The sequence below is a fragment of the Platalea leucorodia genome, assembly GCF_965183815.1.
Source record: "Platalea leucorodia genome assembly, chromosome: Z".
Taxonomy (NCBI): Eukaryota; Metazoa; Chordata; class Aves; order Pelecaniformes; family Threskiornithidae; genus Platalea; species Platalea leucorodia.
Genome location: NC_138858.1, coordinates 40004317 through 40076405, shown reverse-complemented (window position 1 = coordinate 40076405; position 72089 = coordinate 40004317).

Here is a 72089-nt window from a genome sequence, read left to right as displayed (position 1 = left end):
GCCTGGGGGAAGCTAGGTGCCTTACAGTGATCTCCAAACCAACCTCAAAAACAGTGAGCCACAGAAACAGCCTGGGCAGAGCAGGCAGCCTCCTGAGGGGGATGAAGAGGCAAGAAGGTGATTGTCATACACCTTGCCATGGGCATCAGGCTTCTGACTCCTGGCTTCAAGAGTTATGTCCAGGCACTCACTGTCCACAGGGCAGGAAGTTACTCTGAAGATAGGTTCAAGTCTCTTTTCTCTCAAGAAGCAAACAACCCCTATTTTCTTTTACAGTATCACTAGCTAGGGGTCTTCCTTTTCTTCAAAACCTTAGGTAGTCTATATAAAATATGGAAGACTGATTTTTTTTTTTTCTTCTGATAAAGATGTCTTAAACTATTTAACATGACCTCACTGAAGAGTTATACCTGGGATACTTTTGCGAGGATCAGGGAAAAGGCGAGGGAAGGAATGTATCCTTGTAACTTCCTTTTAATTTGTTCCAGCACACAGAAACTAAATAAAGAGATACTAGGTAAGAGACTAACACTAAAAGAAAATATGTCATCCAGAGGGTTAAAGAAGATCCCAATTCAAAGATTAGTTTATTTTCTTTTATCCAGTAATTTCTTTATGTAGCATACTTAATTCCATCTAAAACCAATTCTGCCTACATTTTTTTCACATATGGTCCTTGGTCATTTAATCTGAATTTTATAGAGGTAGCATGTTATTAATATTAAATAATTTAATAAAAGCTAATTCCTATTCATAATGTTTATGCAAATGTCTAATAAAAAACTAGTAAATCTTATTTTTATTTTATATTTTAGAGAGTGTACAAATTATTTCAATGTTATTTTACAGAATGGTAGTGCTGATACACATGAACATGTTATGTTTACAGTGTAATGGGAAATCACATATCCAAAGCAAAGGTAAAATTTTAAAGTATGCAAAGGAAACATCAGGTGAAAATAGCATTTCTAATGAAAACTAGTGAGTGTTCCCTGGAGGTGTCATGGGTGCATACGACTTTTCCTGTTTTCCTTATTTCAGATATTTCAAAATACACTGTAATACTACATCTTTTAAATTACTTTTGTAACTGATAAAAGATGACTTTAAAATCTTTCTTCAGCCATATTCTGTTCTTCTTCCAAAAAATTTGGTTTTGAATAAACTGGACTTCACCATGGCTTAATGTAGTCTTCCTGATGGACCCCAGACTCCACAGATACACTTTGTGGTGGATTTCAGCTGCTTGTATTCTTGATTGTCCAGACTGGGTACTAGCCCATAATGAGGAATATCCTTCTTCTAGCTCATCTGCCAAGGTTTTTTCCCCAGGAAAATCAAGCCTCTCAAGAGAGTTAGGCTTTATGAAACTCAGGTTTCATCCTGACACGATGGCAAGATTGACCGGGAGAACAAACTTGAACCAAGTATCTGAAAAGCACTTGAAAGTTCAAACAGAGCCTGTGGGAGTCCATAAATGGCCATGTACTATTTATTGAGGACAGTAAACACTGAAGGGAGGCATAAAATGGGGTGATTGTATCTGGGTAGCAAAAACAATTTAAATTTCCTGGGAGACACTTCAAATATTCTAATTTAGCAACTGCCTGCTCCTTCAGAATGATGTGGATACTTAGATGGAGAAAATAGCCTCATGTAAGCTATTAACTGATTACCTTATTACATATAGACATAAAAATAGCTGTAATAATTCATTCTTGGTGACCAGATGTAGGTGGAAGTGACCCACAACAGACTTTTTATGTCTTTCTGTGTTATGCCTCAGGTCACACATTTCATAAAACTCCAATACTAAGCCCAGAGTTCCTGGTCAGAAATGTCAGTTGCTTCAACAAGTACATGTCTTTACCTTTCATCACCATGACTAACAGGGTATGTTTTCATTAGCCCAGCTTATGGCAAGAAGGTTCACAAAGATATTAAAAGATTCTCCAATTCTGTGTAATGAACTTTGTACCTAGGCAAGAGGGTTTAATATTGTGTGACATGTTTTGAAGCAAGGTAACAACATACACAAATCATCGTTTTGACTGTTGGATTCCCTTGAAGATGATCAGAAACAGTGTGGCCAGCAGGACTAAGGAAGTGATCGTCTCCATGTACTGGGCACTGGTGAGGCTGCACCTCAAATATTCTCTTCAGTTTTGGGTCTCTCCCTACAAGAAAAACATTGAGGTGCTGGAGCGTGTCCAAAGAAGGGCAACGAAGCTGCTGAAGTGTGTACAGCACAAGTCTTATGAGGAAGAGCTGAGGAAATTGGGGTTGTTTAGCCTGGAGAAAAAGAGGCTGAGGGAAGACCTTATTGCTCACTACAACTACCTGAAAAGAGGTTGCAGTGAGGTGGGGGTCAGTCTCTGTTGCCAAGTAGCAAGCGATAGGACAACAGGAAATGACCTCAAGTTGCGCCAGGGGAGGTTTAGATTGGATATTAGGAAAAATCCTTTCTTCTCCAACAGGGTAGTCAGGCATTGGAACAGGCTGCCCAGAGAAGTGGTTGAGTCCCCAGCCCTGGAGGTGTTTAAAAGACATGTAGATGTGGTGCTTAGGGACATGGTTTCGTGGTGGACTTGTCCGTGTTAGGTTACTAGTAGTGTTAGGTTAACAGTAGGACTTGATGTTAGGTTGACAGTAGGATGTTAGGTGTTAGGTTAACAGTAGGACTTGATGATCTTAAAGGTCTTTTCCAACCTAAATGGTACTATGATTCTATGATACGTGTAGCTGTGGTTGTCTAGCCAGTCAAAGGCTGTTCGGTATTGGAGGTAAGAAATCAGAGCTCTACAGGGCAGTATCAAAAATAAATTGACTGTAGCAGCATAGCTCCTCTAGAATACATACTTCATCAACACTGGTAATGTTTAAAGACTGAATTAATCTAGAAAAAATAATTTTATATGCCTATAGCCCTCACAATTCGAAGTTTTCTAGTCTGAAACAATACCTCCATCTTGGTGTGACTGCCATCTCAAATAAAATGGGATAAGAGGGAATGGGGTTCTGTTTTTAATGCTGCAACTTGATTAAAATGTTCAAGAAGGGGATTTCAGAAAACAAATCTCTTCACTGTGAACCACACATGGCCTCAAAATGGTAGCTAATGACTAGAGGAGTCAGTCAAGAGCTCCTATATGTGTGTTACTTTGTCTTGCTAGAGACCATACAGTGCTACCAACGGGGCCACCTTGCATGAGGTGTGGAAAATATCAAAGTACCCTCACTGTAAATGAAATCAGTGACAAGATTTCTCAACCTGGATGAAAGAGGGAACCCAGAAGAGGATGCCTATGAACCATTCCCACAGTGCTTTTCATATCTCAGAGCACAGTTAGACTATAGGTCCAAAAACTCTATGGCTCTTGCTCATGGTGACTGCTTCCGGATTGTTCCCACTGATTTTCTCTCTGCAGCTAGATGCAAGAGTGTTGCTGCCTGTTGCCACTTTTTCACACAGTGCCCCTGTGGCCTAGATCCCTGTAGTCATTCTCATTTTCACTCTATTTTGCACTGAGCATGTTAGGCTGGTTACATACCCTTTCCAGAATGGGACATATTATACACACATCCATCTTGCAATAGAAATTTTGACAGTGTTGATTTAGCCATGGTTACATAGTAAGTAGGATATGGCACTTGAAGGAGAAGGGTCTTGTACAGTGAAAATCTATGTAATTAATGCCCTTAATATTAATTTCATGGAGAAGTGAGACCACTCTTGGAGTAATGGGTCCAGTCCTGGGCTTCCCAGTACAAGAAAGATATGTAGCTACTAGAGAGTGCCTAGCAAAGGACCACTGTGATGTTTAAGGGATAGGAACATCTCTCATGTGAGGAAAGACTGAAGGAACTGGTGCTGTTCAGCCTGGAGTACAGAAAGGTCATGAATGTGTACAAATATCTGAAGGGAAGCTGTAAAGAAATCAGAACCAGGCTCTTTTCAGTGGTTCCCAGTGACAGGACAAAAAGTAAAGGGGAAAAACTGAATCACAGGAGGTTCCACCTGAACATCAGAAAACACTTTTTCACTGTGGAGTAACTGAGCACTGGCACAGGTTACCTGGAGAGGTTGTGGAATCTCCATCCCTGGAGATATTCAAAAGCTGTCTGGACGTTGTCCTTCACAACTTACTCCAGATGACTCTCCTTGAGCAGGAGGGGGTGGGACAAGATGACCTCCAAAGGTCCCCTTCCAGCCTCAACCATTCTGTAGTTCTGTGATTCTAAGAAAAGAACCATATTTTAACTGCACAAAATTCCTCAAAAAAGATTTGGGAAATAATCCAATTGAAAAGGAAGTACAGATGTGTGTGTTTGAATTAACTATTGAAAGCCTGAAAAGTGAATCAAACGTTGAATAGCATATTGACTGTCAACAGAGTTAGAAAGGCAAACATTGACATGAGCAGACTGAATATATCTTGAGGCTGTCCCTCTCTATGTGCTCACATCTGAGCCTGTGCACTAACTCTCTGTGACTGCTTTGTGGCAGAGCAAAAGAGTAATTGACATTCTAGTTAACATAGGCTGAAAAATGACCTCGATTATTCACTTTGTCCCTGGCTTAGCAGAGTATGCGGGTTAAAGAAGGTCAGTTGATTCAAAATCTGCCAATACTGCATCTTAACAAACACCAACAAAATGACTTCAATACCTTGATCATTGTGTTGTTTATTAGTGAATTCATTGAATCAAGTGAATTCATAGTCCAGTGTTAAAAGAATTAGATTCAGTTTTCAAACATACACACATTCTCTGTATATTTTCATTTTAAACCCTATTTAACATTATGTATTTTCAAACATCTGTTCTGGACAATGTCCTGGCAAAGAAGACACAGTTTTGATGGCAAGATGCCTAATTTTTGTGGTGCTGTGATATGACAGACTGGCATTTCTCTGTCAGTGTCATTTATATCTAGAAAAGGAGTGGGTTTTGAGTCAAACATGGAATTGAAAGACAGCATCTGTAGAGTAGGCCTGGTTTTATTTTTGTTGTGCTTGAATTCAAATTACTATATGTTTCCCAGACTTTAGTATCCAAAGAACATTTACACTGACCACATGTAAACACTTAAAGAAAGAGGCAGAAATACACTATTTGTTTTGTAGGTGGCTAGTGAGACTTCAGATAACTGGGAAACCCAGTCAAAAGTGAGAAGTTGAATGCTTTTTCTAAAACAGCCACTATGCAAATAGTCAACAGTATTGATCTTTAAATTATCACAATTAGGAAATCTGTGCACATTCCAGTGTATCAGCTTAAATTTGTTCAATTTACTATAGATTTCCTTCCAGCACTGAAAGGGAGAAATCTCATTGTTTTTAACAGAGGATGTCATTCTGACACAAAATTTTGCAACAAGGAACAGGATTTCTGGAAGAATCTTCTGCTGTGGAACTGTGTTGAAAATTTTAAACAAATTAAAAAAACGCAAGAAAAAAACATTAGAACCCATTCTTATCCACGTATTACTTTTTTCTATGACATTTAAAATTTCAAGAAATACCATATTTTGTGAAGTGAATTGCACATGGCACGTGCCATTTAACTTGGTATTGAATGTGTAAACCTGATTGGCTTCAGAAAAAAAAAAAAAAGTGGAGTTAATCAGAGCTTATTAAACATGAACCTTGTAGAAAAAAATAAATTGGCTTATACATTACTGGGAAGCCTGAGAAACAAAAAAGAGACTGTAGAAAACATCCAAAGCTTGAACTTTCAAACTACAGGAGAAAAGTAGCATGGTAAGGAACTGGTTTGAAAAGAAATGATGCATGAGTATTAGGAGTATTTATAAAGTTGAAAAACTAAAAAGTCTACAAATATCCACAGTAGTTAAAAGAAGAAAAGCTTCTTAAAGTGGTTTGACAGCACTGAATGACTAGAGAAAAGGCTTGGAATCAGTCTCCAAATCCCGGCTGTGGGTTAAGTCAGGCACACTGGGAAGACCCAGAGGTAAGAAGTGTAGATGGAAAAGAATTGACTGGAGGAATAGAAGGGGTGGAGGTTTTGTGCATTTGCTGCCTAAAGTGGATGATTAACATAATTAATCTATACTTTGCACTGGCCCAGAGGGGGAATGATTCCTTGATGCACCTGGTGAATAGAGTGATTGAGTAAACTAAAGGAGGGAATTGCTAATGCAGCTACATTACAGCTTTTGTGAGTAGCAAGCAGGTGCTTTCAACTCATCATAGCTGCCTATGTCTTGGGGAGAAGACAGGAATGTGATTTGACTGCTTATGGCCTGACCCATGTCCTGCAGAGCTCGTAGATGGGAATGCAATGACTGCATGAAGTGGAGAGAGACTGGCTGCCTGATGGCAAAGCTGGTGGAAATCAGTAGCTGATCAGTGTCTTTCTGCAGAAGTATGTTGTATTGCTACCGGGCATGGAGGAATTTGTCAGTTCAGCCTTTCCCTGTTTCTTCTCTTTTTTTTTTTCCCATCTTCTTCCATTTTAAAAGCAAACTCCCTAAAGAACTGCATGCGGCATTGGCCACTAACGCGCAAGGATTAATTTTAAATACCAATGTCTTGGCAAAAAAAACCATGCAAGTGCGTAGTACTGGAACCTCCTGAAGAAGTTGTATCTAAAGGCCATTTCTTTGCATTTTTGTAGAAGTCCTTCTTCATACAGGTTAAGAACTTAAAAATTCCGACTGCTGTGCAACTTCAGGAAAACCTCTATTTTAAAGGTATTTAAAAATAAGCATTGGATTACAAAAAGTACACAATTCAAGATATTGTATTATTGTACAGAATACAGAGTGTGGGTTTTTTTGGTTCCTTTTTTTTTGAGATGTTTTGTTGTTGTGAACATCAAAGAACCTTTTTGGATTTCCTTTGTAGAACTTTTAGATTTCGAAATAAAAATAAGAAAGGGAAAAAAAATAAAATCCCAAGTGGTTTTTTGATTCCAAACTATTACTTTATTTCCTCAAACTTGAAGTTTATGTACATGTGGAAGGAAAAGCTGGGGAAGATCAGCAGTGCCAAGAAAATAGTGAATAAAAACAAAGACATCTCCTTCAAAAGCTTTATTCAAAGGCAGTGGTTGAAATATGTGTTTAATTTACAAAGAATAAAGATAATTCCTGAAGTGATGTACAATTGTAGATTGTAATTGATTTGATTGACTGATTTTGATAACTTGCAGAATTACTTTGGTAATTTTTTGGTGGTGTTCGTATGCTACTGGAGTGTGTATGGATTTAGAGGACCAGCCCATAAAAATAAGGGAAGTTTAAGGCAAGGTGAATAGTGAGACTCAGCAAGGCTACCAATCTGGGCATGATATATTCAGTTTTATGTATGCAATTTCATTCACTTATGCATTTATTTTCCTCAATATCCTCTTGCTCTTCTGGTGGTAAGATAGAAAATGTATTTAATGTGGGTTAGTATGAAGAGAGATTTCAGAATTATAACTTTGATCTGGCACTAGTATAGAGTAGAATGAGAAATAACAATTCAAAAAAATGAAGATAATGGATAGTGTACTGAAGAATTAAAAAGAAATAGCAGCAGATAATCAGAAGTGAGAGGTAGGACTGAATGATGTTAAGAAAGCCAGTGTCTCAGTATCCAATATCTTACTAAATGCGTTGCTGAACACTTGGTTTATCTTGAAAAACCTATTGCTTGTGTCATTAACAAGTTAATGCCAGGTGGTGTCCATGGCTTTACATTTTACCATAATTATCAGAGCATCACTGCTAAAAACATTTCTTGCAAAATTGTAACTAGTCAACTTACCTGAGTTTGCTTTATTGTACAGATAGAAAAATAGCAAATGACTATTGTCATTGCCTTACAGTGTGTTTCAAAGGAACACATATTATGATAAGGTTTGACAAACTAATCAGAGAAATGGGTAGTTAAATTATCAGTGATAAAGTTCAAGATAAATAGCAGAGCATAAGCTCAACCTGTTCTTCATGATGTGATTCTGTTGAACGTCTGGTTTGGATGATCTTTGCAACAAAGCTACCAGATGGTCGCTAATGATACTCTGACGCTATTGTGTCTGGCTTTGCTGCAATAATAAACCTACTGACATGAACATTCTCAAAGTCCTCACCTTCTTCCCTCAGCTCACTCCCTTTTCAAATGCACCTAAATTGTCTTGTGCAATTAAGCTTCATTAAGAAGTTGCATTTTAGAGTTTTTCCCTTAAACATTCATAAGTCTGATTTTCAGAATCACAGAGTATTCAAGCATAAATCAAGTCAGTAGGTGTCGGAGATATACGTCTCCATTAATTTAAGTCTCAGTTTTGTGTAGATAATGATAGAAAAGGTCACTTTCCCCTCTAGCTTAAGAAAGAATTAAATGTAATTTGAGGAAATTCTACTAGAAAGGAAAAACACTTCTGTTAAGTCTAGCAACAACCACTTAAATATATTCTTTCCACTAGCTACACTGGTCATGGCCCAAATGGAAAGATATGTGATTTCTTTAACTACAAGGCAGGCTTTCTCTTATTTTATTGGGAGCTTGGTTTATTTTTTGTATTCTCAATACTTAAAGGGTTATGGAAAAATGTGTTTGTGAGTTTGAGTTAGATGTATACCTTTCACATCTAGCAAAGATGTTTCGATTCTAACTTGTCAAGGAATTTGATGGAGGAGGTAAAAAAAGCATACATGAAGAGCGCTCATCTGACCTAAAGAAAGATAAAGCTTATCTGTTTCATTTCCAGCCAGTGACTGATCTTGAGTTTGGGAGGTGACACAGATGTGTACTAATAGGGCATTTTATTTCATAGGTATAACTCACTATGTCTTGACAGATCTTTCTTTTCAATCGTAGTGTCTGTATCCCACAGAAAATATTCTGGTACCTTCTGATGGAAAAACAGTATGCTATTTATATGTTCATACTATTTTACCTTTTATTCCTTTGTTTTAAAGGGTTATATTTCTCAATCAAGTGAAAGATTGATAAGAATGAAGAGATTGCATTGTGGTATGTGTAGTTACCAAACACATAGTAATTTCTGCTCCTCTTTTATATTACAGAAAAAATTATGTACATGTTAATTATATAGTTAAAAGTCAGAGCAGAGCTTACAACCTATGAATACTGTTGGTGTACTCCCACAGTATTGTGACATAATTGATCAAAATAATGCTTAGGGTCCTCTCATTGAGGATTGATTTTGTATTCATTAGAGTATCACTGATCATAATGATTTCATTTGGTATTCAGAAATGTCATATGTTTCTCCATAGGTGTTCATGGACACTTAAAATAAATTACTTCTTTCCTCTCTTGAACTCTTTGATGATATGTTAATGCAAAATGCTTTTACACTAACACAGTCTCTCCCAGCCCACCTGGCACTACAGGGGCAGATCTTCTTCTATAACATCTGAATTAGTAAAATAAAGATTTTCCCCTCCTGATAAAATGGAAGGTTGTACTATTTAAAAAGCATATGCAAAGGTACACAATATAAGAACAATTTCATTTTTCTATTTAAATAACAAAGATGTGAAAGAACTTGGGATTTTAAGAGGGACGTAGAAAATGCTAACTTTTCAGTACTGCTGTTAAGAATGTTATGTCAGAGGGGACCTATAGTTAAGACATATCAGAAGAAGAGCATTTTGGACTAAAAAAAAAAAAATAGAATCAGAATTTGGGATCTTAGACTATCTTTGAATTAAGCAAAAATCTGTTGTTATTTTTCTTAGTCTGTCTCCATTTGCACAGGCTAAAGGACTTCTAACTGACATGAAGTGAACTTCAGTATTTATGCATACTTTCCTGTCTGCCCTTCTCCTGGGTATGTATAGATCTAAGGTTGAATAAGCAGAGCTTGAATATTGTTCATAGGGTCTCTTAGGAACACTGATTTCTGTGTCAGAGTGCTACATATTCCCGTCAGTATTGCCTTGTTGTTGCTGAAACTAAACTTTCAGGGCTGGATAGATGACAGAAGATTGCCTTTTTTTGTCCTGTTGATTCTGGTTTGAGAAAGTAAGCTGAAACTCCTAGTTGCTTCTGGTATTTCCTGGATAAGGATGGAACAGAATCTGTTAGGCTCAGTATTTTCATCCTGCTATGTTTAGTGAAGTTACCTGGAGTTGTTGTCTATGTAAAAGGAAATGTGGAAGTATTTTCTGTACTCTCAAAAAGATTGAGGATTGTGTGTCTCTAATGAGTCTGTTGTAGTCATGCTTCCCAGTGTCTAAAAGTAGTAGGACAAAGAAAGTCCTCCTTAAGGTAGATTTAGTATTCAACACAGTTAAAATTCTCCAGACAATAAGTTCTTCGGTATATAAAAGCCAAATTCACTTTCACTCTCATAGTTTAGCTTCTTAAAAATAAAGCAATGTCTTGACTGTCAATGATGCAAACTGAAATGCAAATCTCAGGAGGCAAATGCTTACAAACCAAAAGGGAACTGCACTGTAAAGCTACAACATCTTGCTTGATCTTTCAAATATCTTTGCCCTTATTTCAAGTGCCTCATGTGGCTTGAACACAGATTCAGGCTACATCTTTCTGTTTCTTAAAACATTGACCCTTTTAAAATAGATACTATCGTAACAGGTTATTTAGTTGGACTTAGTACCATTTCCTTTCCTCTAGCACTACAAATGAAAAGAAAATGGTAGCATATAGGAAATGTGCTTTCCCTTCAGTGAAGAATTTTGCAATTTCTTGCATGTTCTTGCAGAAATCATTCTTTGTTTGCAAGGTATAATTAGAATGCACTTTCAAATCTAGTTGTTATACATTGCTGACTTAACAGGTCCCACAGGAAAGTCCTTTGTGAATCTCAAAAATCTCATCAGATCTTCTTTTTTTTCTCCATGGCTTCCTGAATAAACTTTCTGTCTTTTGTTTGTTTGTTTGTTTGTTTTGTTTTTGTCTTTTTCTTTCCTTTCCCAAAAGCAAATGCCTTAAGTTAAACTCTTAAGTCCATGTTCAAATGACTAGAGTGGCTTCATTATTAAAAGTGCTCAATGATGAGCACCAGCATTAATATAAATCTATTTAGCATATTTTATTCTTAATCTTAAGAAGTTTCATATTCTTTCTAAACAATCTATCTGTCTATGAAGGGAACATCCCTGGTATTAAATTTTGACTTCAGCCTGAGTGCTGACTCTTTGCTTCTTAGAACAGTGGTGATCTCAGGAACTTCAAAGCTAAACCAGATAATAGACAATGATTTTATCTTTTTAAAGTTTTTCTCCTGTTAATGATTTAGCCTGTTAATTCTAGCTAATCTAGCCAGCTCAGTGACAGGATAACACTAGCTCCAGACGCATCTCAAATTATTTGCCTGTTACTCTCAGAAGCCCCACAGAAGTGCCTGAGAATGGTCACATAGGAATTAGGGCTTTTCCCACCACAAAGGTGGTGGGATCAATAGATCAGCTGAAGTGCACCTACCCCAGTGCATGCAGCATGGGCAACAAACAGGAGGAGCTGGAAGATGTTGTGCAGCAGGAAAACTATGACATAGTTGCCATGATGGAAACATGGTGGGATGGCTTGCACAACTAGAGTGAAGCAATGGATGGCTATAAACTCTTCAGAAGGGATAGGCAAGGAAGGAGATGCAGTGGGGTGGCCTTGTACATTAGGGACAGTTTTAATTGTCTACAGTTTAATGATGGTGATAATAAGGTTGAGTGTTTATGAGTAAGAATCAGGGGGAAGGGCAACAAGGCAGATATCCTGGTGGGAGTCGGTTATAGACCACCCAACCAGGATGAAGAGGCAGAGGAAGTATTCTATAAGCAGCTGGGAGAAGTCTCATGATCACTAGCCCTTGTTCTCGTGGGAGACTTCAACTTACCAGATGCCTGCTGGAAATACAATACAGCAGAGAGGAAACAGTTTAGGAGGTTCCTGGAGTGTGTGGAAGATAACTTCCTCACAGAGCTGGTGAGGGAGCCAACTAGGAAAGGCACCCCGCTGGATGTCTTGTTTGTGAACAGAGAAGGCCTGGTGGGTGATGTGACGGTTGGAGGCTGTCTTGGGCATAGTGATCATGAAATGATAGAGTTTTCAATTCTTGAAGAAGTAAGGAAGGGGGCTCAGCAGAACTGCTACCTTGAACTTTTGGAGGGCAGACTTTGACCTGTTAGGGAGCCTGGTTGGGAGAGTCCCTTGGGAGGCAGTCATGAAAGGCAAAGGAGTCCAGGAAGGCTAGACATTCTTCAAGAAGGAAATCGTACAGGTGTAGAAGCAGGCCATCCCCATGTGCCAAGAGATGAGCCAGTGTGGGAGAAGACTGGCCTGGCTGGACAGAGAGCTTTGGCTGGAACTCAGGAAAAAAAGGAGAGCTTATGGCCTTTGCAAGAAGGGACAGGCAATTCAGGAGGACTACAGGGATATAGTGAGATCATGCAGGGAGAGGATTAGAAGGGCCAAAGCCCAACTAGAACTTAATCTGCCTACTGCTGTAAAAGACAATTAAAAATGTGTCTATAAATAAATTAGCAACAAAAGGAGAGCTAAGGAGAATCTCCATCCTTTATTGGATATGGGGGGAAAGTGTCCCATCATGACAAAGGGTGAGGTACTTAATGCCTTCTTTGCATCAATCTTTAATAGTAAGACCAGTTGTTCTCAGGGTACCCAGCCCCCTGAGCTGGAAGACAGGGATGGGTAACAATGAAACCTCCATAATCCAATGGGAAATGGTTAGTGACCTGCTACACCACGTAGACACACACAAGTCTATGGAGCCAGATAGGATCTACCCAAAGGTACTGAGGGAGCTCGCGGAAGTGCTCACCAAGCTGCTTTCCATCATTTACCAGCAGTCCTGTTCAACCGGGGAGGTCCCAGTTGACTGGAAGTTAGAAAATGTGATACCCATCTACAAGCAAAATTGGAAGGAGAATCTGGGGAGATACAGGCCTGTCAGTCTCACCTCAGTGCCAGGGGAGGTTATGGAGCCAACCATCTTGAGTGCCATCATGCAGCACATACAGGACAACCAGGTGATTAGGCCCAGTCAACATGGGTTTATGAAAGACAGGTCCTGCTTGACTAACCTGATCTTCTATGACAACATGACTGGGTTAGTAGATGAGGGAAAGGCTGTGGATGTTGTCTGCGTGGACTTTAATAAAGCCTTTGACACCATTTCCCACTGTATTCTCCTGGAGAAACTGGCCTCTCATGGCTTGGTTGAGCATACTTTTCACTGGGTAAAAAACTAGTTGGATGGCCGGGCTCAAAAGAGTTGTGGTAAATGGAGTTAAATACAGTTGGAGGCCAGTAACAAGTGGTGTTCCCTAGGGGTCAGTACTGGGGCCAGTTCTGTTTAATATCTTTATCAATGATCTGGATGAGGGGAACGAGTGCACCCTCAGTAAGTTTGCAGACGACACCAGGTTGGGCAGGAGTGTTGATCTGCTTGAGGGTAGGAAGGCTGTACAGAGGGATCTGGACAAGCTGGATCAATGGTCCAAGGCCAGTTGTATGAGATTCAACAAGGCTAAATGCCATGTCCTGCACTTGGGTCACAACAACCCATGAAATATTACAGGCTTGGGGAAGAGTGGCTGGAGAGCGGCCCAATGGAAAAGGACCTGCAGGTGTTGGTCGATATCTGGCTAAATATGAGCCAGCAGTGTGCTCAGGTATTCAAGAAGGCCAATAGCATCCTGGGTTATATAAGAAACAGTGTGGCCAGCAGGACTAAGGAAGTGATCGTCTCCATGTACTGGGCACTGGTGAGGCTGCACCTCAAATATTCTCTTCAGTTTTGGGTCTCTCCCTACAAGAAAAACATTGAGGTGCTGGAGCGTGTCCAAAGAAGGGCAACGAAGCTGCTGAAGTGTGTACAGCACAAGTCTTATGAGGAAGAGCTGAGGAAATTGGGGTTGTTTAGCCTGGAGAAAAAGAGGCTGAGGGAAGACCTTATTGCTCACTACAACTACCTGAAAAGAGGTTGCAGTGAGGTGGGGGTCAGTCTCTGTTGCCAAGTAGCAAGCGATAGGACAACAGGAAATGACCTCAAGTTGCGCCAGGGGAGGTTTAGATTGGATATTAGGAAAAATCCTTTCTTCTCCAACAGGGTAGTCAGGCATTGGAACAGGCTGCCCAGAGAAGTGGTTGAGTCCCCAGCCCTGGAGGTGTTTAAAAGACATGTAGATGTGGTGCTTAGGGACATGGTTTCGTGGTGGACTTGTCCGTGTTAGGTTAACAGTTGGACTTGATGATCTTAAAGGTCTTTTCCAACCTAAATGATTCCGTGACACTAACTAAGGGACTTAGGCAAGAAAACTTCATTAAAAAGCTAGAATTTTGTTGAACTGATTACATCACCTAGGACAATAGCTGCATAGACTTATTCTAGGCTACTAGGAAACAGACCCATGCAATGAATCTGTTTTGTCCATTTAGTTACTGTTGAATGCAACTATGGAGGGTTACCTGCGGACCCGATGATACACTCTATTTTGAGTGCAACCTTAAGGGGAATCAGGTTAGGTTTAAGGCTTACAAATTGAGCTAATACTGACATCAAGCACTGCCAACTCTATCTGCTCCTATAAAAAATCTGAAATCATCTACTTAAGCTATCTAAAGATGGGTTCTGACTCTGGAGGGTTAAAGCAATTTATATAGTACTGTTTTCTCACTTTTCGTTACACTCTTGAACACCCCCCCCCCCCCCATATCTTGGTGTTTCAATCTGTCTGAGTCTGTGCAATGTTTAAATTGCCTTTGACCTTTGAGCAACTTATCAAAGCAAATGAATTCCAAAGGGAACATCAAACATGACTGTGAGATTTGTTATTTCTCTGAGAAACTCTAAACCCAGAGCCTTAAAGTTCATGTACCCTCACAGAGCTTACAGCTGTGGTGGCTTGGAGAATATGATGGCAAAAGGCCTATGGAAGTAAGGGGTTTTGTGTGGTCTGAGAAGAATGAAGTTAAATTCAAATACTTCTAATTGTTCCCTAGAAACAGACAGCCATAAAAAAGTTAGGTTGGAAGGGACCTCTGGAGGTCATTTTGTGTAACCTCCCACTCAGATCAAGACCAGCTGAGATCTGACTGTTCAGGGCCCTACCTCAATAACAATAAAATAACCAGAAAGAACGTCATGAACTCATAGGGCCTCATGGAGTGTATTTCTCTGCCTCAGCTGTCCTAAAATCAAGTTCTGATTTTTTTGAATGATAAAAAACTGTACAATGTTATGGGTCCTTCCACTAGCACTCGTATAGATTGATAATACACCTGAAATAGACAAAAGATTACAGAAATTAACCGACACAAATTCAAAGATACCGAAGAGTGCTAGAAAGTGTTCAGAGGCAGTGCATTATAACAAATAATTACACATGGGATGTTTGTCTTTATAGTTAAGATTAACTTCTTTCCTCCCTTTGCACAGACTGTGTAGTATATTTCTGTTTGGATAGTAGAGTTAGAAAGAGGCTGTTTGTACAATTCCTTGTCTTAATGACTGAAAATTTGCCCTCCATTAATATTTTATTTTTCAGAAAGCTTTGGGTTTTATGTATGTTTAAGAAAAGCATTTTTCCTAACTCTTGTGCAGTAACACTTCGTGTAAAATGGACAATTCCTCTTTTCAGAAATTAAAGCAAACAAAAAGCCTTTAAGGTATTTCTGTAATCCTGATCCCTAATACTGACTATTTGAATTAGAATGATAACTAGAACCTCTAAAAAATTGAAAATATTTTAAATAGCAACCTATGATAATGTGTTTATTAGTATTTTTCTTATCGTTAAACTTATCACTGTCTTTTTTACAATAGCTTTCTTACTTCAGCACTGCTTTTATATACAAACTTGATACAACATGTTAAATGCAAAGGTTTAAATAAGTTTTTCTCAGAGTTTCTTGGAGTGTCATTAACTTTACCTTTTTTTCCGTATTTGGTCTTGTCCAAAAACACAAATTTTGAGTCACATTTAACCTGAAGGTGTCTTTATTGCTGGTAAATCTGAAGATTCTTAAAAGCAATTCTGATGAAGAGTCACCATATCTGTTTACTGGGGTCTGCTGTTGCATGGCACCTTGAAAACAGAACTCAGTATAATCTGGGATATCATGTTAAAACTAGAAGAGAGTTCTCCTTTGCCTGCTGCTTTTTGCATAGATAATAAGTTGGCAATAACAAATTAGCAACTTGAGTAAAAAAGTTTAGGCACAATAATAATAAATGGACAGTAGAATAAGACACTGGTTAATGAACCCTAAAAGAAACAGAACTGCAGCAGTTTTGCCTCTGGCATCCTGGTGAATATTGCCTAAAACCATAGCTGTGGCAGACAAAAATTCCCTATGGGATCATTGTTGGGATCATCACTGTTGATCATTGTTGGGATCCTCATTCTGATCCATCAGTCAGAAATTGCACATAAATAACTTCTTTGTATATTAGAGGAGGAGAGGGAGAAATAGGGAGAGTCCTATGTTAATGACTTTTGCCACTGAGTACAGACAGAGCTGAAAGAGAACCTCAAGTTAGCAGCCTGATTTGAAGAATGTAGAGAGTCTGAGGCTGCACTTGGATCTGAATTACTGGCTGTGATATTTTGTCTTCTCTTATATTTCAGCCAGCTCATCCTAATGATACAGAGTCATTTGTTTTTCCCACTCTGCTGTCATCTCCACCAAGTTTCCTTTGGGATAACCAGAAAGCTAAAATCAAAGTGTTGCATTTACACAAAAAGGATTCCTTAGTCCTCCTACTTGATGCTTACATAACCCACATCAGCAATAGCTACTGGGTGACTACAATGCGACCACAAGGCCTACTGGACAACAAAGTGATATTTCATTTAACTCTGCTCATTATTTCTTCCCGTTATGACTACAGGAATAACAGAGAGCTGTGCATGACTCCATACTGGGGTAAACACAACTACTCTGATACTTACAGCCAATAACCTTACTCCCCTTTTTCTCTGTAACACCATGGGACTTCATTCTGCAAAAACCCATGGAGGTCCTGGTATTGATGGTTGTTTAGCACCTTCTAAAATTTTTTGCACTCTTACAGAAACCATACCTTGATGAGAGGTGAACACATAGGCACAATATAAGTAGGTGCAAAGGGATTTAACTTTTCCTTAATTGAAGTCCTGCCAGGTGACCACTGACACTCAATGCTATACTTCCCTGGTGGGAAGAAACTAAGCATCTAATTGAGAGTGATAATTGCTAAATATTGATGTCAAAGATGGCACTTCAGCCTGTGTGAGGAGAGTCAGTCTAAATTTGTATTTCACTTAGAATACAACTGGTTTTAGCTTATGTCTTTCTGAATAGCAGTACGCATGTTGATCCACTGAGAATTACTACAGAGGTTTTACGTTGTGGTTGCAGTTCATATTCTTCTGTGTCCGTGGAGTTCCCACTTAGTATGATATTCAAAAAGAGTCGCATATGTAAATACAGACATCCACCCACAGTGCTGCCACCTGTCCACACCACTTCTGAAACACTCACTGAAAGAATATTAATGGTAATATATCAGTGGCGACAAAACCTGCTACGCTCCAGGATAAATGACGCTTGTGCTATCAGAGCATATATTAATATAATTCAGTAGTTTGCATGATTAATAAGAGGTGTAAGCATATTTGAGCAATAGCTGGCATTACTTGTACTAGAGTTCATAGATTCTAATAATTATTATCCCATAAGCACACCAATACATGCTCTGTGGTCCAAGCAAGAGCCAGCATCAGCTGAAAGTCTGTTTACCCCAAAGATGCAGTCAGGCACTTATTTAATCTGTTTCTAGCTTGTGTGGTTACATCATTGTCAGAAATGTCTTTATATGACCTTTTAATTTTTTTTTTTATTTCAAAATCTTTAAGATAATGAAAATAATCTGCTGTAGCAAAACATTAGTTTAGGGTTAAAAGTCTGGTCAATCACCTAGAGACAAAGAGGCCTTTAGGCAAACATCCAACAGCATGTAGCTTATGACCTCTGGAAAAATCCAAATGCTTCCCTAATAATGAGATCAATTACTAGCTCTGTGGATCTGAGATATTACCTTCTCTTAGTATCCCGTGCTAGTTTGCTGGCGTTCCCTGTAATAGGTGATCAAACCTGTATCCTTCCACACCTGCCTTTTTAACCTTGTAACTAACTAAACCCTTATAGACACAAGGGGAAAGGAAAGCAAGAAGCCCAAAGCTGCTACAAGGTCAGGGATCAAGTAAGCAGAAGCAGCTTGTTAACAGCATTCTCAAAGGGAAGCAAGTCACTAAGAAATTATTTGTGCACCAGTGAACTAAAGACACATGGTTTGTATACATCTGTTTGTCAAAGACCCTAGAAACTGCCTCAGTAACGTTGATGCTGTAGGAGGCTGTAAAAGAACAGACAGTTTAACAAAGGTTAGGAGCAGTTTTGGCATATTCATTCCTTTGATGCAGCTTTTCTGTCTGAAAATAATGAGTTGTTGCAGTGACCTCAAAGTGCCAGAAAGCAGTAAACTGGGTGAATAAATGTCAGTGTCATACCTTCAACCATGAATCAGAACCGGAGTTTGTTTTGTTTAATCACAGGATCATGGTTGGATCGACATGTACAGCAGGAGTAGTCATAGTCCAGTTCATTCTAGGAATGGATCTAGGAACAGATCAAGCTACAATACGAAAAGCTTTTCCTGTGCTTTCTAAGTTGTAGGGGCTGTTTTCAGACAGACAGAGAGGCTCTGGTTTTTTGTAGTTCCACAGACCTTGTGAGCACATACTTGATGCTATGTGCCTGTATAAATGCTGAATTTCAGGCAGGAATAGTGTATATATATTCTCTGTTCTTAGCAAATAGCAATCTTTAACACTGACTGGAACTAAGGGTACATAGAATTCAACTAATTTTTTTCTCCATCTTCTGTGGGCCTGCTTCCTAATATGGTGTTACATGGTTTTGTCTCATGCACAGTCGTGCTTTCAACATGTATTTTCTATCTGAAATATGGCTGAGGGATTAGCTGCACTATTAACACTCTACTGCAGCTGTGGTATTTTAAATCACTGCAGGGCTGGTCAAACAGATGAAGATATGCATGTGTTTACACACATACACATATGCAATGGGAAATGCTCTTTTTGATGGGTAAGAAAACAGAGAGACAGGCATAGTGTCCCTGTCCATGCTATCATTTACTAATTGGCTCATTACTGTACTAATACAAAATGATTGCCACGATCATTAAAAAAAATGTTCCCAGTTTGTGTTTCTTTTTACTGTCTGGGTTGTCTCCTTTTCTTGCGTCATAGGTAACTATTCCCACCAACTTGTCTGTGATTTTTTAGGATATGACTTATTAAAAATATTTATATTGTCCTTCCTTATAAACAAATATTACCAAGCTTATGTTAATTGGTTGATATTAGGGCAATACTGAGTGATTTTCCAGCAATGTTTCAGTGTTGCTCAGTAATAAATTTTAGTAAGGGTTTATGACAATCTACAACCTCAAAAATAGGATATTAAAAAGAGGGAAATTATTTGTGTGGCAAATCATGCAAATTCCCTCTTGCTTTCATTCTAAAATCCAAAGCTGACTATGCACTTTTCCCAAAGTAATTACTCACTCAGAGACTTTCATCCCCTAAACAGGGATTGATTGGCAAAACCAGGCCCTTTTCTAGCATCAGTGAGCACTTTGCTATTTTCCTTTAAACCTGCATGCTGTTTTTTTCTCGGAATTTCTTTCAAAACAGCTTCTTAACACGTATCCAGCTCTTTTTAGGGGGTAAAAGGCAAATTCTTTTGGGGCATGTATGTATGTGAATGTAAATGCAATCTGAGCATCTGTGTGCCAGATTCAGCTGTTTAACAGATGAGAGTTTTCTAGATCTCTTGCTGTGCTAGACACACTGACCCCTGGGAACAGGAAACTTTTCCCACAGGACATGTGCATATGGAGCCTTCCTCAACGGGTTTCCTTAAACATGTTTTACACTCTGAAAAAAACCAACATGTTGCCTCTTCTCCAGCTGGGATGGAACAAGGTTTACCTGGAGCTGGGTGTTCAGGAGAGGGAAGCTAAAGTGGTGGGTATAATCCAAATCCAGATGATTGCCTTCAGAATAGTTGATGATTTGAGACATAGGAATGTGGAAACATTTGGTTTTGGAGAAAATATTTCCACCTTATCATTCTCCTTTTACCACTGATACCACTGGAGGATCATATGATAGTGGTCTATTCTACAGACAGGAATAAATAAGATTGTCAGACATTTGCCTGAAGAGCATTTCCTAGACATGTTGGGTCCAACAAGTCCATCTGTTCACACACTTCAAATAACTGTCCAAGCTGCTTGGAAGGATACAGACCAAAAATCTTGTGGTTCAAAGATGGTATTAGTGATCCTGATTGTCCCTAGGCAAAAAGGTAAGAAATGGGTGGTCAGCATTTCTGCCTTCAGAAGAATGCTGTGTTTTTCTGTATGTGGACTCTGGCTTTGGTTCAGCTCATTTCCACTGACAGAGATCCAAGAAACAAAGCAACAATAAGTGAAGCAGACTGATAAGAATGTTTCAAGCTATAGATAGAACAAGAAATGGTTTTCCCATCCTGAAAAATATGCAGGCTTTGGAGGGAAAAAAGGAAAACCAAGACCAAAAAAAGTATGCTTGCATTTAACACTAGAGGTAAGATAAGACTATCGTAAGGATTTTTTGGTTGTTTTTTTGTTTTGTTTTGTTTTGTTTTTAATAGAGAAAAAGATATAGCAATGCATCAGAATGCACAGGGTTTATTAGCATTGCATAACTGTGCTCAGGGAGTTGCTCTGCTCATGTTGGTATGTTTTCTTCACTGAACTTCACTGTGCCATATAGGCTTACTGGTAGGGTTGCTCCATGTTTACTTTAAAGTATGCATTTGCATAAAAGGTGAATAATTTGGTAACAGAAGATGACTTGCCCATGGTGTGGAAGACAGAGTCTTACTCTAATCGGGTAGAGTAGATAACTGACCTGATGTTCCCACAGATCCCAACGCAGCTCTTAAGCTAGGGAAAAGGAGAGCTGGCTGCTCTTTTTGATTAAAATTTCCACTGCTTACTTGATAAACTTATGACTGCCACTATCCTGTCATTGCAAAATATGGCGCTAGTGCACCAAATTCTTCTGATGAAGTTACATTGCAAAAAATTTTCTAACTTCATGCAAGATAAATTGCATTGCTGAAAGCTCAAGACAATTCTTCAGTGACACTGAATGCTTGCTCAAAGTAATGCATCATCTGTGAATGTAGTATTGGTAAACTAAATCCAATAAGAGATTTAGATGATTTTTGGGGAAGTGTAAAGATTCCTCATGTGTTCCTATTCCTCATGCATTTATTTCTTCTTTTGTCTGGTTTTCCAGTGGTAGAATATTCCATATTTTTGGCAGTCCATTTATCTTTGAGATGACTGTATTTTTTAAAGTACTTGCAACAATTTTTAAGAAATAGAAGTTTATATTTGCAGTTCTACAGACTGCTGCTACAGCACACCTAGGTAGAAGTTAATGGGAGTCAGGCGAGACTGAATGAAAGCTGAAAAATTTCATGAAGTCTCACTGCAGTGAAGTCAGTTTGAATTACAGAAATAAAATTAAAGGTCAGAAATTAAACTTTGCCCTTCAGCTTTTTAGTTCCACAGTATTGGCTCTTGCAAGCCAATTAACAGCACTGAGGGATCCCAGAGGAGTGATGGAAGCTCCAGCACTCTGGCACATTTAAAACCAGGCTGCACAATATACCAGAAAATGTGTTTGTAAGAAGCAGAATCCATGGGCAGGAGGCGAGTTGGTTAAGCTAATGGAGCTTTTGTCTTCCTCTCTCTCTCACTTTCATCTTTAAATTCTGTGAATTCAAGGTAAATGTCAACTGCATTGTGAAGGGTTTCATCCTCAAAAATGGCATTTGCCCTGACTACTAATCCATAGTGTGTTGTAACAGAGTGTAACCACTAAGTAAGCGAATCCACTTTTCTCTTACAGTCCTTCTAGGACAAAGACAGAACCCACTCATTTAAAAGTAATGGGAGGCCTTTGACATATTTCTGGATCCTTTATACATGAGACCACAATCAGGAGTTTCATCAAGACAGTGATGACATTTATTTCTCACTAAAAGCAAAAGGAGGCAAAAGTGGCTAGGAGATAGGAATAATTCCTCTCCTCGCTTTCATAAACATTTCAGGACGCCAGCTGTCTGAAGACCATTCCACCCTGAAAAATGTTAGGGTAAGGTACCCAGTCCTCTTGTTATTTAAAAAAAAAAAAAAAAAAAAAGGGTCTTCAGGGAAAAAAGTAATTAGAAAAAAAAGCTGGGATATTTTAGGGGCTGACTTGACAGTGTTGAGCAAATAAATACAAATAATTATATCTTTTCAGCAACAGGCTGAGTCCAAAGTTTCACAGTGATACAGAGTGTGTCATTCATATTAAATTTAAGCACAACAGTTATTTATCTAAATGTAAGCTTGTTAAACTCTCTTTATAAACCCCCTCAGCTGACTATGCAATTAATGCAAATACCTATCTTAATGTAGGATGAACTGTCAAATAGAGGTGCAAAGTACTATAAAGGAGGACAAGGCAGAGAAGGCAACAATTACATCTGTAAATTAAAGTCAGAGGAATCTTAACCATAATAAAATCTTTTTTTTAAGAAACAGCACTGACTAGCTAAAACTTAACAGCAAGCATAATACTTAAGTAGCATTTAGCATTAAATAAAGACCCTAGAGAAAATTTCTAAGATCAGTGAATTCTAGAATGAAAGTAGGTGAAGAGCAGATAGAGGAAGAAAAAAAAAGCATTTTGGTCAGCTCAGGAATATTTTTATTTGTGTTTTCTCTACTGTCGTAGAATGAACATTAGCAGGTGATTGCCCGTACCTATAAAACTATACAAAAGAGATAAATAGCAACTTATGTGTTACAAGGTTCATTATTTAATGCATAGAAGACAATAAAACTTCAAGAGGAGAATGCAAGCGCTGCTCTGACTCAGTCATGCTGGAGATTATATTCTTTTCCTGGAGAACAAACCTCTCTTTGCACTTACCTACAACTGCCTCTAGTGACAAGTACGTAACCAAAAAGTCTTTCCTGCTCTACTGCAGCTTTCACGTTTTCCAGTAAAATAAATAGGTTGGTGTCATGGTTTAACCCCAGCTAGCAACTAAGCACCATGCAGCCTCTCACTCACTCCCCCACCGGTGGGATGGGGGAGAGAATCGGAAGGGCAAAAGGGGAAAACTCATGGGCTGAGATAAGAACAGTTTAATAACTAAAGTAAAATAAAAATAGAACAGTAGTAACAGTAATAATAACAACAATAATAGAAACAAGTAATAATAGTACAATAGTAATTCAAAGCAAGCCATACACTGAATATTGCTCACCACCCGCAACCCAATGCCCAGCCCGTCCCCCAAGCCGCGATCGTTGCCACTCCCCCGGCCAACTCCCCCCGCTCATATACTGCGCATGATGTCACGTGGTATGGCATAGCCCTTTGGCCAGTCTGGGTCAGCTGTCCTGGCTGTGCCCCCTCCCATCTTCTTGTGCACCCGGCAGAGCATGGGCAGCTGAAAAGTCCTTGACCAGTGTGAGCGCCACTTAGCAACTACTTAGCACTACTTAGCAAGAACCAAAACATCAGTGTATCATCGACATTGTTCTCATCCTAAACCCAAAACACAGCCCCATACCGGCTACCAAGAAGAAAATTAACTCTATCCCAGCTGAAACCAGGACAGCTGGCTATCTCTGCTAATGTATATTTGGAGATCTAGGAACTTTATCTTATTTATCACAGAATAATTAGATTGGAAAAGACCTTCTGATATCATCTAGTCCAACGTCCTCCTTTTCAAGTGCCAACAATATTATTGACAGAGAAAAAGTTACAGATAAAATAATAATTGCTGCATATATAACTTGGCAAAAAGTTGGATATTATATTTTACTGAAAAGTCTACTCAAACTGGTAAGATCTATTTGATCTTGCTTGAAATTTGTTGAAATAAAAACCCCATTTTATTCAACAGGGTTTTGGTTTTACCTAGATAATTTCAAGACCTCTTTATTTAAATACTAAAAGATATCTACCAATTTTTTTATATAATGGAACTATAATATATTATAATATACCAATTCCGAATGGAGATGATTTTTATATGCTTAGTTTTTACTTTCTTCAATCGGGAGAATTCTGAGTGTGATTTAATCTCAGATATCAACAAAATTCCTTAGCTTTGACTCTCTACGCTCTCCCTTTTCCCTTGAAATATGACCTTGGAAAGATTCTAGCTTCCTCCCAAACTACATTTTTGAAGTTCAGTTGCAGTTTGCCAAATGCAAGTCTTTCATCTAAAGCATTGAAATGCAGCAAATGTTTAAGTCAAACTTTCTCGTTTGGGATTTTCCTTCTGTATTACTTCCATTGAACCTGAAGTGCTTTTATCTCTGTCTATGGACTAGTTTTAATCTCATTGACTAAATTATTTTTTTATTATTATTTTATAATATGAAGCAGATTAAGTGTGTTCACCAACTAAAAATAACTAAAATATCCTCCTTGAAGATTATTTTGAAATTAGAATAATGAGCTGCCTCTTAAGCAAAGTGAGTTTTGAATCTCACTGAACTTAAGGTTTCAAACCTTCTGCTAGGTACAAATCTCTGGAAGCCTGTGAGACACTGGTACGACGCTAGTATGATGTAACACAAAGTATCACAAGTAGTAGCTCAGTGACCAAATTCTGAGAAGCTGCGGTATTATAAGAGGAAAGGTTTAATAAAGAGAGATCACAAAAGAGAGAAGGAATAGATGCGCAATGGTTCTTTAAAAGAGTTACACTTAGATAAATAGTCATCCAGAAAGACTGACTTCTAGGAAAGGGAGAGATACTGAGAACTAGCTTTATAGTTATTATGACTCTCATGAGCTACACAGCACTTTGGAGTGTGGCTTCAGCCATACTGACATTGTATATGTCTTAATATATAGAATCATAGAATTATAGAACCATTAAGGTTGGAAAGGACCTCTGAGATCATCAAGTCCAACCTGTTAACCTAACTGCCTGGTCCATCTCTAAACCATGTCCCTAAGCACCACATCCACACGTTTTTTGAATACTTCTAGGGACTGTGTATCGCTTCCCTGGGCAGTCTGTTCCATTGCCTAACCACTCTCTCCGTGAAGAAATTTTTCCTAATATCTGATCTAAATCTCCCCCAGCACAACTTGAGCCCATTTCCTCTTGCCTTATCACTTGTTACTTGGGAGAAGAGACTGACCCCTACCTCACTACAACCTCCTTTCAGGTAGTTGTAGTGAGCAATAAGGTCTTCCCTCAGCCTCTTCTTCTCCAAACTAAACAATCCCAGCTCCCTCAGCCACTCCTTGTAAGACTTGTCCTCCAGACCCTTCACCAGCTCCATTGTCCTTCTTTGGACACGCTCCAGCTATATTAATATCTAATACCAAAGAGGCTTAAATTTGTCTCGAGGATTAGTGAGGGAAAAAGGTATGTGAAAAGTGGTTTACATTCTTTAAGGCAAAGGAGGGAAAGAAAGCATGCAGAAAAAAGTAAAGAAGAAAGGTAGTCTAGAGTGACAGTCATGGAGTCAGAAATAATGGGCAAGGATGCTAAAAAAATACACAAAATTACATACTTGATGGTTATGCTTTATTCCTACTTTTTTCCTTAATTTCTCTAGATGAAAAGGTACAATGACTTCTTTGTAAGAAGGTATCCCACACTCTCGATAATTTTTAACATTGGCTTGTATTTTTTAGAAGTTGCCAAGCCTGGTAGCCCAATAGGGGCAAGGATGCCATAGCTCCATGACCCCAGGTCCAGCCAATAATAAGGCTGAGGCACGGGTGTGCACTACAGGTATACATATATATGTGGCTGGCCACAAATACTAGACAGACATGCAGAGCACTCAGACGAGCACAAAGAGCAACAACAGCATTATCCTGTTCCTCTCTCTGGATGAGCAGGATAGTGGTCCACTGGTGAAAATGTGTATATACATATGTGCAATGCCGACCCCATCAGCAGTGGGGCTTAAACACCAGTATCCTCTGTTGCTGGCACCTGAGCACACCAGCCCCTGAGGCCACTCAGGTACAGACCATGTCACTTACATGCATCTGCAAATGCACACACATGCATGCATGTGCACACACACACACACACATACACGCACACATACATTTATACACCCACACCCCACCCCATCAAGCTGGCTGGGACACCCCTGGTCCCCCAGTAGGCAATTCTCCATGGTCTCGCTGTTAGAGACCCACTCAAACCCTTGCTCCTAGGCTACTTCGCCAGCTTGATCTTAGCTAGCGATCACACTTGCATACCCCCACTCAATCTGTTTCCTGGTACCATGGGCACAGGGGCCCTCCAACCCATCGTCTGACCATAGTTGCTGCATTCAGACCCCATACATACACATGCACTCAGAGCAGAGAACTCTCACCTGGGAAAAAGTTAGAAATGGAATGAAATAAGAAGACAGGACAGGCTGTGCTGAGCAGATGTAGAGCAAGCCAGACAAGTTTACTGATGTCTTCATACATCTGATCTGAATTCTCTCATTGCCAGAAGGCACACAAGGCGCGAACATTGTTCTTCCACTTCGATCGGTTCTCAGCCTGTTCTTAATCCTTTCTGATCGAGTGCTCTGGGTCTTGATGTCTTTCCTCCTGTCTATCAGCTTCCAGGTGTCTTCATTTTTTTTGAAAGTTGATGCTCGCCGTTTCTGCAACTTTTTATTTTTTCCGGGAGGAGGTAGTTGGCCTCCTGCGCAACTCCCATGACTTGGAGGGCCAGTGTTTTTTCTGTCAGGGTGGCCTTCCCTTAGGCTGCGTTGGTTCGCGGCACCTTCTTCAATTTTATCCAGTGCACCCTCCAGAGAGGGATCCCCTATCCACCACCCAGAGGACGCGCCTTCTAGCCGTGCAGCCCCAGCCGAAGGTGTCTTCATACATGACCAGCCTCTTTTATCCAGTTGTGTCTCTATTTTGGCATGCTGGTTCTTCCCAGGAGACCACCCTTTCCCTACAGCTGGTTCCCCAAAACATCCTGTAATAAGTCTTGTACAGTCCCAAGAGGCTCTTCCGCTGCATCCAATCATGTGTCCTCTACCTTCAGGCAGTGAATCCCCTCAGTCCCAAAGGTGACCTGTGGAGTTGTTCCTGCTGACTTACTATGATGTCCAGAATCTGATGGCTCCTGTGATAGGCCTGGGAGGAGCAAGTGTAGGCTATTATTCAGGGTCCTCCACCTGTCATTGCCTCGCTGTGTTACTTTGCAGATAACGGGAGTCCAGGTTTTTATCATGTAACTGAACAATTTGCACATCCTGTTGTGTGATATTGTCATCAGAATTAAAAGAAAAAAAAAAAAATCACCCCACTATGTGGGTCATCCTACCTTCTAGTGCAAACCTTCTACCTTCTACTTCAAACATAGGCAACATGTCTCAAACAAATAAACAAATGACTCTCATACAAATAAAACCTTCCAAGATATTTTAACTTCTCAGCTTTTGTTGAGATCACATTAATAATCATGATGTAAAAGAGTGCTTAAATGTTTACTCTGAAGGTATTGTTGACTATCATAAGACTTTGACAATTGTGGTATAAATATTTGGACTCTGAGTGCTGCTTGCAAATTTATGAGAAGGAAATTGTAGAAATGATTACCTTTTACAGAAAAGGATATTTGGACTTTGCTGCTCAGAAAATACGCAATAAAGCCCTGTGATATATTAATTTGTTGGATTACAATGTTGGTCAGCAAGATGTGCATAAACAGAAAATATTTTGAGCAGAAACTTGTGAGGCTGGACTCTATTTCAGTACAATATTTTGGAGTAGGTCTAGTTGTACAGGGCCACTTTTAGCTGTGAACTAATGGGACAATAATGATGTTGTCAACATGAAGATGATGTAAATGACCTACCGTTTGTTCAATGAAACCCAAGTAACCTCACATAACTTCATATAGTTAGATAACTTGGGTTCTAAATGAGTATGTTTGAGGAATAGGTTTTTCCCTCAAGTAGTGCTTTAGGAAAATCTTGGTCATACAGTCTAGCAGCCCAGGAAACTCCAGCTCTTGATTGCAGCTTGAAGGGGATCTGTGGTAGCTTTAATGTGCTTGGTTGGAAATTAATGTGGCAATGATGTTATCAAGGACAGAAAAGTTGTTTATTGATTTAGCTGACCTGGTTGATTTGATTTGCAGCAGTTGAATTTAGAATATTGTTTGAAATATTTCTAAATCTTGGTTTACTCTACTGATTTTACCAAGCTGTCTATAAATGAGACTTAGATTTCAGTATGGTTAAAATAATAAAAGTGCAGGAAGATTCAGATCTCTTGTTTGCAAAAATTCTTTAAACTCCTGAATGGCAATTAATGACGTTGAAAAAAGATGGTCATACTAGTGCCATTTGGCTTTAATAGGTGTTGCACTCTTAAATAATAAGCTTTAATAAAATCACATTTTGCAGATGTCAAAGCTTCTCTAAAGGGAAGGTAGACATAGTTAATTTATTTTATGACGTTGGCTACTTCTAGTCTGAACATTTTAAAAGGATTAATTAAAAAAAAAAAAAATCCCTGTAGGGATCTGTTTGTTTCGAATCCTTTTAATAATAAACTTGTATTATTTATGTTGATTAATATTCAGAATGCACTCCTCAGAGTTGATTTTCAGCTGAGTTGTAATTGCAGTCAGCTGAAGAATGTAATAAAATTATTATAAGTTAGCTGTGATCATGACAGGACTGTTTTATAAGCTTTAAAAAGTTCTTCATAACATAAGAGATAGAATTGAAGTCGAATATGGAGCTTTTATAATATGAAGACCTGAATTTTACAGGCTTATCTGTATAACTATTATATTTTATCTACATAAGTTTCTTAATGAGAAGTCAACTCCAAACAAAATACCAAGAAAAGGATGAATCACTGTCTAATAGTCACAGATAAAATTGCTATTTAATTAGAATGCTAAAAAAAAATCATATGCTTTGGTTTTTATTTTATTTTTTTACCACCATGTCAGAGGTTATGAAAAGGTCATTAACATTTTTTCATAAAGTTTAAACCAGTTTTGTTCTTTAGTTCTGAGAATCTTGAAACAAATAGTCTTTTGTACTTGCATCCTAGCATTTGATACGCTCATTTATTAAGGACTGTTGATTATAAAGTGTCATGGTTTAAGTCCAGCTGGCAACTAAGCATTACACAGCCACTCACTCACTCCCGCACAGTGGGGTGGGGGAGAGAATCAGAAGAGTAAAACTGAGAAAACTTGTGGGTTGAGATAAAGACAGGTAATAGGTAAAGGTTTAGATAGGTTTAATAGGTAAAACAAAAGCCACGTACACAAGCAAAGCAAAACAAGGAATTCATTCATAACTTCCCATTGGCAGGTCAGTGTTCAGCCATCTCCAGGAAAACAGGGCTCCACCACGTGTAACTGTTACTCGGGAAGACAAATGGCATCACTCCCAACATCCTCCCCTTCCTTCTTCTTCCCCCAGTTTTATATGCTGAACATGATGTCATACAGTATGGAATAGCCCTTTGGTCAGCTGGGGTCAGCTGTCCCAGCCATGTCCCCTCCCAGCTTCTTGTGCACCCCCAGCCTACTCGCTGGTGGGGTAGTGTAAGAAGCAGAAAAGGCCTTGACTCTGTGTAAGCACTGCTCAGCAGTAACTAAAACACCTCTGTATTATCAACACTGTTTCCAGCACAAATCTAAAATATAGCCCCATACTAGCCACTATGAAAAAAATTAACTCTATCCCAGCCAAAACCAGCACATAAGGGAAGAAAGAAGAAAACCAACCCTGACATTTGTATCATAGGTCAACAAAAGTTAATCAGCCAGTCAGTTTACAAAAACTGTATTGATTTCTACCATGTTGTCTAGCATGAGGCCTCCAAATTGGAGAAATTAAGGCAATCTAAGGGCACAGATTCTACACAGAAAGATCTTAAATAAAACAAACTTTGGAGCAAAAGGCTGCATTACACATATCAATATCGATATAATCTATGTCTATACCTATATGAAGTAAATGAGTACTTTTTTTTCAATGCAGTTCATCCATCCAAGTTTTAATGTAAAGATTTAGCATATTTCACACTTTATGGAAAATGTCTTTGATATATTTATATCTTGCAGCTAAGCTTTTACATTTTAAATATTCGTGTTTAAAATTTTATTTTAGCAAAACTGTTTTTTAGGTAATATTTTAAGATAATTTGAATTCTAAATTTATGTTATTTTTACCCCATTTTATGAAAGTGTAATAGGTTAGTCCATGTCATATGCAACATAACTCTGTTCTCTTGGTCAGTCAAATGAGTATGCAAGAATGAGGACTGACATATCCATAGTAACTGATAAAATATTTACAAGTGGGACCAATCTCACGAGGATGAGTGTGAGGGAGGTCTCTGATTAAATGTGAAGGGATTTTAGTTTTTAAATAGCTACAGTTTTACTTATGTCTCACAGAAACTGCTAGGGCTTCCCCCCATCACCTTTTTTTCCTCCCTCTGATAGGTGTAAATTGCAGCATCTGCATTAGTCAGCTCTGCATCCTCCTGTATCAGGCTCACTACCTTAGAGCTTCCCGAGGCAATTACTTGTCTATATGTCACAACTGATACTCCCAAGCAGTTTGACATTTCATCTATTGAAATTACTATAGTATGTGTGTCTCTGAGCAAGATAAAAGCCTTTCATCTTACTAATGCAACAGTATCATGTCATTTTGGCAAATCAGATATGTCCTATTGTGAAAAGAGCTAAGTTTTCCACAGCATACCTTATGATTCCATGAAGGAAGCCATGTATAAAGGGATGTGAGTGAATTATAGTAAAAGGAGCTACATAAGCTACATCCATCCCCTATTTTAGAAATCTATTCTCAGATCCTTTCAGTCATAATTTTTGTGTACAAAAGGCACAGTCTGAGACAAATATGGCTCAAAGTCTGAGAGTGATCCATCTCCTTCTGTATGACAACTATCATTCTATTTAATACAAAAAAATAGGGAAGGGGACATTTATTTTAATGGCATTTCAGTAATAGAAGCTGACTGATAAGAGGAAGGAAATAACCGAGGGTGCCGTTCCAGTGTTATGGGGCTATTGTTCCTAGGTCTGTGTGAGCTGTTTCATCCTCTTTACATTTTGACACAAACAAATTTCACAAAATAATTTAAGGGGGGGCCTAAGTGTCTGCGCACTTGTTATATTTGACAATACAGAATGTTTGTCACAATAATAAACATACTCCTCCTCCAACGAAAACTCCTTAAGAATCACAGCTGAGCTGAAACTTCAAGCCAACATGATGATACTCTCTAAAAATACACAGAGTGTGAAGTCAGTAAGAAAAAAGTAGCTTTACATATTGCTTTTTGCATGATATAGAATTACAGCAACCAAGTTAAAAAATAGTCAAGAGGGAAATACTAGAGTTCATAAAGGGTATGTCAGAAGTCTTAAACATTCTATAAATTGTGATGCTGCTTATAGGCTAGGAATGAGGATATGTCATTGACTTAAATGGATTACTTGATTTTTCTTTCAATGCATGAAAGATTGCAGGTCTCCCAAGTCATGCCTAAAGGCTCATAAAAAATGTCTGACAGACAGGGGTAGGTTCAAATTTTAAAACCTATACTCTTTCTTGTTTATATTTCAGATGTATAGGGACCTCAAAATACCCTGGATATTTCTTGCTTTGCCTCTTCTTTGGAAAAATAGAGGGAAATTGTTACAACACTTGACATTTCAGTATCTGATCCAGAGTATGTCTAGATGTCTCATACGGGGCAAAGACAGTTGTTGTCCATGTTGTAAAGAGGTGGAGTGGAGAAAGTGTTACCACTAAATATTACTTCCTAAGAAACTTTATGTTTATAACACTTGGAACTCTTTTTTTCTGGATTTGCCAGAAGCATGCCTTGTGTTATTCCTGTGTTGATCAAACAGATTTTTCTAATTTCAACATCATTGCATTAATTGGTTAGCATTAAACATCTAGCTATAAATTAAAATAACTTGGGATTGAGCCAGTTGGGTTTTTTTGTTGATTTGTTTTTGTTTGGTGTATGTGTGTTTGGTTTTGGTTTTCTTTCTTTAATGTCAGAAGAACAGCTGTTCACAGTTTTAGCTGTGCAACATCCATCCTTTCCCCAGCGGTGACATGAATTCCTAATGGCGAAATAAAGTTACCTTGGGGATTTGGAGTGTTCTTTTGGAAGAACATAGGCAACTATAAATGGACAAGATTCAAACATATATTAAGACCTCCAGATTGTTCAGTTACAAACACAGACACTTGTTCAACTGTGGACAAAACCAGTACTTCCAACCTTCTGATACCTAGTATATTCTCATTTTATAATTGACTGCCATCATAGCTTTATGATATAAGTAGATTTTCAGAAGGAAACTACAAGAGGAAGACCATATGATATAATCAGCCAGAAGTTTGTTCAGATTGTTGAGGACAGTTGTGAAAATGGCAATGAAAGGGGTGCAACTGGCACAAAAAAAATTATTGAGAATATAGGAGGAGATGAAGGCAGAAGCAATGCTTTGAAAATGAGAAGACACTTGTTCTACAGAGGAGACAGGTCAGAAGAACTAGAAATGGAAAAAGCATGATATAAAGGGAGGAGGATTTTGGCAACATAGTCTAGGACTGGTTACACAATCAAGTGAAAATGTGACAAGGAAACAGAATAGGGAGCATGACATGCTGGTGAACTGAGGGGAGAGGAGAAAAATGAGATATAGTAGAAGGCAAATAAAGACAAGAGAAAATGTAACAATTTTTATTTATTTTTCTCTCCAGAGTGACAGGACCAGAGCTGTACATGTGCTAACTCATCTTAGTTGTATTTTTGTATCTCGTAGTACGAAAATGATCATTTCAGATAACAGTAAGCCACCTGCTACCTACCAAAAAATGTTTTTTATCCTTTCATCATCAAGTAAGTAAAACCTGGGAGAAGGGACACAGAGACTTGTAGAAAGAAAACATGTCTTGGAGAAGAAAGATGTTCAACTAAGTTTAACTCAACATATTCCTGTTTTAGTGGCATCCAAGGGGAGAATTAGGGAAAATAATTTAAAAGACCAGCTAGCTCCTTACATATTTCCAGCTCTTCTGTCTGCACAGACTTGAACTTGAAATCCACAGAAACAAATTGAGGTTTTGCATCGTCCTCGTTGGCATGCAAACTGTATGTAACAGCAGATTTGTTACAGAGGATAAGGCACACGAACCAGTGTAACACATGAGCAGGATTCATCTTGATTGAGCAAAATAAACTTACATCAGCAGCGCAGTGAACACAGAGAGTAGTATTTTTTCACTTGAGTAATGGACTCTCACCTAAGAAATATCATGTGAGAGTAATGGCTAAATAATTTGTGTCTACAAAGGTCACGAAATAAGTCTGACAGTTGATTCCAGTAGTCATCTGTGTAAGCAGATGTCTCTACTATTTACAGTACACCTAAAGAACTTTCCTTAACTTTGGACAGTAGCTATGTTATGGAGTTTATTAAGGCTGCTGAGAGACCCATATTGTGGTAACAGCTACTGCAAATCTGGACACCTGTGCTGGAGCAGGCACTGCACTGCACTCTGTGTTATTTTTGACTTTGTAGGATCATGAAGAGAGGGAAGGAAAAGACATATTTTAAAGGTACCCAGGGACCCAGCTTCTATCTAAATCAGTTCTTCAAGAAGGTGACCTTCTCTGCAAATGAATAATAACTAGAACCTTTTGATATTCCTGGATAACATATCAAGGTAGTGTTAAAATCAGTGAGAAAGTGAGAAAGACCTTAATTTACATGACAGTGTTAGTAGCTCATATTTTATGGTATGATGTAGCAGTGTTGTAAAAGCACATTTCTAAGGATTTCTGCTGGCATGACTTCCCCCTTTCTGTGCCAGTAAAAACTATAGCATATTTGCAAGCAGGAAAGATCCAGTGACCATGTTTGCTTCTGACTTCAGAGAACTGGATTCCTCATGCTGATTCCCATTCTCTTGGGTTCTTTCAAGTGGATGGAGACAACAACACCTCTTTAGGGATTTAAAGGAAGGTTAAAATAAAATTTTGGGATAAATATTTTCCAATAGCTCTTTCTGACCAGAAAGGGAAGGTGCAAGTTCCCAGTTTGGGATCAGGCATGAGAAGTAGAGGAACCTGGACTAGGAACTGTCACTTAGTAGAGGGAATGATAGATAAAATGTTGTATCAGATAACAAAATGAAGCTGGAGCTATTGCTATTTTTCCTTTTTAATGACTGTAATGAGCATGCACTACAGTGAAGCAGCAGTAGGAGAAGAGCAGGAAGTTGCAGGAGGGGGAATTAGAAGTAACTTAGTCTTAGGCTGGCAATGAATTTCGCACTGTAAGTTTCATCTTCAGATCATTTACATGACCTGGGTGACTATTTGCAGATGAATCTTTGTGCTACTGTCTAAGTTAAACAAGATTATGTTTGCTCTAGGTATGTGATGCTGATTTGTCCCCTTAGTTTCTGTAGCCTTTTAAAACATGACTGCACTAGGGGATTTAGTATGGGTTTTGACACCCACTATCTTTTTAATCCTTTCTTTTTGTTGGTAATCACAGAAACTCAGGCAATGAAATCTGAAAATCATTCTTTCTGGCATTTGACTCTAGCAGATTCCTTGGGCCCTTTTTTTTTTGTCAGCTTCATGTTTGCCTCTAGCTGTGACAAACTGGGATGCTGCTTCTGTTTTTCTGCTGGTTTCCCTTTCCTTTGATTCCGCCAAAGTCTTTCAGCATATTGATGGATTTTAGATTTTTCAAGGATGATTATATCCAGAATTAACCCCTTGATTACTGGAGAAATAGCTTTCTTTTTTTGTGAATCTATTCCTTTAAAGGTGCATTGGTAGTAATATTTTTACTTCGTTCATGTATGTCATTGGGAAGTAGGAGACAGATAGTGAATTTTAGTCTTTATCCCATGCAAAACTTGCATTTAGAAAGCATAACAAAACAACCAACCAAACAGAAAACAGCTCACAAATTTTGGACCCAGATTAGGATTCAAGACTTCTGTAACTGTAGGACTTTTAAAATTCTGGCATTAGTTTTAAATCATCCTTGGATCTAAAGATGACAAATCAGTTTAACTGAACTTTTTGAAATGCATCTTCTTCCTGAATGTAGTGTAAAGCTAAGTGAAATCTCATTTTAAGATCTATTAAGGAATCTTTCAAGTCTAAGTCGGCAAAAGGGGGCATACAAGGAAATTCATATAATCTAATCCTGCTCATGTATTATACTTTTGCACTTTACATTTCAGAGTCATACAAGGCTTTCACAAAGCTCCTTTTAGGCTTGTATTTATGAGAGTAATATGTTTACAGGATGCAGACGCGTATGAAAAGATCGTTTCTTACAATGCGCTCCAGTAACACATCAGTGTCAGTCATACACTGGTAATAAAAGTCAAATAAACATCAGTAAGTGAGAAAATAGAGTGCTTGTAGGCTTCATATTCCAGGACCACTTATATCTACATTGGCTGACACACTCAATACATTTAAGTGGTATATTGCAGTCTATCAACTTGCCTAGCTCTACGGCTTATCACTTTGAGCTCATCACATTCATTCTTCAATTTTAGTATTGCTTGCAATAGTTCTTTCAATTAATTCTAGGGATATTTTTGCACGTGTATTTGCACTAACTTTTCAGAATTACCAATAAAGATTCACATGACATTACAATCAATATCTATTAGTCTTAATTTGTCAAGATTTCACATTAGCTCATGACAACTATTTTATTTACAAGTTAGCAATTCGTGCATAATAAATGAACAATGAACCCTTCTATGACTGCAATTTGTCTGTCATTTATTCTGTAATAAGATAATTATTTGATATAATTAATGAAAAATGTAAATATTGTGTATTTATTAGCTTACTACACGACAAATGAAAAATAGCTTGCTTTGGGATTTTACAATGCACTTATATCATTTAAATACATTTGTATTGGTACCCAAAAGTGTAATCATAGTATTTAAGAAATGAAATATAATGAATCATCCAGCTAATTCAAGCACAGATAAATGGAAATTACTGATAGTTTAGGGTACACTTTCAAAGCTGGGAGGAGGTTAACATCCAGGTTCCAAGTGATTTTAATGGGAGTTGCATAGCGCAATCCCTGTGCACCACTTTGAAAAAGTTCCTCTCAGTCTAATGGGTTGCCATTAAAACTATCAAGAAAAAATTGTGGGACGTGGAAGCTCCTCCATCTTTTTGACATATTTCTCTATGGAAAGAGCAAGAACTGGAAGGGAAAAAAAAACAACGACAACAAAAAAAAACTTTGAATTCTAAGGTTTCTTCTCTTCTAAAATAAAAGACCCATGCTTGCTTACTTTTTACTGTATACCATGTTAATTTTTTGATGCCTGTCTCATTATTTGGGGTTGTACTAATTGCAATCAGTTTGTGGGTTTTCTGATGAGATTTTCTTAAAGTGGATGAGTCCTAACTGTATTCAAAATGTGCAGTGGATTGTTGGAAGCGTCTTTACTGAACGAGAATACCAGTTATATTAAATTAAAATTTTTCAGTGGGTATTTCCAACAGAAGCCAAAGTTACTGACAGAAAACTGCCTAGATACCTTGCAGCTTTGGGCTTTGGGTTCCTGGCAGTTCAGCATTGCTCTTAGAAAGCCTTAAATCACTGACTCCTTCCTCAGTAGCTTTTAGCTCCTGGTGTTTTGAGACTCAGTTGCTCCATGAAAACCTGTCTGGTCCCAAAACCAGTGTTCAAAACCACTGTAAATCTAAGTTCTGAGGCTCCCCAAACTTCCTACCTGCCTGCAAATTATGACATTATTTTGAAAGAGAGAACTCACATGCACAGAATTATTCACAAGTAATTTTCAGATTAAATTAATTATTTTTTATTCCAGAATTTCAAACAAAATGCAGTGTCAGATCCCAGTGTGCTCTGCTTAGGCTTTTATGGTGCTCATGCTTTTAAGCCACCCATATGACAATGAAGATCTCTCCCTGTCTTGGGGAGCTGCCAACTGGAATGAATGAGATTGCAATGTACAAAAGAAATCACAACTGTATTAGAGAATAGGATATAGTTACATATGAAGCTAAAGACGAATGTCTGCATCCTACAGTTGCTGATCAATGGTAACAACAGCTCACATGGAATAAAACTGGAAGGAGAAGCATTAACTTGCCTCTCCTGTCTTCACGTGGTAGCGCTGTTCATCAGAAATGGACTAAGCAGAACAGATTACACAGCAGTGTGATTTAAGAATGATTCTCTGAAAGGAATCTTGCAATGCCTTATCTTCAAAGAATTCCCCATTCTACTATTTTCATGTGAGATGGCAGTTTACCCCACAATTAAAATCCTAAATACTTGCATGTATCTGGGAAGTGGAAGAGTGTGAGGTGGTACAAAAAGTAAACAATTCAAGTGCCTTAAGTGTTAGAAATAATCTGGAAAAAAATGTGTTGGAGTAACTAAAGCAAAATTCATCCCTCCCTCACCAAACTTGTCATTCCACAAAATAATAATTAATAATAATAATAAAAATAATAACAACAACAACAACAACAATAAGTCAAATTTGTTAGACTAGAAAAAGAGGATTTTTTAATTACCCCCAAACCAGAATTGCAGAAGTACGAAATGTTCTAAAATGACTACATACTCATCTAAACCTGTTGAAATAGCAAAAAGAGTTTTCCTGGGATTGTGAAAAATTAAACTTCTGTGCCTGAAAAAGAAATAATGTACAAAATGTTGCTAGTGTACAGACCAGTCCAAGACTGGTTTCAGTGAAAAGAAACCAGTCACTGGATGACCTTAGAAGTTAATGCAAGGGGCCCCATCAGCTATAGCAAGTTACTTTCCTGAAGCTCTATAACCTGAGAGGAGATCAGAGAGAGCTGGGTTCTCAGCTGGCTACCTGAGCAGCCCTCCTGCTAGCAGCACTGAAAAAGGTATCAAAGATAATCTATTACATGTCTCTCACTCTCTTCTAGCCTATAAGGGAATGCCTGTGGAGATACTAGAATAATACTAAGCTATCATTCCATCTAGAACTGTAGTGAAAATTGAAACCAGTCATGAATTTGCCACTCGGACAATTTATAAAACTACCAGTCTCGTTTAGGTAAGGACTTTAAATACATGTTTGTCTTATCTTTGGGAGATGAACTAGTTATCTGAAATAGTTAATTATTTTGTGGAAAGGGTATACTTGAATAGGTAGGAAGAGTATACATTATCTAAGCATTAAGTCAGCCACTAAATAGTATAATGAGTACTTGTGTTACACTAACAGTTTCCACTCTAAGTACTGAAGAACAATTTGAATCAATAAGTGACTGCTAGGAATATGAAAGTCTTGAAGACTTTATATATATGTGAGAACAATACACTATTTAGGAAAGTGTAATGTTGTGTAAATATGTAACTGTAAGAAAAGTATTTCTAAAGTATATTCACGGAGAACACAACTTTTGATTTCGATAATCAGTGTTTTCAAAGGGCAGTAATTGTGAAGACTTCAGTTACAAACAGTCAAGATATACTTTTAATAAATAATATTTAGGCTTACATTCAGAAGTAACACATTTGTGTTAAAAGCACGCAACTGAAAACATATTTCAAAAGAGAATAACTGATATCATGGCATTCATTGTTTAAATTCCAGCTGATTTCAGTTACAACTAAATAATGCTTGATTTCACGCGTCTTATTAATAACTGTCTTCCGTAACTCCATGATGTTCACTTTTCAGCTCTTCCTACACAGCCCTCTTTGTTCATCCCGCCCCATCCTTTTTCACTTCCCTCCTCTTTTCTTTTTCCACTGCAGATCTCTTTAAAACTCAAATTACCAAGCTCTTCTCAACTTTTATTCACCCTTTCAATGTTCTCCTAATTCCCATTCTCCTATAACCCAAGCCAAAGACCCGTAAAATAATGTATATTAAAATAAATGTTACTAGAAACAATCATGTGTGTCTTTTCACTTAGCTCAAATAGTAGTTTGAAGACTGAAAATAGCTAAGATAATAGTGACTTTGAAAAATAAGTTGACAGAACCCATAAATCAGAAAAAGTACATCATACATAAATGCTCAATCCCTGTGTTTTTACATTGCATTCTTCTTCCTTCTTTTGAGTTCAACTTCCTGGAGTTAGATTCTCGATGGATTATAAGAACATGCCTTCCCTACTTCTGTGACAGATTAAGGCAATTTAAATGCTGTCGGTTGCATTTCCTTCCCCTTCTTTCTTCTGGTTGAGGTTCTAACCTGACCATGCGAACCAAGAGAAAACTATCCCTGTAGGATCAGTTCTTGCACCTAGTGAACTGTATTAGCTCACCATAAGGCGTATGGGTGGGGGACAGAGGTGTAGGGCTGGGGAACAAAGATGAGGACCAAATGGCAAAGAGTCTCAGTACAGTTTGTGTTCAGCTGCTATCAAACTATAACCTCGTATTTGAATGTTCATGCTGCCTAACCTTCCACACACAGAAAGTCCCTCTGACTGATATTTAGAGATGATTTATGTCCAGCCTAACTACCCATCCTGTATTATAAAATTTACACTTATATGTGCCTCTTACATATGTCAGTATGACATTTTCATACCTTCTGAGGGAATAAAATCGTCGCACTTCAGCTGTAAGACCAAACATGCTGAGGACATAATTTTTGAAAGTCCACCATCTGAAATGAATATGCCTAGCATCACTAGGGCTGCAAGACTTTAAACAGGACTTTGCAGCATGCAGCAACTTGCTATAAGGCAAGTTCTTCATCCTGATTGCCAGCTACTCATCAGAGACATACTCTATACAACTCTCAAAAATGATGAAAGAAAAAGTATATCTGTCTCATTTGGTTTGCTTTTATGGAGGTTATCACATTTTGGCTATCCCCCAGAAGGTACAGACTGGATAAGAAAGAGCAGGGTGTGTGACTAAGGAAGGTAGGGTTTGATTCCACTGTCTCCATATGTACTAGCTATGAGTAAAATGGTGTGCATCTTTACAAAGGCAAGGAGTTGCTATTCCTAATAGCATTTGCAATCGAATTAATTCTGTCTGGGACTGAATTTTTTTTCCCATGAATTTCACCTACAACACCCTCTTTCACACCCATTCTAATCTTCTCTTTGCAAGTGTTTGGAAAGGGAACTAGTCTCCTCACACACCTGTAAATCATCTTTCAGATAAAAGAAACTCTGCAACAGAGTTAATGATATTGCAGAAACATGCTATATAGGTATAGTAGGACAGCAATTTTGTTCTACTTGTTTATTACACTGATGTAGGTATGCAGATGTCTGAATAACGCCGTAACAATTTTTGAGCATCCAAATTATATATTTGTTTCATTAGACTGCACGGCTACTGCATTAATTACAGCAAAACAAAAACAACAAAAAGCCTTACAGAACCATCTATTCCACTAACTAACCTTTGCATTTTCAAATTAAGTAATAAATATCTTTTTCTCTCACAACAACAGAATTAAATGCTATGGCATTCATTTAGCAGGGGAAAGGAACAGTAAAACAGAGTAACGAAGAGGAAAAATATAGTTTCAGTTGATCCTTGTGGATAACTACTAAAATTTCAGTTCTCCTTGACCTGCAAACTAAGATCATATGTCTCATGAGAAAGGATATTGACTTGAGATTTGTAATAGTTCTGTGTCTACTCAAGCTGGAAATCGCAGGTGCTTCAGATCCTACTATAGGGTGTTGACCCTTATGGGATCAATGAGATGGTCAGAGGCATAGTAAAGGTGGAGAGTACATATTTCTAAACAAAAGTAGATAACTGAATTTTCTTGAACATCAGAAAGTTTGGGATCCCACCTTTGATCTCAATTTTCAATTGAATTCAGTAGACTTCTACTGAATGGTGACTTTAATAAGTAAAAATAAGGAAAACATCATAAGCTTTACAAGTAGAGTGTAAATTCATTTTTTCTTTTACCTGGACTATTGGAAATGTTGAAAGCAAAACACATTTATGATGAGAGACGAACAAGACTGGACAACTTCTGGGACAATAACTCCATCAAAGTCACGTAAACTTGATGATCCAGAGGCCAGTCTCCAAACTGCTGATGAAATAAAGGTAGGGTATATCAGGGCAAAGATTACCTAGACATGAGCTTGTTTCTCTCCTACATGTCTACCACTGGCCATTATGAGGGGCAGGATATTGTGCCAGAGGGATATTTTGTCTGATTCCATAGAGCAGCTCTTCTGTAAAGTGGACAGAAGCTAAATACATAGAACTCTATTGCTCTCTCTCATGTTACTAACAATAAAAAGTATCTTTATTAAAACTTGTGTGAGAAAAGACCCAGATCTAAAATTTAACTGCTAATAAGATCTGCTGTACTCTCCATTTGCCTTTGAGATTTTTAGAGCCATATTCTAAAGCAAATGTGACCAGAACACTAGATACAAAAAGTTTCGCTGAATATATGTGTCTCTGTATACTAAATAAGATAGTATATTGGTAGCTGTCACCTTAGGGCTTCTGACCTGCAGCCAGCATGCCCTCAGAAAACATAAAAATTTTCTCATCTGCACAGTATATTCGTTTCTTTCTTTTTTGGTCCCAAATTCAGCCAAATGAACCATTAAGTGGAACAGACAGAGCAATGGAGCTGATGAACAACGAACTGAAACATGCCTAAGGCAACAAACAGGGTTTTAATTGCTTAACTTTTATTTCACTAATGTCTAGCTCTCTAGGTGATTGTGTGACAAGAGTTTTCACTATGCTATTTATTTTGAATCAGGTATTTGTTGTAATCCTACTGATGCATTGAGCCATGATCTCGCAAGCAACAGCTTTGATCATTTCACCCCATGCTCCCCTCCTGCCTAAATTTTGATGCAATTTTTCATCATGAGACTGGAATTTATTAGACATGTCCCTCCACCAAGAATTCTGGATACTGCTATCAGTTTATTGTGAATTTCTCTGACAAAAGCACTTTGTACAAACTATGAGCAACTGAACAGAGAGTAAAAAAAAATAGAAGTTTAGAAGGCTAATGACTCTCTCAATGTCTTCATCTTAGAACAGATCAGAAAAAATCTTTTGGTGAAGAAGAAGAGGGAGTGCAGAAGTTTAGCTCATGCACTGAAGGAAACGCAGGTGACCTCCAGTGACTTGTTCTGGCGCTGTAGATTAACATCGCTGTCCTCTGGTAGAGTTTGCATCAATACAACAAAGATGGTGGAGTGAATGTCACTACTCCTACCCTTGGCTGAATCTGCTGTGGAGAGCAGCTTTGGGAAACACAGCAGATATACGTGAAGAAACCTGAGAGTTAGTTGTTCAGACAGGACCCTGGTGAAGGCTGTGTACAAGTCCTGTGCGGAGTTCATAGCTGCACAAAAGAGAATCCTCTTATTCTTTTTGTCTTCCTCTTTTGCCTCTTTTATTCACCATGGAGTGCACGAGCAAAGAGCAATAGACATTTCACTTGTTTTACAGGGATCACATTTTAAGACCTTTTTTTTGGTATGTGTTTTGTGTTTGCTCCTCTCATCGCTTCAACTGTTTCCTTTTCTTGTCTTGACTGATTATCTCAAAAAATGCTCACATGTTGGAATGAATGACACTTCACTTAGAGCTGTTGCTTCCCTGCCCTGCTTTGTGTAATGAATTTGTGTTTATAAATTCACAGAGAACAGGGGAAGACATTTTTCATTACTGTTCATGTAGTAAAATCCTCCAGTTTTATTGTGAATTCTTGTCATAACCCAGGAAGCATTTGAAAATAGTAGAGGTATCAAAATGCTGAGTAACTGAAGACTGGGGAGGCTATATCTTCTCAATTTGTCACAGGCAGTAAAATCCCTTGAGTTAACTTTATATCTTACATTTTGCTGGAAGGAACTATAACTAAACATTTACAACACCAGTCCTGCTCATACATACTCTTTGTACAGGGCTGCAAGACAATCATTTGTCGTCAGGCTGCTTCCCCTTTCTCAGAATTTACTGACCTATCAACACTTTGCCTGGTGAAAAATGGCATTTGTGGATCAGAACCTAATAAGATTTTGGATCAAGCTAACACATAAAATTCATATGCCACTATCCTATACCAAGATTCTTTTTGAAAGTGAATGCTGCCCATTTCACTTCAGATACCATAAGTTTTATGCATCCTTCTGTAACCTTTTCTGAAGCTCATATGTTCAAAATTCAGTAGTTGTGTCTCAGGAACTTTCCTTGATTAAATAAATTAGCTCAGTGATCAAGCTCCTGACTCGTGTTAAAACTCAGGTTGCCAGCAATTATTCCTCCTGACAAAAAAAAGTTTATTTATCAATGTCTGCTTGTTACAGCGTTCAAATAAATCTGTTTCTAAGTGAAGTGCCTGATTTACTGCCCGAGACTATCTGAAAAACATGACCATTCAACCCAATATCAGATTTACACCTCAGCTCAAAATACACTCAAGTGGGTGATGTTGCCTCTAGCCTTGACTGATAATGAACTGATCTGTGATTTGACATTAAACTCAATTATTGGAAAAGGAAAAAAAAAGGCACCTTTCACATACATTAGTAAAATTGTCACTGTATTTTATCTTCTATTACATCAAAGAGACTTCAGGATTGCTTTTCTCAGGTTTTATTGTTAAAACATTTTAATTAAAAAATGTTTGCAAATTATTTTCTGAATTGTTGATGGGAACCAGGCACAAAAGCTAAGATTTGCATATGAAAGCAACAACTCTATGATATCTAGCTGTCAGCATTTTTTCAAAAGGAATGTAAACCTGCCAAAGACTCTTTAATGTTGTAGCACATGCTAGGGTCTTACTTCAGACTAAACTGTATAAAAAGAAAACATAGCTTAGTCTGCCCTGGTTGCCTTCCAAAAACTTAAGATAAAACTTGTACAGTTTAGCTTTTTTTGACTTGAATGTAGTGATACTTTAAGTGCTCAAGGTAAGCAGTATAAATCCAATTGATGGTGTTTCACCATATTTAAATGGTTTTTTGCTTTCTTTGTGCACCAAAGTACATGTCATTACAATGAATTGTCATGTCTTATCCCTCTAGGTAAATGCCTCATCTGTGTAGGCACATTTGGCCATATTCATTCAGGCATGCATAACTTGGTGTGGTATATATATTGCTGAACAGTAGGACAGACTCATAAGTGAATTCCCTGCTCATCATGATTGACTTATACGGAAGTATGGCAACTCTTGCTGGCTCAATATCCATTCATCAACGTTCACCTGCACTGTGTGTGTACAAAGATTGTTGCTGTTGGAGTACACATCGATCACCTTACCTTTTTTTTTTGCATAAAATTTTAAATCTGCATTCTGTTCACTATATCCTAGGCAGCTGAATGTTACTGTCAGGATTTTTTTTTTTTCCTTATGCAGCCTTTTGCTAATACCATCATATATCCATGAGGAAAACAGTCTTGCATTCAAGTTTCTTTTCCAACATTGTAATTGAATGAAAGTGTACATGCTTTTTTCTAGAGCTGATGGCTGCAGATATGCACAATCCCCCTCCTTCTTCCAGTGCGTTTTTGCCTGCTCCCTCTAATGGCTTCTGACATTTGCTGAATGTTGCATGCCACTAACCACTCACTGACCCTGCTGTACCTGAGTACCAAATCAGAGGAGCTGGGCCAGATGTGTCTCCCTTTCTTCTGTCTAAAGGAAGAAACATGAAATGGGCACCTCTTCTATACTGAAGTGCTAAGCATACGGATAATAATACTTAAATGAGTAAGTAAATAAAAAAGATAATTCAAGCATTAAGTTCTGTCAGTTTTGACTGTTTTTGAAAGTGCTTGTTTAACAGTCATTCTCGTTAGAATGTATTATTTCTCTGAGCAATAACAACTTTGCCTTTTCTGAAACCATCTAGGGAACAAAAGGCTCTAGGACACTGAAAACCATGTCAACCAACAGAATAACTTTCATTTAATTATTTGAAGGTCAGAACTTTCACTTACCTTTCCACTATATTAATTTCTTCTGTTTTTTTCCTTGGACATTTTTCAAGGTCAGCAATATGTTGACTATTTTAAGTTAACTGGTAACAGATGTACTCTTTTGCGTACATCTTACTTCCCCTCCTGAAATCTAAAAACTCAAACCAGCTTTAACAGTTCTAAATATAATACCTATTTTATAGCTCCTAATTTGCTGGCTTTCACAACAGGGTAGTTTTTTCATTAATTCTTTGCCTCAAGCCATTCTTCAACTATAATTCTGTTTTGCCTAACAGTGTTTAAAAGAGTCCCTCAGCACTGGCACAGACTTTACACAAACTGAGTCTCAGCTATTTCCAGTACAGATTCCTTCTTAATATTGATTATGTTTTTTTCCACCAGTAATTGTTTATTTTTGATCTCTAAAATTCACTAACTCTGAATCTCAAGCTGTTCAACTTTCACCATGGATAATTCACTCCTCTACATAAGGAAACATTTAATGGGAAAGATGGAAACAGGAATGGCATAAATTCATTGTAACAGGGGAAACTCCAGAGCAAGAAGATAGATGTGCCAGTTCTCAGGGAGTCTGAGGAAAGAAGGCACAGGAATATTAAAAAGTACATTTACCATAGTGCCTGTACCAGAACCCCCTGTAGTTTTCAGGTACTACACTAATGTGCACCACTGAGCTTTTGAGTCTGAGGAGTAAGAGTATTGTGTGTAACTTCAGGCACAGCCACAGTAAAAGAGACGACACAAAGCCTGTCCTCTCATGTCAAAAGAGAAGCTTCTATTGATTTCAGACAGAGATTAATCAAACCTAATAAGAAGAAACATAAACTTCTAATGAGAAAAATCACCTTGAAATATTATTGCAGAAGTGCCTTTCTTGTCTCAGATATTGGTGTGAATACAAGGACTCCATTGCTCAAGTATCAAATTGTTGGATCTATCTCAATAGATTTGTAATATGAGTCTGGCCTTTTATGTGCATAATCAAAATTTGACTTGAGATGTCTCCTGTGACAGCAGAGAGAGTTTTTCTCCTTTTTTTACAAGCACACTAATTAACTTGCAACGCTAAGCTTAGTTTGGCACCCTCATTCGTCTCCAAAAATTAGGCCCAGGCACTCCTCTAGTGACTCTCCTTAAATTGGATCTGCTGTAAGAACACTTATGTCCTTCTGTCTAGCTTATTTTTATCTGCACAGCTGAAATATATCTGCATGACCTCCTACTAGGACTTCCAGCTGAACTTCACAACTCAGTATGTTGTGGTTTTTACTTCTTCTAAGCTGATACAGTTAAGTAAAAAGCAAAGCCATGAGTCAAATGAATCAAGCCTCCTGCCTGTTGTCAGTTATCCCGTGTGAATAAAGAGTGGTTAATGTTCAGATGTCTATAGACAAAACATGCTTGACTTTATATATCTGTTTATATTTACCTTGCCTACATAACAAAAAGTCTCAGTGGCTCCTGCTTGTTTGCTCACCTTTATGATAACAAATCTGTAGTCCTGCCAAAGTGTTCTGAATTCTGATGTCAGATGAGGAACAGCCACATAAGCTGTTTGCACATGATTTTTAGCTAATGTTAGCTACTGATATTGAGCAAAGAGAAAAAAAAATGACTACCTGAACCCTAAGTAACCTAGAAGAAAATTCAGCTGAGTTTCTCAATTCTTGGCCTGACATATTCTTGCAGAAAATAATAGTAATGTTATGTCAGCCTTTGGGACAAGCAAGTGACATTGGAAGTGAAAACCAGTGACCAATGACAATGCAGTGACCACATGAGTCACACAATCAGTGTTTAAGGGAATTATATTTAGCCTGTAAGATTTTGCCTGTTTTGCCAAAGTTACTCAGTCTATCAGCTACCCCATTGCTTGACTGTGGCTAACAAGTGCTCATATCGTATTATTAGTGATGTAATCTGGTTCACAAAATCATGAAGCTTTCCTGCTTCATACGAAGGTTTATTGTTTTTGAAAGATGCCTAGAAAAACCCTAGCCCTTAGCTGGTTCAGTATCAGAGTACAGTGGAATTTAAACTCACCTTCTGTTTTGCCCTGTCATTAGCAGATGAGGAGTATACAAAGACACATCTCAAAGATCAATACACTGTAGCCTCAGTGCCTTAAAGCATTGGTCTACAGACCACTAATTATTTCTTTGTCATCAGTCCTCTTCCACCAAAAGAGCACTGATTAGATGAGTTTTCCCAAGACAAATTATTATACTGAATAAGACGTCTGCTGCTGCGCAACATATACTTGTCCTTAATAAGCTCCAATTAATTGTAATCAACAGCTACAATGAGTAAGATGGAAAAAACATTGTCATATCTGTGTCTGCCAGGTACTGATCCAAACTGAACAAAACCAGGTGTCTCTCAAAAAACAATGTCACCAATACTAAAATTATTATTCTTCTTGTCTTTGGAACGTAAGTTCTCACCATAAAAAAACTTCCCTAATAATAGATGAAATAGTAAGTAACAATAAAAGTTGACTCTTCCTCAGAGCCTGATATAGCTGCAGCTGATGTGAGTGGAAGGAGCCACTAGCTTTTGGGGACCCTGGACCTAGACCTGAGAGGACTCAGATCTTGATTCTCCACTGTGATGGGCTACAGTAGCTGAAAAAAAATGGTTACTTGGAAATATTCAGAAATGCTAGGGCAAAGCAAAAAAGAGAAAGAGACTGGGTGATGAAAGCAATGTCACAGCCCATCTTATTAGTCCATCCAAGAAATTAAGGATGGGTTAAGAGAGAAACCTACAAGTATTTGAAATACAGAACGACTGCCTTCAACACTCCACCAGGAGGGACTGAATTTAGGTGTACGCTGGTGGCTAACCTAGGATCTCTTCTGTACCCTGCCCTTTCAATCATACACAGGAATGAAGCAAAGGTACAAAACACAGTTATTTTAAAAAGAGCTAAAAAGCTGATTTGGGGGAAAAAATAGTAAATTCACAAAAATATGGGGAAAAACTGAGAACTTTTCCCAGTAAAATACATTTTACTAAGTGTATATTTGATCTCTGTGGAACAATACCATTTATCTCTTTTGAGGGATTTTTGGAGGGCAATTGGATGGTCATTTTTTAAGGCATTTTCTGACTTCCCTTATTATACTTGCAATAGTAATTCACAAGCCAGGAACAGCTTGTATAATGTCACATTGTTTTTAATGGGTAGCCCGTGGCACTTGTTGAAAGGAAGGAAATTCTACATGCTACTCATACCATGTTCAAATATACATGCAACCATGTTTGATATCCATGAAAGAAGCTTAGTACCTTTGACAGTATTATAGTTTAGCATTGCCTACATTATGTATTATTCAGGTTACTATACAACTCCTTGTTTTCAGAGTCCATATTCTTGATTATTAAAATGTATGCTGTAATCAAAGTCTATGGTAGATGATGGGAGATCCAAAGGAGAATTTAAGATTGAGTAACTGGAACACATTCTTCGCAGGTATTGTAGAAGTTAAAGAAAGGGAATGGCACATTAGTCCAGGCTGCTGTCAGTACAAGATTGTTCCCTACAGTATATTTTCCCCTGCTTTGCGTAGTAGAATTGTAAATATTCCTAGAGATGGAGAGTTTTTCCACCATTTCCCAAGGGACATTATTTCACAACTGAATAGTGCTTACTGTCAAGTTTGTTGGTTTTGTTCTGTTAAATTGTCAAAATGAATATTTGCACATCTTCATTTATCTATTTAGCAGGCCATAAAAACAATAATATCTCAACATGCTTTTTAAGTAACAATATCAGAAATGTTATATATTCATTTTCCAAAATTAAAAGCAGTATGTGAATTACTTAGCTTACAGCACTGAAGTATCTCTGCTCTGCCACTGTTTGTACTCAAAAAATACCCAATAAAAGTAAGGAATCATTTGAATTTGTTCTGACCTTACCTAGGTATTGGTCATCTCCAAAATTCCATATTTCTTCTCAAGAATAAACAGTTATTTAAGTTCATGCAAGATTTATACCTTAGCTTGTGGCAGTTATCTGATTTTTAGGAAACAGAGGGACTGAATGTTATGTCAGTATCCAAAATGCAGCATTTTGTGGAATTAATATTCATAGTACGATTTTTCAGACATTAATTATTTTTATTGTTAACTTCAAATGTCTAACATTGCTGATGTAGGTGTCAATAAAAACAGAAGGTGAGGAGGGAACATTAGACATGATTTCTCGAGTTCAGGGTTGGAGGGTTTTTTTTGAGTAAATGGCTGTTACCTCTCAGATTTTTAACCAGAAGATGTGTGTTTCTTAGGGGATCCTTACCAGGGAGGAGTTCTGATGACAGCAGAAGAAGTAGGAGACTTGATTTTGTTCCATGTGACTTCTTGTTTTCCCTTTGAGAGAATATAAAATAGAAGACAAAGCGCAATGTTTTCAAATTGCAGCCACACTTCTCTTCAGCAGGAGGACACAGAATTGTTAAGATCCACTGTATAAATAAGAGAAATTTCCATGTGTTTTAACTTACTCTTTATAGGTCTTTTTTTCAGCTGTCATGTTTGTCTGTATAATGAGGACTCCTCTTCTTGTGACAGCTGAAAGTCCATAGGTAAGCCCATGAACTTTTGAGAATGTGGAGACATTTGAGGAATTTGCCATTTAAATCCTACCCTTAAACTAATATATCATAGCTTTTGCATTCACCTACACTATTCCTGGGCACACTTGCTGCTTAGGACTACGTAGGACATTTAGTGTAAAAAATGAAACTCGTGTTTTCCCCACTTTGGCATGAAAATAGGCACTGAATATTAAGAGAAAAGTAAAATAACCATAAATATGAGAAAACTTGGCTGTGGGCGGTTTTCTCTCTACTGAAGGAGGGATATGCATAATCTAATTTTTATGCATTTCTAAAATTTATCATAGAAAATAATAACTATATTCTCACCAATAAACTTGATTTAACACAGGAAAGTATGTTCAAACAGTGCAAGTTTCTGCCATTGGGGATGCTGGCCAACATGGACAGCAACAAGGATCTTTCATATCTGTCAGTTCTAAGCTGAAAATTTCTCCAGAGCAAACTCTCACTGGGGATTGAAAGACTGAAACATCTTGCATGAGTGAGCTGGTACACAGAACACTGCTGGGTTCATATGGCAAAGAAGAAATCCAGGCATAAAGAAAATATAAAAAAATCCCATAAATTAATCCACTAGTAATAATGGTTTAAAGCCATAGTTCTGTCTGTGCCAGCCAGTATGCTGTACTGACTTTCTTATTTAGTTTCATAATTTATAACACACTTATTATCAAATACACAAAATCAATACACAAAAGAATTATCAATACAGAAAAACACTTTACCAAGAACAGTTCTGTGAAACCAGAACACTTACAGGTTCCTCTGTAGGGTAACTTTCCTTTCTTATGCAACACATAGATGTGTACATCTGTCTTGTTCTGTAAAGATTGTTGGGTAGTCTGCCCTTCCATTGAACAATACATAAGTGTGACACATACAGCAGCTGAAAAAGTACGCATGTAGTAACATACTTTTACTATAAAGGAACAGCGTACTGGTAAACGTTACAGGTAAATATTGCAATTATTCCACGTTTTCTCCTAGGTAGCATATCAAAACGGGTATGTAGTTAGCTAAGTCACAGTCTGAAGGATAAATGCAGAGGAGAAAACACTGAAGTATTTAGAAGCCGATAATTTTCAATGAGATAGAGCCAAAGGTGGTCTACATACAGCAACATAGCATGGAGTCTGGGTGGAAGATGAGGCAACATCAGAGATTGTGTCCAAGTGAAGTGATAATAAGAAAGCAAGAGAGAGACCAATGAATAAGGCATGGAATAACAGCTTTGGGTAAGTATCAAGTGGGACAAATCAAAAACTGTTGGTGGCATTGCCTTCACCAGATAGAGCAAATCCTTACTTACTTTTGAGTTTTACTTCAGCAGACTTATCAAGTTCCCAGTTCCCCAAGAAACTTTTGTGGCCAGGTTACCCTACTTGCAACTGGGTCCAAACCTTTAGTGATGAACCTGAGCATAATGAAGTCCTTGTTTCCCTCTGTTACATATTAGAAAAGGTAGGTCCACATGCACCAGAGTTTACTACTCCTGAGGTCAAATTGGAGTAGATTTGTACAGATGACGCTTTAGAGAACCCTCTCCAACATGTCAACATGCATTTTTAGGAATTAAAAAAGATTCAGGCTCTAGAGGAGCAAGTGTGAAGAATTTCCCATTTATCTGAACATTAATAACCACAACAGTTTATACAGTTACTTTGTAACTTGGTTCTAAGGTCAGCTGATATGCAATTTCAGAGGCAATTACAGTAAATGAAACTGCAGAATATCCCCATGGGGTAGTCTGAAGATACTTTTGCAAGGTGCTTTTCTTTTTTTTTTCTTTTTTTGTTTTTCATTCCTCCTAACCCTAGAGCTGCCACATCTAGCAGCTGCTTTCTCTTTGACAATTCGTCACTCCTGAAAAATGTTTGCAAGCACTTTGGATAATTTCCAATTCATTCTTGGAGGAAATGAGGATTTGCTTCCTCACTTGGGATACCTGCTGCTAGGTTTATTCACTAATAAGCATGATAAATGTTTTAGCCTTTGATCAGTGCTAAATTAACAAGTAAGCTCCATAGAAAAGAAGTCTTTGAGGCTCAAGGGCTCAAGACAGTGAACGAGTTGGAAATATGATTGATTGTGTTGCTGTGAGAAATTTCCATAAAAAAACTTTTATCATGCTGTTATGTTCTGAACAATTAAATCAAAAGTGAAAGATATCTACCCTCCAAAGAAGACAAGAGGAAGGAGGAAGAAGACCAAACTTCACAGGACTTTGTTTCAACCTATATAGGCTGATTCTCCTGGAATACTTTTTGGTTTTGTTTTTTAATTATTTTTTGTCTGTCTTAATTACTTAGAGGGTTATTTTGCCACACTGCTCATTTTTATTGGAGGCCTACTCATCTTCTTTCTTTTTTCATTGTACTGGGTCTGGCTGAGATGGAGTTAATTTTCCTCATAGTATCCCATATGGTGCTGTGCTTTAGATTTGTGACCAAAACAGTGTTGATAACTCACCAATGTTTTAGGTACTGCTGAACCCTTCTTGCACAGCATCAAGGCATTATATATTTTTCACTCAGTTTCTCCCAGGGCATAGGCTGGAGATGGGCAAGAGGTGTGCAAGAGAAATTTGGTATTTAACTTACCTGCTCAAATTTCATACTATTGTGACTGCAGTATCATAATCACTTATATGGGAAAGCTTTAGCATATCTAGTTTTGATACTGATAGCAATCTATTAGTCACAGCAGGAGATCTGAAGTGAATCAAGAAAAATTTCCTGAAAACCAAAAATAAAGGCAACCTCAGGCTAACATTTTCAGAAAGTATCACCCACTCCTCTGCAGACTGTGGCAATGTCCTCAGAGGATGCTGAATTAATCTTCTTGGAAGACAATGCCCTTCGCATCAAAGATACATACAGAAATACTATTGTGAAATGGTAACCCCCAGCTTCTTGTATCACAGAGATGTCTCTAGTTTTCTTTTTTCCTGTATAAATACAATAGCCCAGTAACCTTGCCATTGGTGCAAGTATTCCTAATTTCTCTTTTTCTTCAAATAAAATGCTAGCAGCTAACATCCCTGTCTTCACTGCTGCCATTGAGTAAGATAACAGTGCAAGGCATAGACCACAGCCTGGTTCCACATCCTTATGAGTGGGTATTTCCATTATTTTCATACCATCTTACCACCTCTCTGCACTAATTGGACTGGCATTACAAAGGACCTGGCCTAAAACCATACTTCATTACAAATGTCACTTCCCTTGAGGCCAGCTGTCAGAGGTTACTGTGGGAGGCATCTTGTAGCAGGTAAATCTGTGCACCTCTTTGCTCATGGTTTCGTCTTAGAATATAAGACTATCTTGGGAACAGAGACATTTGGCTTTCTTCCAGTCTTTGTAAACACTTGTACTTTGTTTCAAGTCTTTGTTTTTTCCTTTGTTATCAAAAAACCCAGCTTTTCTTGATTTTGGCAGCAAGCTTAAGAGTTTTTTAGTGTCGGTGTTTAGGTTCAGAGTGGTATGAATCTGTTTTGTCCATCCTTTTTGCTTTTTCATCGTGTAAACAACACAATGTTGCCCTGAAAACTCTTTTTTTTCTTCAATACCATTCTTAGGAGAAAGCAAATATGCTTTTGCACAGAATCTCACCCTGTACCTTGTTTTTTATACAGCAGTCTTTGAAACTCATAACATGAATATTTCACTGTCTGTATTAAGTCATGGTTGCATGTTATCTCAGGTAAAGTAAAATATATTGTCCATGGGTATACGTAAAAAGCACTGGGACAGGTCTGGGGAATGATTCCTATTGTCTTCGCAGTCTCATTGGCATTTTGTGCAAGAGATTATTTTGCATAAACTTAATTTATTAGAATATGTAAAGGTAAGAGGAGAAAACTCCTTCTTATTTTCACTGTGTGAAAATCTGTGTCCTACCAATGTCCTTGTAGAAGAGAACTGCAGTTTTTCAGTGGAAAACAGCTCCAAGTTTTACAGGAAAGAACCACATCACTGCTTTAAAGTGAGGTCTGTCAGATCAGCAGCACTATTGACTCAATATTGAAATGCACTGCCAGAAAACAGGAGTGGATATGGAGAGGGAAAAAAAAAAAAAAAAAGCCGAGATTGGAAACACCAGACTTACGGGTGCTTATTTCCTAAAACAACACCATATGTGGAGATCTGTACCATAGGTCAGATATTCAGCAGGTTAGGTCAATATAATTTCACTGACATGAAGGCAAGGATGCATAGTCAAGCTGGAGGAAGATCTGACCACGTTTCTCAAATGGGAAAGAAAAGTATCAATCAGGTGTGTACAAGTTATACAACAGACTTCAGTGAAAGCTTAATAATCTCTCACATTTTTGTGTCTTCAGAAACTCATTATTATACCTCAGAAAATGCAGCTTCAGCTTTTCTTGCTTCTTCCTTCTGTAACAATTTACCAAATAAAGTAGATACACTTCAGAAAACTTCTTGTCAGTGCAGCAAGCTGTGTATGCTGCCAAGCTGCAGTCTCTAGTCAATCATCTCTTTGTAGGTTTCCTTTACCCTGCATACCAAAAAGCCCATTTCTCTTGCATTTGCCACATGCTTGCTACTCAAGTCACTTTGGTCATGCATATTTTTTCTTTAATTTTGCCAAAGCAATTGAAATTGCATATGTGCAGTTGGATACTGTACTTGACACTCATGAAAATATACTTCAATTTCTTTTCATTTCCTAGGATTACATGAATGAAGCTCATTAGCTTGTGCTGGCAGTCTTTTAAGTTAGCTTCATAAAACTTCAAAAAAAATCTCTTGAAGCTTTTAAAATAACAACAGTATCAGATCTGACAGGACCTTTTAAATATATCAAGTCATGCTGTTTTGTATGCAGGAAAGTTATACAGTATTCAGCATCCAAAATATTCAAAAACAAATTAAAAAGGACGAAAGTTTTGTTTTGTTTTCAGTAGAGACCAGAGATACTTGGAAGAAGGCACCTTGGCTAAGTGATAAGACTAATTTACGACTGCTTTAACAGGGACTTCATAGCAGTGCTATTTGTTCACCTAATTTGTCCCTTTGAAAATTCATTTTCACTGTCTTGTTTTCCTTGGGATGATAAAGGTGAAGCCTTCTTGGACTTATCTAAGAAAAATAGTTCCACAACACCACTTGATGTAATTTTCGACTGCACAAAGAGAATACATTTCAGTGACAAGTTGTCAGAAATGGAGTAAGCAACCCAATTTCTCCTTTATTTGGGACCATCTTCTTCAGTTTAGCACTTTCCACAGAATTTTGACTCCTTTCAAGTGAATGGTCAAAAACCTACTGACTTCAGGGTGTTCAGGATTTCTTAAAGAGAGCTGATATTTTAGCACACAAGAATATATTATAGTATTTAATAATGAAATAACTGAGTGTTCTTTGGAGAATTTAACAACATTGAGCTATTGAATCTAATGAATAATCTATAGAATGGATCCCTTTTCCTCCACTGTCCAAATAAATCTTTTATTTTTTAATGCTGAAACAGTTTCAACACAAAGGACTTGTGTCCTCCTTATAAGGTGTGACAACTATGTGTTCAGCTCCTTTTAGACAGAATTACACCCAGATTTTGTAGGAACAGAAAAAATGCTCTGTTCACTGAACCTTGGTATATAAAGAAGAAGGAGACATGGCCACTATCTCCTGCATTTGTTTTATGAGGAAGGGCTAGCTGAGATTCATGACTCAAGGCAAGGATGTCAGGTTGTGCCTCCCAACTCAGAGTGGAAATATCACAAGGATGATGCTGAAATCCAAGAGATGGGCTCATTTTAATATAAACTTCCCTTCATCTGTTTCTAATGGCTAGTTCAGGTATGCGCCAGTGCAGCTTGATTTTATTGAGTTGATTGTTTCATGAGAATCCTGCTCTTGCCAAACATTGTACTTAAGAGGCTATATATAGAAAAAAATAATGTGTGGAGATTCATATTCTGCAGTGCTCAGCCTGTTAGTATTTCAGGAGTCTGTGGATCTAAACTCATTTTATGCACCAGTGCAACCTTGGGAGGTGAGAGGCAGCCACTTATACCTCACAGGTCCAGCTGAGGAGGTAAAGCTCTGACAAACGTACCAATCAAACTCTACTGCATCTCTGCCAAACATGTGCAAAGAGGCTAAAAGTTAGGTGACATTTTGGTGGTATTTCTCATGGAAAGAGCACATGTTGCTTTCCTGAAACAAAGGACATCCATTGCTCAAATCCAGGATCTCCAAAGCAATTTTTTTGAGTCACTTTATTACTATTATTATTATTTTTACGATGGGCTAGACAAATTAGCTATCCCAGTCTCAGAATGCATGCAGCAATGTTTTACTCTGAATGATTAATGATGATTAGGGCTCTGAACAGACAAAGGTAGGTTATTGTATGTAGAAAATGTCAGGATAGCTTTTCCATGGACAGCAACACCAGCTGTACTGGATATATGACAATGCCTGGATCAATCTTCATCTCAGGTGCAACTTTTATTTTCTTTGGGTATGTTAGCAGCACTCAGATTTGAAGAGCGCTGTGTTGTCCAAACAGTTAGGGTCTATGACATAAATGAATAAAGTATGGTATTAAGAACAAGTGACAGTGTGTGTCAAATCCCTGCCATTTGTTTTTTCCTTGCTATTTGAAAACTAGCAGAATGAGATATATCTGGATACATTCAGAAAGAAATAGGAGTGTTCAGGTTTGAAAAGGCCTTGTGAGCATACTTGAAGAAGAAAGGGAGAAAATAGCACCCATCAATGTTGAATTAATTTGATAAAGCAACATTAGTAGACTTTATAAGGCCAGAAACTTCTCTGCAAAGTAATCATGAACACTTGGAAGTGTCAAAGTGACATTTGTATTGCTTATTGTTGCTTTCACCTTGAGACCCATATGTTTCTGACAATAGCAGTAGAATCTGTCACACACGAAGAAAGTTTACAATGTACAGTCTGAAAGGACAATGTTAACAATTTATAAATGTTAATACCTATTGATTCTCTTTCATAAGATAATGTGTATTGTAGAGCATAGCTATTTTACACTACAAAGTTATAAGCATTATTGGGAACTATTTGGAGTGGATTGGCTTTGCTGAATACTAAGTACTGAAAAACATTGAAGAGAAAATGGACCTTGTACAGTATCATGTATCTTTAGCTACAGGCAATAAATTCTTGAAGTGGGAACTGGAGTTTTTTTCAGTAAATGATTTTTTTTAATATATTTACCACATTCCTTTTTGTTGTAAGTCATTGGTCCAGTATTAATCACTGTCTGTAGGACTGAGTTACACCAGTTTGTCGGAGATGTGTAAATGTGCATATGTGAAAGGAACACAGTTTTCCATTGTAGATGTGTTAATAGGCAACTAGATTATGATGATTAATTCTGCCTGATCTGGATTTATGAAGTGACAGTGAATATAATCTTAAGATTTATGCACTGTCCATGTATTATCTCTTGTGAACAGTTTTATGATGAGATAATTGGCCAATAACTCAGCTCTCTGATAACCCAAGGAGATTAACATTCAGTGTAATAAAGGACATTAAAAACCACAGGAAAAAATGCAGTCTTTTATTTAAAAGTATATACAATATGGGGGTAGTTGTAAAAATGTGTGATTATTTTTCCCATGAGAATGGAGTACAGTAATATGTTCTTTTTTTTTCCCCGTCCAAAATGCCCAACAATGGAAAACTGAGTGACTGAGTAAACATCAAGTTACAGATGATCAGATAAGTTCTATACTCTTCTGACTACTATTTGGATGACTTCTTCATTCAGGAATGGTAGTCAGATTTGCTTCTTTGTAAAGAAACTACAGGACTGACAGCACACAATAAATCATGTCTAACAACATGCTGAAAAACTGGCAAGAGACAGCTTGTACAGTGACAAATACAGCTGACAACGAGCATATACATCTGTTTGGTAGGATTTATGAGAAAAGAATACAAACAAGGAGATGTGACTTAGCTTTACAACAGACATTTGAAAGTCTTATTTCTTACTAATAGGAAAAATGCAAGGAATATAAAAAAAATCAGGCTAACAAATAACTTTTTGTCATTTTAAACACAACTATATTATGAAGAGAAAGTGTAGATTAACATTTTGATTATCAGATTCTATTTCAAATGCCAGATGAACTAATAAGAGTGTGATTCTAAAGCATACTGATTAAAGGAGAGTCTGGTGCAGCTATTTTTAACACACACTTTCAGGTATAAATCAGTTTTGAATCCTGTCTCCAAAGCTTGAAGTAAAAGAGTAACAAAAGTTCATCCATTAGTCTTTGATGTAAAATGAAGTATCAAACAATTAGTTCACTAAAAAAAAAAGTTTTATTATAATAAATGACTTTACAAGAAAGGTCATCAGATTCAAACTCTTTCATAATTAACTACTCAGCTATCTGAGTGAAATAATCAAGGTGCTGGAATAAAAATTATCATGGCTGAATTCTACTGAAATTATTAAGATTTACTTGATATCATGTATTAAACACTAGCAATGGTTTAGGTAAAGATAAATTTCTCTGTAAGTTTATTATTTTTTTGTCAAAGTAAATTTGTTAGATAAAATTTAATTCTATGTTTACAGTATAAAAATTCTCACTGACACTAGTAGATGTGTTGAGGTGTGACCTTTCTGAACAGCTAAAGTATATTGAAAAAGGTAGAAATAGAAAGAAACCTAAAAATATCAAAAATCATCAAGAAGTTTCCACAGATAAATGAACATAGGTATTTACATTGTTTTGAGAGTAACAGATGAAAAAATAAATATGCTTAAGTCAATGTTTTATTAAAGTGCAGCTCATAGCTACAAGACTTCACTGAGGAGAACAGTTCTGATTGATAGATAAATAAAAATGTTTGAGGATTAAAATGAAAAGTAAGAATTTTCATAGCACAATTAGAACAGTTGAAACATACAGAAATGATAAAAAGCACTACTTCTGCCAGTTTAAGATGAAGTTTCCCTTATGGACCGGTTGCTGACTGCATCTTCAAAGATTTTTGCACTTATTGTTGGAAAGAGCATTCTGTATGTGAAATAGCCCACTGCTCTCTACAGATATGATATTTCCTCTGGTTTTATAACTCCAAAGCAAAAGCTCAGCTAGCCAGGGACAATGATCTAATACATCCCCTGCAAAAAAATCATCTCTTCAAGTTCAGCATATGGGTTGCAGCTAGCAGAGACGGGCTTACTGCTAAAGCTTCTGCCAAGCAAGGCTGTACGTGGGAAGACAGTATTCCCTTTTTTCTGTTTGTCACCTTTCAAAAAAACCATTTAGTCAAAATCTCTTTATATATTTGCATTTTTTAAGAACTTCTGAAAGACGGATATGATTTTATAAAAGATACTGGTGGTGTACCATAGTTGAATAAGAAATTAAGGATGCTGCAATGGTGGTTTAGAAACTTCAGTTGTGTAATCCACAAAACCAATAACATATCAATGTTGAAAACATCAGAGCCAAGCTCATCATACCAAGAAGTTTGCAAAAGATTATTTAAAAGACACTAGGATAAAATGAGACACCTTGTGTATAGTCTGCAAGAGCCTCACTGTATGGAGCCAAGGTGAGGAAGGAAGGCTATTCTTCTGAATTTTCATCAGTTATGTCTGCGTTCAACCTTATCATGCACCTCATGACACTTTTATTGTGACTTCCTCCAGGTTTTGTCAATGTAGCCAAATCAGTCAAATGTTATGTACAGTTAATTATGTGTAAATGCTTAATTAATCTAACCATGTCACTAAAATAAGTCATTATCTTGCAAAATCCCTTTACAAAGTTTGCCAAGAAAAAAAATGTATAAAATGCCTGTGCAAACATTTATGTTCACAACATCAGCCGTTGTTCTTTTTTTATTTTTTAATGACATAGTAAAAGAATTTAATGCTTATTTGACATTCACATCTAATTTGAGATGGAATATCTGATGTATTTATTGTAAATTTCAAAAGAAAGTGAAAAACAATGTAAACCCTGCTGGTTCTTTTTAAATTTCATGCAATTCACAGGAAAGACTTCTTCGGACATTTCACAAATGCAAATTGCTGGATGATGAAGGTTTACACATGAACTCTCCTACTTAAATAAAAGGAATTTTATTTCTACCCTTGTAAAATCAAATAAATAGGTCTTCATCCTTGCAGATATTCAAAATGGAACTGGGCAAGGCACTGAGCAATCTGATCTAAGTTGCTCCTGCTCTGAGCAAAGCATTGGACCAGATGACAACCTTAAGACCCTCTCAACATAAGTTATCCTGTCATTCTAGATTCTTTATGGGCTGTCACTTAACTATGCATGACCCATTCACCTTACACCATGTTGCAGCACTATGTCCCTGTGGTTTAGGCTGAAACAACTCCCCTTCCCTTCCCTTCCCTTCCCTTCCCTTCCCTTCCCTTCCCTTCCCTTCCCTTCCCTTCCCTTCCCTTCCCTTCCCTTCCCTTCCCTTCCCTTCCCTTCCCTTCCCTTCCCTTCCCTTCCCTTCCCTTCCCTTCCCTTCCCTTCCCTTCCCTTCCCTTCCCTTCCCTTCCCTTCCCTTCCCTTCCCTTCCCTTCCCTTCCCTTCCCTTCCCTTCCCTTCCCTTCCCTTCCCTTTCCACAAGGCAGCTCTCCACTCAGCCTTATCATTACCTTTGTTGAGCTCTAGACAGTCAAAACACTCTCTAACGTACAAGGCTACCCCACCATCTCCCCTCCCTTGCCTGTCCCTTCTAAAGAGCTTGTAGCCACCCATTGCAGCACTCCAGTTGTGTGAGTCATCCCACCATGTTTCCGTGATGGCGACCACATCATAGTTTTCCTGCCGCGCAATGGCTTCCAGCTCCTCCTGCTTATTGCCCATGCCGCGTGCATTGGTGTAAATGCACTTCAGCTGGGCTGTCGATCTCTTCTCCAACACAGGCATGCCACCCCTATACTCATCCCTAGCAAGCCTGGTTTTATGCCCTTCCCCCTTCGCATCCAGTTTAAAGCTCTCTCAATGAGGCCTGCTAACTCCTGAGCCAGAATCCTTTTCCTGCTTTGTGACAGGTGAGCCCCATCTGGCTCCAGCAGGCCTGGTGCCATGTAAACTGTCCCATGACTGAAAAACCCCAAATTCCACCACTGGCACCAGCCTCTGAGCCACGTGTTAATGAGATGGGTCTTCCTGTTCCTTTCCGTGCCTCCCACCTCCTGAAGGGATGGAGGAAAACACTACCTGCGCTTCTGATCCTTCAAGTAATTGCCCCAGTTCTCTAAAGTCCCTTTTGATTGTCTTTGTGCCTCTATCAGCTACCTCATCACTGTCAACCTGAAGAACCAATAGCAGGTAATAATCGGATGATTTTACCAGCCTAGGGAGCTTCCTGGTAATGCCTCTTATCCTTGCCCCAGGGAGGCAGCAGACTTCCCTATGGGATGGGTCCGGTTGACATATTGGGCCCTCTGTTCCCCTCAGAAGGGAGTCGCCTATGGCAATTACCCTTCTTTTTTTCTTACCAGTAGCCATCGTAATGCGTGGGGCTGACTGGTTCCCCCTAGTCAACCCCTTGGATGGATCACTGTCCGTATCTTCACCCTCCTGGCCCCCAAGTTCCAGAGCCTCATACCTATTGTGTAAGGGCACCTCGGGGGGCAAGGTAGGCTGGGAGAGGATTTGCGTGCTGTGCTGAGCAGGGATCTGCATCCATCCTCTTCCATCTCTTAGGTCCCCTCCTTCTGCCTGGCGGCATGAGGGTAGGGGAGCCTCTCCTTCTCTTGATGCTTCCATCTGGTGTGCTCGTCTCAGGGATGGTAGGGAGTGGCTCCAGCAGTCTATCTCCCTCTCGCACTCCCTGATACTCCTTAATCTTGCTACTTCTTCTTTCAGCTCTGCCACCATGCTGAGCAGATCTTCCACCTGCTCGTACCTCATGTAGGTGTTGTCTCAGCAGCCCTCTGTCACCAGAGCAAGGCTCTGGCACTCCCTGCAAGCCAGAGACCTGGGTGGCTGCATGTTTTGGTGGGAGCTTCGTCTGTGTCGTAACATCCCTTCTGGCGATGGCTCTTGTCTGAGTGGAAACCATGGCTAAGTCTCTTCCGGGAGGGCGTAGACGTCAAGGAGAGCTCACCAGCTGCCTGCTTGCTCTACCTGCGTGAACTGCTGCATCACATCCTTTCTGATGCGTCACGCCTTGTTTGCCTGTCCTGTTCACCGTGCACCTGGTCATTTTCGCTCCCTCGGGGCCTGTTTAAATCTCCCGCGGTTGCCCCGGCAATGACCAAGCTCCGTCTGCCTTGCTCGTGAGAACAGTTTTTCTTTGGTGCGAGGGCCCCACCAGGCTCTTTATCAGGTTCCCCAGCACAGGAAACCCCCTTTTCCAGCCCAATCTAATGCCCAGTTGCAGGACTTACCGTTGCTTAGGATCATTTTGTATGGAATATTTTCAAATTCATCACAACATTCCTCAGATTAAATTTTTCATTGAGAATGGGTATAAAAGTATAACTTCTGAAGTCTTTTCAGCAATCATTAAAATAATAATCAGGCAGTTCATAAGTACAGACTTGCACAAATGAAGGGAAATATTAATAGGATATGTCTGTGGTTCAGGGTAGTATATAAGGAAAAATCAAATACTGTTTAGTGACTGAGCTATTTTCATGGATGAAGACTCATCTTTAACTTGTGACATTAAAAGTGCTTTGTTTAATACACATTGTTATTTATAATATAGGACAAAGCAACCAATGTTTAGACATATTCTTATTCCTTACTGTAACATTCTGTTAAAGTAATATTGTTTCCCAGACCAACAATCATGTCCAGTCCTGTGGCTTGCAGTCTTGACTGCAGAAGTCCTCAGTGAGAAGCTGGCATGAAATAAACTTCAGTGCCAATTTAACGAAGCAAGTGGCAATCTGTGGGAATGATTTTTTTGTATTGTTACAATCTGATCCTATTGCCTTTTTCTCCAACCGACCAGGAGCAGAATGTCAACTTCCAGCAATATTAAGTAATAACCAAAAGGATGCATTGAAAAATTTCCCCTGTAGTGAGGATTAAGAACTTTGTGTAAGTTCATCTGGTGTCAGTACACATCACAATGAGAAATAAATTCCCAGACTTCCGTTCAGACACCATTGCTTAGCGATAGCAAAAGCAGCACACCAGCAATGCTAATTACACTAATAATCCTACTAAGCAGGATAATATATATACACTCTAATGAAGCTCTAACATACATCAAAACTCAGAAGAAAGGATAATATGACATACTGGAAAATGTAGCTGAAAGGATAGAACATAACTCCATCTGTCTTAGGAAATTCTTGGGTATTTAGAGAATTAGATCAAAAATGTCTTAGTATCAAATTTTACTAGGTAGGGGTTGTGCTCATTTGTGGAAAAGTCATCTGCTGAATTTATTGAATAAAGTCAGAGGTAACTTTGATCCAAAAGTCCAATCTGTATTTCTTCAGATAGTGTGAGAAGCTAATGAAGAAAATATTTTCTAGAAGAATTCCTGCAGTTTCTGATACTGTACTGCTAGATGGGCACCTGTCCCAAGCCCTGAAGACCTTTAAAGATCTAGAAGACCCACAGAAGTCACTGTCATTGCTGCAAATCTCTCAACAGTCAGTAGTACTTCAACTGAAGAAGCATTACTCTTGGCTTACCTTCCTCTCCCTACCAGTTCATTTAATTTCCTCTCTTCAATCCTAGTGTGCATTTGGGGGCCACAAAGTAGAATTTGGAGGAACAGGATTGGGCAGCTAAATATTGCAGTGGTTGCCGATCCTGGTTTCTCTTTGGAAGACTTCACTACAGGAAGATCAGAAAGAAATGGCTCCAGTATTTGTATCCAAAATAGGAATTTTGGGAGCTAAATAACACCAAATGTCAATCATCATTACCTCAGCAGCATAGCCAAGACAGAGGAATAAGAACTCTTTGGGGGCAGGAGATGGGGACACCACTGAAGGGCAGAGAGAAATCTGTAATATAAGGAATGCTAATACAGTTAGGAATTGGTATGTGTGTGCCTCTGACTCTGTTTTTTTCAGGCAGCGCTGGAGCTGTAAATAACAGAAAGACGCAAACTTTAGAAATAGTTATCCATGGCATTTAGGGGGGGAGAGGAGGAGAAAACATCTGCCATTTTGAAGCCGTGTGTGGCTTTGAAATTATACTTTACATAAAATCAAATGGTGGGCAGGGAAGTGCATTTAAAGGAGGCCATTTTTTTTTTTCTTTAAAGAATGATTTAAGGACAAATTTTATATTTTTTAGAATACAAAAAAATTGAAGATATTTTCTATCTTCAAAAGGGAGCTTATCTATGATATTTTCCTGTCTTTGAGAAATGTCAGAAAAACTGTTATTTTATGGTACAATATGGCATGGCATGGGTGCTACAGCTTCGTTACTGAAGCTCTTACAGTGGGGATCCAAAAAGGTTGTTTGTTTGTTTGTTTTTTTAAATAGGATAAATCTTGGGATCCCCAGTATGGAAAATGATCATTGGTATTTTTCTGTATTCACATATCTAATGAGTGAAAATCTGCTGCTTATTGTTACATTTAGTATCACTTTTGGACAAATTTTTGTGCGTGTATGTGTTACCATATTTTGAAAACAAAATAAGTGGAAAAGAAACAGGTACAAAAACTCTAATGGTCTCATCAGTCATCTGAGGGCCGGATTCTCTGCAACAGCAACTGAGTACTTATTAACTGCCATTATTTCTCCAAAGGCAGCATGGAACTTACTGGCTCCTTGAGGATCAGCTGGTTGGACTGTGCAGTAGGTCTTGGCATGGCTTATGGGGTTCACAGATGTTTTAAAAAAATACAGACAGCTTTCTGTTAACTCTCTTGAGCTTTCAGCAGTTGTGGTTCAAAACATACTCCTGCGCTAGAGGCAGAGTTAAGTTCCCAGATTAAAATGAGAAATGTGTTTAAACATTCAAGTTTGGCTTGTTCCTTATCATTCACTGGAATAAATTCCTGTACAATGTAACTTTTTATAGTTTGTCTTGGAATTAATACTGTCTTCATGTTAGACAATTAAAAACATTCTATTCAACAGGAAAGGTTCTTTGAGCCCTTTTAAGCTCTTTTCCTAGCCTATGTTATCTAATCCAGTTTTTGACCTTCCACTGTTCTTCCAGTGCAAACTCCATTACAGTAGTATCTGCCCAAGCAGCATGCAACAGAAACAGAAGCTAGTATTGATTGCTGAAGCAATCAATTTTGAAAGATACACCTAGATGAAGAAGCTGTTTATTATACTATTTTATCTGATTTGCAGTAAATTTTGAATGCAAAAAAATAGCTGTCCTCGAATACTGAGATGTTCCCATTTATTTTCTACATATATTTTTAAAAATCATACAGAAAACCTTAAAAACCTATAAAACTACACCTGAGTTCATACTGATTGAGTTTAGACCATATGATAAAAGGAATTTCAAAAAAATTGAAAGTCAACTAATGTAGGATTGAAACCTAATTCAGTATTTGGGGGGAAAACCTTGAACAGTTTATGACTGTAGATGGCTTGGGAATAGAAATCCTTCCCATCAGAGAAAGACTGTTAATACAGTAAAACAGAATTAAACAAAACAACTTCTGATATACCTCCTTTAAATCCTGTGTCTGTCCTTGGCCTGCTGAAATACACAAAACCATGAACTGGCCCCTTGCATTAAATCTATGACCTGGAGCATCCAAAGAAATACGTTATAACTGTACCAATGTATTTTGTTGTTGTAGTTCTGATGAAATAACGGAAGATTCAAGGACCACTCAACATCATCTTTGCTAACAGTCAATAAAGAACACCTTTGTGAATTCTCTCCTCCTGTTCACCTCTTAGATCTGAGAAATTATTGTGGCCAATAGACTGATATATGGATTATTTTTTTTTCTATATCTGTCCTCTTAAAGCATTCTCCTGTTAATATTTGTTAATATGTCTTGATATTAAAGACATATCATAGGTATAAAGTCAAACATATATTTCTAACTAATCAGTACCTGATTACGCTAAATGATAAATCAGCTCTCTGTCACTTCTAAAGGTCAAACAACATCATAAAACGAAATCTTTACTTAAAATATGTTTGATTTTATTAAGAAAATCTGTGACTGAAAGGTATTTGCAATAAATTTCTTTTATGCAGTACATTATTTTGTCAACTCTATTACAGGTTCCAGTTAAAGGCTACTTGCATGTACAAGAGAGGTACATATTCCTCATGAGGAAGACAGCTGCTTATCTCCTGAAACAGAGTTCAAGTGTTGCTAGAGTCATAATCATTACCAAAGCTCAGAAGGTTTTCTGTATGGTAACAGAGGATTATCTGTGGAAGAGATGATAGCAGAAATGTAACTTCTGTGGAAGAGAAGACAGAAAGGCTGACTATCGGGTTTCCACTCTAGCAGATGCTTCTGATATAAGGCGGGGGGGGAACAAAAAAAGAGAGAGAAAAAGCATATGTGACAGGAAATAAGTTTGTTTGAACTTTGTGTAATGTTGCTGTTTTCATGGTTGTGGAGTTGCAAAATAACTTTTGTACCAAGTAACCAAACAAGTCAAGGTCAAAAACTTGAGTCAAAGAAAAAAGATTAAGCAGAACAAACCCTCTCAGTCTGAGCCACAGTAGGCATTTTTGATCTTCTACTGACTTTCCCCCTAACTCCTTCCTTTTATTTTTTGTTTCAGTTAAGAACCTGTGAAAAGTTCTAGACTGAAGTGATGGGGACTGAAGTCAGTGAACAGTGGTAGAGTGGTCCTCTCAACATTGTCCACAAAGATGCTTTTATGCTTTACTTTCTTAATGGACTTTCCCTAAAAAGTGTGGATAATTCAGCCCAATCAGTGAAATCAGTGAAAAAAAAAAAAAAAAAAAAAAAAGAAAAAATAGGCTCTGCATTTTTGAAGTATTCTGATAGATGTATCATGATAAATCATAGCACAATCTTCAAAATAACATTTTAATTTAGAACAGTGAAGCACTCTGGACCAATCCCTTTAAAGCATTCCCCTTTCTTGTTTCAAAGCTGTACTAATAAGAGCTCTCTTAAAGCTTGATGGCAGCAATATTTTCAAATTACTTCTCTAATTTGTAGATGGAGCTCAGAAGTTGCTCCTACTTTCTGAGCTTGTATTTGTTAATTCAGGTCCCTCATTTTATATACCTCGTCGTGCTGTTTCATTAAGGGAGATAATAAATACCCTGCACCGGTTTGGTTGCATGGGACTTGACTCTGCAATGCATCAAACAGGAACTGGTTATATATAGGTAAAACTAAGTCCTGAATATGAGTGCTGTAAATCATTCCAGCATAGTATAAAATTTTCATAAATTCTCATATGATATGTACACAATCACTGGACATTAGCTGAATTCTGAGTTGATAATTTTTGGCTTGATTTTCAGTTTAAAGTGGTAGCATAAGTAAAAAAAAAATATTCCTTCCTACTTCTGAGGTAGGTATGAACTGTGTCACATGATAATCTGAATGGGAAAGTCTGAGAAGATAATTCTACACTGGGTTAAGAACTAATAGAAGATAAACTCTATGCTGCGTTAAAAGCTGGCTGGACGTCAGAGCCCAGAGAGTGGTAGTGAATGGAGTCAAATCCAGTTGGTGGCCAGTCATGAGTGGTGTTCCCCAGGGCTCAGTGTTGGGGCCGGTCCTGCTCAATATCGTCACTGATGATCTGGATGAGGGGATTGAGTGCACCCCCACTAAGTTTGCAGACAACACCAAGTTGGATGGAAATGTTGATCTGCTGGAAAGTAGGAAGACCCTGTAGAGGGACCTGGACAGGCTGGATCGATAGGCTGAGGCCAACTGTATGAGGTTCAACAAGGCTCAGTGCTGGCTCCTGCACTTGGGTCACAACAACCCCATGCAACGCTACAGGCTTGGGGAGGAGTGGCTGGAGAGCTGCCTGGTGGAAAAGGACCTGGGGGTGTTGGTTGACAGCCTCCTGAACATGAGCCAGCAGTGTGCTCAGGTGGCCAAGAAGGCCAATGGCATCCTGGCTTGTATCAGGAATAGTGTGGCCAGCAGGACCAGGGTGGTGATAGTGCCCCTGTACTCGGCACTGGTGAGGCCGCACCTCGAGTACTGGGTTCAGTTTTGGGCCCCTCACTACAAGAAGGACATGGAGGTGCTGGAGCGTGTCCAAAGAAGGGCAACGAAGCTGGTGAAGGGTCTAGAGCACAAGTCTTATGAGGAGCAGCTGAGGGAGCTGGGGTTGTTTAGTCTGGAGAAGAGGAGGCTGAGGGGAGACCTTCCTGCTCTCTACAACTACCTGAAAGGAGGTTGTAGCGAGGTGGGGTTTGGTCTCTTCTCCCTACTAACAAGCGATAGGAGGAGAGGAAATGGCCTCAAGCTGCGCCAGGGTAAGTTTAGGTTGGATATTAGGAAAAACTTCTTCACCGAAAGGGTGGTCAGACATTGGAACAGGCTGTTAAGGGAAGTGGTTGAGTCTCCATCCCTAGAGGTATTTAAAGAACAGATAGACGTGGTGCTTGAGGACATGGTTTAGCGGTGGACTTGGTAGTGATATGTTAACAGTTCGACTCGATGATCTTGGGGGTCTTTTCCAACCTTGACGATTCTATGATTCTATGATTCTATGATCTTTTTTTCTTTAAGGGTCCAGAGAAGCACTAGAAATGTGCATGCTTTTCTGGCCACAATCTGAGTCTAATCCTGGACTTCTATGCAGCTTTTTGTCTGTGCTCTATTAGGGCATAAGGGTATGTAAACCGTTCACACCACTCTACTTTTAGATGAAAAAGGACAGATGAAAGGTTCTTCTGTACATCAGACAGTTCAGACCATAAAATATGCTGTAAAATGATAGTATGCAGGAGCCTTGTTATTTGATGAGCTGGTATATATTGAAGGTAACACCATTGCAAATGTACTCTGTGGTACTGGAGTAGTTTGGGCTCAGTGAGTATGGGATATGGTTAGGCCTTCATTCTTAACTCGGAATTTATTTTCCTTTTTGAATGTGGTTCTTATAAACTGGAACACCTTTTTGTGCTGCACAGCCCACAGCAAGGCCAGAAAAGGTCAAATGTTGATGCAGATGCCTCCGCTGCAGCAGAACAAACCGAATGGGCACCAGGACTGCCTATCTGCCAAGCTCGCACGCTGGCCACTATGGGAATTACTGTAGGCAGGAAAGAGGAGAAAGTTGAGGGGAGTGAAGGGGAGGAGAGAAAGAGACGATGGAGAATCTGGCAATGAAAAGGAAAATGTGGGTCTGTCAGGGAGTGCAAAACAAAATGTCACCTGAACCCTTCATCCTCCCTGCATATTTCCCAGTTCATGCAGCAACAGTTCCCACACATGATCAGAGGGAGGGTGTAAGGTCAAGGGAGCCATGTGCTCTGCAGGCAGAGTGCCAAATGAGTGCATCACAGCTGCTGGGGAAATGCGCTATCATTTTTTAGATGTGTATGTTATCTCTTTAAAAGCCTAAATCTGCTTTCAGATGCATGTCACTAAATGGTTTGAAAACAAGAAAAAAATACAGTCAGCTTAGTACCGCATGTGTCATTTGGACTTGTCTTTGTTTAGACTGCTATCAGTTTCCACAATGGCTCTTATCCTTCCCCTCTGCCTTGTTGTATAGACATTGAGAGAGGAAGGTTAGGAAAGCAGAACCTATGCCTGCATATGCATATGCATTTATAAACTCAAGATTTCTGGGAACCAAAAAAGTGGCATCCATTTCAGCAAATATTCCAGGATGTAATATACTCCTCACTGCTGCATATCGATGGTGGACAAAAAAACCCCCACCCTCTCAGGGCAATCTGACTGTCCATGGCTGGTACATTTCAAGCAGAATTAAGGAGAGGATTCTAATGGATTTCAGATAACTCCTTCTCAAACCAGAGCTTACTGTCTTGCTCCTATTTATGGCATTCCTTTGCTCATTTGCATCAAAAATATGTCACCTGTTCTGTAGGTCCTGAATTGCTAAAGTGATTTTAAGTGCTCCTAGCCACAGTTTGTAAATAACTTCAGCTCTGTGACATCCTTTAGTCACTAGATTGCGTATCCTGTATTAATAAGCACAAACCTGAATATTGTTACCTACATCAGACTGACATCTTTGTTTGTCTTTGATACCATGATTTATGAACATGCTTTATGAAAGGCTGTCCAGGTAGGAAGCACCTTTACCTATTCACTGCTTGCTTCCCTGATAAAATATTTATGAGACAAGAAAACCTGGAGGGAAATATATGGATTTCTCCTCACAAGATAGCTTCAGTGAAAAAAATGAATAAATAAAGTTAGTAGAATTATGAGCATGTTGTAATATCCATTTTGTCTGAGCTATTAATTTTAAAATGTTCTCATTTCTAGGAATGTCATTGTCATTGTTATAACCAGAACAACTTCACAGGCAATGCAGCAGAGTTAAAACATATTAATTCATCTATGCTTAAAAAAGGGCATTATTAGCCATTGCTGAATTGTGCCCCTGCTTGGCAGCTTGCAGACAAATAGGAGGGCATGAAATGCATGCATTTATGTAACCTTATATTAAGCACTATTTGTCTTTGTTTTAACCCTTGCCTAGTGTCTATATTGTATGTGATTGGTTTTTGTTGTTTTTTGTGTGTTTGTTTTATTGAAATTTGATGGGATTTTTTAAATCTGCTTATTTTCAAAAGGAATAAGAGATCAGCATTTTGGGAAAAGTTTTTAGGCTCTGTGGGAAAGAAGAACAGACTACTCGCTAATCTCTCTGTAGGACACTATCCCAACCACAGGTTCCGCCGACTTTGATCTTCCCTAGGTATGGCAGCTTTGAATGCTGCCAGCTCTGCACTGACACCTAACCTCACTGATGACCTTCAGCAATAAGCCCTGTATGTTGAACTGTGTGGTTTGAAGGGTGAGCAAGTCCAGAAGGAATACTTTACTTTTCCCCAGTGCTTTTTCCTATCTACCCTGAAAGGAAGGGAAGAAAAAGAGAAGGGCAGAGGCAGAGAAAGAAAATATACATTTGTTTCATTTGTTATTCTTCATAACAGTCTTCCTTCTGATCCACCTGGTTTGAGGGATGTAAGGTCATATTGTTTTGCACTCCTATAGCATCAGTAATCAAAGTATGTCAGTCTTGCAAGTACAAGTCAGTTACCTCTCCCAACACAGAGATCAGATAATCTGTGAAAGTGTTGGGGGCCTTTCTGACACTGGTTTTCTTGCTAAAAGGGCAAGTCTTCTAAAAGGTTTGTTTTGCTAGTAACTAGCTTTCTGTGTTCCTGAAGATGTGACCTGTTTCTGCATAAGTCTGGAGTCATTTTAAGGACCTGGCCTGGATAATCCTCTGCAATGATCCTTTTAAATGTATAGGAACTATAAGCAGGTGAAGCAGCTCTTGGTCCAAGCATGAAGGCATTCTGTGTGTTTTACCTCTACAGTGTTGAAGCTGCTTGCCTCAGCGACTCTGCCACAAAATTATGGAAATTTATTTCAGAACTGTTGTATTTTTTCCCCCACTTCAACAGTTCTCCTCCTTGTAATCTTCAAATTAGACATTTACAAGGTACCCGGCGCCCAGACTCCATTTCTTTGTACATTGCAATACATATTTATGTCCCATAGATTGCAGAGTTCATGGTAAGATCATACTTTTATCATCTTTATTCTTCCTAAAACAAGATAGAAATTCTGTGCACTGGTTTAAAACAAAGCTGAAGTCATTTCCATACACAGACATAGCATAGTTTCATAATAACTGTATTTTTTACATTTATTCAGTATATCTAATTGTCTAATATAAAACAATCCTAGGCAGAAAGAGCTACTGATTTCTAAAGCAAAGGTGGCAATGCATGGCACGTACACAATCCATTTCTTTTGCTTACAGGTAACTGATTATTTGCTTATTTAACAAAGCGAGTGTAACTAAGATGGAATATGTTGCACCCTGGGGGCTTTAATACTGTACCACAAAGAAATATCAAAGAAATTTAAATGTGTTCTCATTAAACACAACGACCCAGATTCCAGTACTACGCTGAATCATTCTGATCCAGTTCTATTAGGGTGACCTTGCCATGACTTTGTCTTTCCTGCCAGGGAAAATGCTTCCAAGAGGAAGACCTGCTACAGGTGGCATTCAGGGAATTGCTATTTGTTCCTGTCTGACCACTGTAATCACTGCAGTTGAGAAGAGCCTCTGAAGGATGGCCTCCTTCCTGGCAAGGGCTGAAGGTGCACAAACATGTTCAGAAGCAAAGGCAAA